Source organism: Capsicum annuum, chromosome 11, assembly GCF_002878395.1.
Source record: "Capsicum annuum cultivar UCD-10X-F1 chromosome 11, UCD10Xv1.1, whole genome shotgun sequence".
Taxonomy (NCBI): Eukaryota; Viridiplantae; Streptophyta; class Magnoliopsida; order Solanales; family Solanaceae; genus Capsicum; species Capsicum annuum.
Genome location: NC_061121.1, coordinates 32,644,120 through 32,702,573, shown reverse-complemented (window position 1 = coordinate 32,702,573; position 58,454 = coordinate 32,644,120). Strand labels below are relative to the sequence as shown.

The following is a 58,454-nucleotide window of genomic DNA, read 5'->3' as shown; positions in this document are numbered from 1 at the left end:
TAGAGTCGCGACTTATCCTCTGCTGATATCGGAATGAAGTTTCCTTCAGAATTTGGCGGGGTGATCTCATCTTGAAGGTCCATGATCACCAAAGAACCAGTCAAGTTTGAGAAAAGGTCACTTTGAAGCAATTTTTGAGCGAAACTTGGGGTTACGGAGGACGTATTTACAGCGTGTAGGGGAGGCGGTAGTTGAGGAATTTGGTCGATGTATTATGGAAGTGAGATATTTCGATATCCTATCTTGTTATTAAAGGAATAAAAGAACGATATGTCATGTGACAATATAAGATGATATATGTAACACTATTAGATTTTAGCTTTATGAAGAGTGAGTATGTGCATACTGGCATAGCCCAATGGAGTAAGTAGGAATAATGTCATTTTAGATGGATAAGGAATAATTCATATCCACTTTTTGAATCATCCCAAAATTAATTTCAAATAATTCAATAGTTCCTACAACACCATGTTTAATCTGTTTTTTCTTTCCTCTCAAGGAATGCAGCCTGAATCTACGGGTTCAACAGAATTTTATATTCAAAATTAAACTTCATATATTTGTGCCAAAACTTATAAATAAAGATAGAGATATACATTTTAAGATGCTATCTAATAATGTCTAAATTATGGGTCCTTAATAAATATGTAATATAGTTTGACTCAATATAAAGTTTGAGAAAGAAAAGAAGATTTTTAAAATTTGTACTTTTAAACATATCATAACATTTTAAATTAACTTTTGATACTTACAATTTTAAACATCTCATAAAATTTATTTGACGATAAATTTTGTAGTCCCGTCATTTTAATATAAAAGATAAAACAAATTAGTTTTAAATCAATTAATACAATATCTCAAATTACATATAAAATAAAATTAATTTCGAGTTTATCTAATTGTGAAGAATATACTCTTTCCGTTTCAAAATAAATAATTTTTTTTTTATTTTATTTTATTTATAAATAAATGAGGTTTTAGATATCAAGAAAACATTAATAATGTCCTTAAAACATTATTTATTTAGGAACTGACGACGTATCAAGGACCTTTTTTGTCATGAAAATTAAAAAATTATTTACTTTATTTAGTATTTGAAAGTTGAAAATAGAATTGAAGTTGTGTTTGACCATAATATTTTGAAAATGAGGTATTTTAGAAGTTAAAAATTATAAAAACTCCTAATAAATTTTTAAAAAAATAGAATTTTATGAAAATTGGGTTATTTGAAAAATAAAAAAAATTAGATTTTTTTCTAACAAAAACAAATTAAAAATACAAAAAGTGAATCTAAAAATAATGAAAATACCTCTTGAAGTGTTTTTTTAAAATTTAAATATTTTTAAACGTATTTTAAAATATTTATGATTAAATAAATATTTTAAAATAACATAAAAATATATTTTAAAATATTATAAATAATAATATTCATAATCAAACGTTTAAGTGTAGGTAGAACATAGCCATCTTTCTAGAAAGGTTGTTTCGCATGTGAAGCTGTCCCTCAAACCAATTGAAAATCAAAAGCTATCCAAGTTAAATAAGCGATATTGCGACACCAAAATCTTCTCGGATGCACCGTCACTTGCCTAATATTCTCTGCCTCTTATTTTTTTGTGACATCATTAGTTAACTTCGTCTAATATCACAAAAGAAAAAGTTGAAATTTACTATCTAAAATAATTTTAGATATTTCATGTGATTATAAATTATTTACTGATATTTGGTGATAGTTTTATTTCTATTTCTGTCCGTTGCTTGCTACGAGCATCTTTTATTTCGTATTTATTATTTTATTTTTTTATATTATTTGATCTTGGTGAGGTGGCTTGACGCGAGTTAGCGCGCTAGAGATAGGAGAGAAGGTGGCAGGATTGGGGGTGTGGGAGTGTAAGGGGGACGTGGATGTTAGATGGGATAAGACTGCCAGCTGGATCATGGAGACTGCTAGAGAAGTGTTGGGTGTTTCGAGGGGGCGGGCAGGAAGGCATATGGGGGACTGGTGGTGGAATGAAGAAGTTAAGAAAAAAGTGGAGATTAAGAAGGGGGCGTATGTTAAGTTGATTGAGAGTAAAGATGAAAAGGAGAAGCGGGTGAATAGGGAGGTTTACAAAGTGGCAAAGAAGGAGGCTAAGTTAGCAGTTACGGCTGCTAAAACAGCAGCTTTTGAGAGCTTGTATGTGGGGTTAGAGGAGAAAGGAGGGGAAAAGAGGTTGCTAAGGCTAGGGAGTGGAAGAGTCGTGACCTCGACCAAGTGAAGTGCATTAAGGGGAAGGATGATAGAGTTTTTGTGGAGGATGTTCATATTAAGAAGAGATGGCAGGAGTATTTTCATAAACTTTTGAATGAGGAAGGGGACAGAGGCATTGAGTTAGGGGAATTAGAGCATTCGGAGGAGAGCCGTGATTTCAGTTACTGTAGACATTTTAAGGTGGGGGAGGTCAGGAAGGCTATTCGTAGGATGAGGAAGGGTAGGGGGATAGGGCACGACGAGATTCCAGTGGATTATTGGAAGTTTGTGGGTGGGGCAAGCTTAAGGTGGTTGACTGATTTGTTTAACGATATTTTCAAGACTGCGAGAATGCCTGAGGCCTGGAGATGGAGTACGATGATTTCATTATATAAAAACCAGGGGGACATTCAAAGTTGCAACAACTATAGAGGTATTAAGTTGTTGGGTCATACTATGAAGATTTGGGAGAGGGTGGTTGAGCGGAGATTGAGGAGGATCGTGTCCATTTCGAAGAATTAGTTTGGTTTTATGCCTGGTCGCTCAACGACAGAGGAAATCCACCTGGTGAGGAGATTAGTGGAGCAGTATAGGAAAAGAAAGAGGGATTTACACATGTTGTTCATTGACCTGGAGAAGGCTTATGACAAAGTTCCTAGGGAGGTTCTTTGGAGATGCTTGGAGGTGAAAAGGGTTCCGGTGGCATACACCAAAGCTATTAAGGACATGTGCAATGGAGGAAAGACTCGGGTGCGAACGGCAGGAGGAGACTCAGCGCACTTTTCAGTCGAGATAGGGTTGCATCAGGGTTCGACTCTTAGTCTGTTCCTATTTGCGCTGGTGATGGACGTGTTGACGCGGAGTATTCAAGGTGAAGTGTCTTGGTGTATGTTATTTGCCGATGATGTACTACTGATTGATGAGATGCGGAAGGTGTGAATGAAAAATTGAAGGTATAGAGGTAAACCCTAGAATCTAAGGGGTTCAGGTTGAGTAGGTCCAAGACGGAGTATTTGGAGTGCAAGTTTAGTGACTTAAGGCAGGAAGACGAAGTGGTGGTAAGGTTGGATTCCCAAGTTGTATGTAAGAAGGATAGTTTTAAGTATCTTGGATCTATGAATCAGGGGAATGGTGAGACTGACGAGGATGTCTCTAATCGTATTGGAGTTGGTAAGATGAAGTGGAGGCTCGCCTCTGGAGTGTTGTGTGATAGGAAGGTGCCCCTTAGTCTTAAAAGTAAATTCTATAGACTGGCAGTCCATCCAGCCATGTTGTATAAAACGGAATGTTGGCCTGTCAAGAACTCCCATATTCAAAAATTGAAGGTGGCGAAAATGAGAATGTCGCGTTAGATATGCGGGCTTACAAGAGGGGATAGAGTTGGGAATAAAATTGTTCGGGATAAGATGAGAGTGGCTTCGGTGGAGGACAAGATGCGGGAAGGAAGGATGAGATGGTTTGGGCATGTGATGAGGAGGGGCGCGGATGCCCTAGTTCGTAGATGTGAGAGGCTAACCTTGGATGGCTTCAGGAGAAGTAGAGAGAGGCTGAAGAAATAATGAAGGGGAGTGATTAGACATGACATGGAGCAGCTTCAGCTTACCGACGACATGACCCTAGATAGGAAGGTGTTGAGGTCGCGGATAAGGGTAGAAGGCTAGGGTGAGTACATGGGTTGTAGCAAGTAATTAGGAGAGTCCCTGTTTAGCCGGGGTAGTAATCGTAAGACTGTGTCGATAGGTAGGAACCGCTAGTCAGGAGAGACTGGGTGTAGTGGGTGGCTTTGGTCTGTGAGTATAGGTTACTACTAGGCGGGTACCCTATTTCAGATTTCGTTTTCTTATTTCTTATAGCTTATGGCTCTTAGTTCCCCTATCATGTATTGCTCTGAGTTCTATTTTACTATTTCTGATTCTTTAGTTCTGTTAAGCCACCCATCCCGCTTCACGTTTCATTACTTTTTATTATTATTATTTATCTTGAGCCGGGGGTCTATTAGAAACAACCTCTCTACTTCTTCGAAGATAGCGATATGAACTGCATACATTTTACCCTCTCCAGACCCCATTGTGTGGTAATACACTAGGCTTGTTGTTGTTGCTGCTGTTGATATTATTTGATCTTGAGTCGAGACATATTACAAATAGTATCTCTATCTCATCTCAGATATAATAATATAGACGGTTATATATTCTATCTTCACTAAATTTTATTTTATGAGAATATATTAAATATTATTATTATGTAATTATTAATTATTTTATTTAAAACAAAAAGATAAGTTTAAATTTTGAATTATTTCTAAGTGAGATAACGGACTAAAAAGAAAGTATCTACTACTTTTTTTTCCGTCGTTATCCCGAAAGCAAAAACCTCCACGTTTTACTATTTTATTATCTTTCCATACATACAAACTGCTCAAAACCAAGTAGAAGAACAACTGAAAAACCCACCAACTTAAGTAGTTCAAATTGGAGAGGAGAGAAAAACTCAAGGAAATGGAAGGATTCAAAGTAGACAAATGGGGTTATCAAGTGAATACAAGTTCTGATTCTTGCATTTCTGCTATCAATTCTTATTATCATCAGGTGCCCTTTTCATATCTTCTTCATTTTTATCACCATGAGGAACAAAAATCAAATTTTTATTAGTATGATGAGTAAAAAAAATCAGATTTTTATAAGTATGAGCAATAAAAGTCAGATTTTTAGCACTTAAAGATGCAGCCTATTAGTCAATGAAGTGAGTTGAGCATCATGTGTCGGTTTAAATTCCAAGAGAAATAGTATATATTAGGTGATTTCTTTCCGTTCCTACCTATTCTAGTCTTAATGGAGAGAATTATCTAGGGTTATTGGTATATGTTTCTTGTGGGGAAGTGACATGTACTAAGTGGAATTAGTGTAGGTGCGCACAAGCTGGAACACCACGATTATAAAAAGAAAACTTAATTTTTATCAGCATGAGTAGTAAAAATAAGATCTTTTTAGTAGCTGAGTGTGTTGCTTAGTGGTCAATGAGGTGGATTGAACATTATGTGTCATTAAATCCTCACAGAGATAAAATACTTCTCTCTTCGTTTCAAAAAGAACGATCTATTTTCTTTTTAGACCGTTTAAAATAGAATGACCTCTCTACTTTTTTTGCAATACTTTAATTTTAACTTTCCACATGATATATTTAAGACTACAAATTAAAAGATTTTTTGGTCAATTTGACATAATTTTAATTTAAGATCACAAGTCAAAAGTTTCTTTATTTTTTTAAATTCCGTGTCAAGTCAAAATAGGTAATTTCAAACAGAGGGAGTATGTGATTTCTTCACATCTGTTGTAGCTTCGGTGAATGGAGTTATGGAGTTACCTGATACGTGTTGGAGGTGGAAAATGACAGGTACTTTGTGGAATTAGTCTAGCGCGGATACCATGGTTATAAAAAGGAAAAGATTTTTATCACTATGAGTAAAAAAGAACAAATTTTCATCAATATGAGTAAAAAAGATTAGATTTTTATTGATGTTCGGTTTATGTGAACGTTGATTCTTGAGCTTTGGTCAGGTACTTAGCTATGGAAGAGAGAGGTCAGTTATATTGGAAGCTCCTAAACATGACCCAACTTGTGTTTTGGCAAATATTTTGGCTGCTCATCTCCTTTGCTCTGCTAATTCTTCCCGTGCTATGCCTCTTCTTGAAGCTGCCAAGTCTCGTCTCGTACAATTTTTACAACTATTTTGGGCATATTTTGGTTTATTTTTTTCTATTTGATAGGAAAGTGATCCTTGGTGTAACTGATAAAGTTGCTGCCATGTGTTTCAAGGAAACAATCCTCTTGTAGAAATGCAGGGTAAGGTTGAATATAATAGACCCTTGTGGTCCGACCCTTCTCCAGCCTTGTGCATTGATGGAGATTTAGTGCAAAGGGCTGTTTTTTTCTTTCTTCTATGTGAGAGTCTGGTTTACTTATGTCTTGTCAATTTCTTTGTTTAGGAACAAGCTAGCTCATTTGAGAAAGTGGTTTTTGAGGCGATCAGTTATTTGATTTTACCTAATAGAGATGATGATGTGGCTGTTGAACTACACTTGAAGGTGGGTTCTTTTATTGCTGCTTGATTGAAATGTTTTTTTGTTTTTTTTCATAGGTTTAGTTACTTTTACTCATTTCTGCTTATATTTATTTATGGGGTGTTTTGTTTTGATATTATGGTTCTACTACAATGGTGTCTTGTCAGCTTCGGATTATGGATAGTTGTAATTCTTTTAATTAGCTTAGTATGCCCAATAAATCATGTTGTGTCAAAGTTTCTCTATCTAATATTCTATTTATATGATTGTAAATAGTTCTATCCATTTTCTGTATTATTTCCTTTTGACGATTCCTATTATCTATGTTGCTCATTCTCTCCAAATTGTTGCCACAATCATATCAGATTCTTCAAAAATGCACCCTTTTTGGTGTATTTAACATCTTCGATATTTTTGAACAGTCCAAGCAACATAGCCTATTATTATTTAAATCCCAATTCAAATTCATCAGATACCAGTTGACCTGTTATTAGCGATTTTTTGAGAATTCAGATTTGGTCTTCATTGATCAGAAAATGTCCTGTCAAGGAGTATCTGATTTTGTTAGTCCTTGGCATATAATTATTAAAAACATGTTACTTTAAAACCATATGGATGTTGTAAGATGTACTAGTCAAAAAGCAAAAGGATGAATATTGGCAGTTTCATCGTGTATCCATCTTTATATCTTCACGAACTTGCATTTATGATCTTTGCATAAATCTCTTGATCTCATTACCTATTTGCAGCTGCTTAAGGATTTCCCAAGAGACCTGGTCTCTCTCAAGAGGGCTCAAGTGCTATGTTTCTACATGGGTCGGGCTGATTTGTCTCTGAAACTTGTTGAACAGGTTCATATCATATTTTGACTGAAAAAGCTCTCCTAGGCAATATAAATAAAAAAACAAAATGATAAAGAAAATATATCAATAACGCTTGTCAGAAATAATATCAAGAGGTTTATTGTCCATAATAGGTGCAAGTAGTATATTCGTTTCTTTAAAATTCAGGTTCCATTCATTCTTCCTAGTAAATTTTCTTGATTTTGGCCTACAGGTTCTTCTAGTAAATAAAGATGAAAGTTATATCTATGGTATGCTCGCATTCCCCCTGTTAGAGCTTGGTCGATATGCAGATGCAGAAGCAGCTGCAAAGAGAGGCTTTGAGATTGATAGAGAAGATGCCTGGACACATCATGCTGTGAGTTACTCCTGTTGCAAATTACTCTTTCCTTTCTGGCTGATACAACCACATTGGCGGTATTATATAAGCTTAAAGTTTTCTTTGTAAACCTTGTCAACTATGCCTACTTCTATGCCTCAATATCAAACTAGTTGGATTGGCTAAAGAAATCCTCTAAATTCAACAACAAAAAAAATATACCCGGTGTATTCCCACAAAACAATCCTCTAAATTCATTCCGTAAATTAGCAGGTTTATTGGTTACCCAAAAAATAAAAAATAAAAAGAGAAGGTTTTATCCCTATATTTCCATACAAGTATCTAACCAAACTAGAAAGTGTTTACAAAGTTTTCTGGCAAACGCGGGGTTATAGCTAATGAAAATCCTCTGCACATAACAAACCTTGTAATTGTATCATCTAGATTCTAGTGAAATATCCTTTGTACATAACAAACATTTTATTGCTATTGCTGTTATCATAATGCTGCAGATAGTTATCAAAGGTCCCATTCTTATACTTCCAATTTTCACATTCTTGTCCTATACGTCTGGCTATCTCTCATCTAATCGTTCGTTGTCAATCCAGCTAGCTAACCTTATGCCAAAATAGTACCATTAGTCTTACTGTGCAGTTAAGGGAAACTCTTCCTATTGTTTATCTTAGGAGAAAACAATAAGCATGGACATTATTTTTGTTGTGATGGAAGCTCAGCAGTTTGTATCATTTTGTGGCCGGAGGAAATGCATTTTATTCCTCCACTGATATTCTAGTATTCTGTATTTTGTTTTTTGCTTTTTTAATCACTATCTCCTTGCAGCTCTGTCATGTTTATCAGTATGAGTGTCGTTTTAAAGAAGCAGTACAATTTATGGAGGAGTGCTCAAAAACCTGGAGTTCTTTGTCATCTTTTATGTATGCACAGAATCTGATAAAAGCACTCCTAGTTCGGCTCGGAATATAATATTTTAAAAAGCTAACTATTTTGATATTGCAGGTATACACACAATTGGTGGCACGTTGCGCTGTGTTATATGGAAGGTCATTCTCCCATGGAAAAAGTAAGAGATGTTTATGATCAAAACATCTGGAAAGAGTTGGAAAGATTTGATGCCAGTCCTGCGGAAGTAAGTTAGCTGTTTGCAGTCAAGGAACTTCTTAGTTCTTTCAATATGCTGAGAGTTACATTTTCTCGGGCATGCAGGTGTACTTGAATGCTGTTGGTTTGTTACTCCGGGTATATCTACGAGGTGGTATTAATGTATTTGGGGACCGTTTGAAGATCCTAGCTGATTGTCTGACAGATAAAGTGAGTTCAGGTGCAGAAGCATGTCAATTTCTCTTTTAGGTTATAATGTAATTGCATGCATATGTACTTAAGTTGGGATATATAGGTCTTTCCTACTTTTGGAATGTGGAAAATCGGCTAACAAGCTAGTTCGTTTAGCTAATCATCAAAGACTTCATGAAGAAATATGGAAAAAAGTTGATGTAAATGGACGTTGGTGATTTAATTTACGTAACAATACATGCTTTTTATAAGCTCCTCTATAACACCTTATTAAATATAAAACTGACCAAGAAAAAGTTCAGTCAGTTGAGAAAATGGATAAATGACGTAACTGGCAAAGTTGCTGCCATGTGACCAGGGAGTCACGGGTTCAAGCCTTGGAAACAGCCTCTAGCAGAAATGCAAGGTAAGGCTGCTACGATACACTCTTGTGGTGGGGTCCTTCCCCGGACACCGCGCATAGCGGTAGCTTTAGTGCACGGGGCTGCCCTTTTAGTATCATTTGCTTTTTCATGAATCATCTCCTTTCAGATTAATGTTAATGATACTTTGGATTGGAACTGTAAATTTGCATTACAATGAACTTTTGTTTAGCAATTCCATTGTGCGGTTCTCTTAACCTTCTGTCTATACAATGTGTTACCGACCAAGTTTTCTGTTTCTTTCTGCTGCCACTGCTATATCAGGCTTTCTGGTACCTTGAATGGCACCTGGATGTATTGTTGTTATGGGCACTATCCTGTACAGGTGAAGTTTCTAAAGCAGAAGAGTTACTCGAGGGTTTGAAATCCAGGTCAGGACGGATTTAGCACTCTTTCCAATTTCATAAACCATGCTGTGTCCAACCGCTTACTTTGAACATTTTGTGCTTTTTCTTGTAGAATTTCTACCATGACCAAGAAAAAACGAGAGTATATGCATCGTGCTATGCTGGTTTGTCACTTTCTCTTTTTTCTATTTACTATTTTCTGCACAACTTCTTGGAGAAAATGTACTCACGCCTATGTAGCTCAGACTCCAAAAATACTCACACGTGTCGGATTTTCCAAATATAATTAACTTTTGGAGAACATTTTTGAAGAGTCCAAGCAAAATTAACTCACACTTCAAAGTTTCTTTCCTCTTTCAATAGCAGAAGATTCTTTTTTTTTTCCAATAAACTATTTCCCTAATGCTCCTATCTTTATGACTTAGGCTTTTAAATTGACTGATTCTATACAAGTTTAGATTCAAAGGATTCATCCTGCTTCTACTTTATATGAGGATCATGGTTTCTGGGGGAGATGAAAACACATCACTTTTTAAACTTACTGATTATACTATTGCTTAAGATTCTTCCATCTATCATATCTTTGAAAACGTTTATGCATCTAATAGTCGTTTGCTTGATGTTTCAAACATTAAAACTGTTTCTTTCAATTTTTAACCTTTAATTCTTTCCTTATGTTTTATTTTAGCTTGCAGAAGCGCTATTTGAATATGGTAAGGGTGAAAATGAACGAGCGTTGGAATTGCTCGGACAGACATTTGATGCCATTGACTTCAAGGTAGTTTGAACATGAGAAAGGGGGCTTCCGTAGTTTATTTAGCATTACTTCTATTTGTTTCATGAATTATAAGCAAAATACTACTTTGCGCAGATTATTGGAGCGTCAGACGAACAGCTTGACGTTTTCAATGAAGTATGGATCACTATGTTGCTAAACAGTGGTCAGGCTACTAAAGGTAGACCCTTTCCCTCCAATATGAGCTTCTATTCTGAAAAAAGATAAAATTTAAAAGTTTTCGGGGGTGAGGGTGGCTGGTGTGGATTGTGATTTTTCTTCCTGTAAAATGAAGTATGGCCTCTTCGATAACAACACACCCAATGAAATCACAAAAGTGGGGTCTGGGGATAGTAGGATGTACACTGACCTTACCCCTACCTTTGTCGGGTAGGGAGGTTGTTTCTGTTAGACCCTCGACTAAAAAGAGGAGTATCCGAAGTATGGTTGCAAGAAAATTATGGCCTCTTTGATGAGGAAGGGAATTTGATCCTAGGATGTCTCTGCTACCGTTAAACCTCACTCTTTTGGTATACACTTATATTTGTCTACTCTTAAAAGTTCTTAGTCGCTTATCCTTAAGTTGTGGTTTTGGAACTCACAGCTATTCAGGCCATAGAGAAGCAGCTAAAGAAGAGGGAAGGAACCCCGTTCTTGTGGCGCCTCCTGGTATGTCTTAGCTCTGTACTCCATATTTTTGGCTTCTTAGCTGAATAGATTGTTCTGGAACAACTGTACTTTTTGTGGCCTTCTCTTAAGTTTAGTTACTGCTTATCCAAGTAGTGTCAACTACCTCACTGGAAACCTTTTGGTCTTTTCTGACATGCCTCAACAAGACACATTGACAATTGACTGTCGAAATGCCTATGTTCCTTGTGAACTGCACCATCCACCACGAATTACAGTTTAGTTTCCCCAAATTTACGAGGTGAATTCAAAGTGTTTTTGGTAATAACATGGAGAGAAATGGAAATATGTATCAGAAAACAGCGTTCTGCCGTTTTTTCATGGACATATGCAATTATAACTCTCTGTATATTCCAGCTATAAATATATCCTTTGCGTCAATGGTACATATTTGATGTCCTGAGAAGGTTTCTATCAGCAAAAAAGTTTCATGCATGCTAAGTAGTATGTGTTCTGTTTGATCATCAGAAAAGTAATCTACAAATACGAACAAGGATGTTTTTGATGCCTCCAAAGGAATCTCACAAGTCATAAATCTTCTGTAAAATGTTCTATGGATGATCAGAATAATACATAAGGTGTAATCAGCAATGTGCTAGAACCAAAATGAGGGACAAAAATTGCGTAAACTTAAAAGTAGGGACAAAGAGTGTCATTTAGCAAGTGGTTCTGTTATGTTTTGAGGTTTTCGATCCACTGCCATGATTAGACTCATTTGAGAAAGGCATAATACATAACCATGCACTCAGAAATGGACCTTGGGCCTAACTCAACCTCAAAAGCTAGCTCATGAGGGGAGGATTGCCCCAGACCATATAAGGAGACCAAGGACTCTTTATAAGGAGATCAAGAACCTTTTAACCCATCGATGTGGGACTCCAACACCCCCCGCATACCCAGGGCTGGACATCTGGAGCGTGGACAATATAAGATGGGGGGCCCAACATCGAAAATAATGAACTGGGTGGGCCTAGCTCTGATACCATGATAAAGAAATGAACTTTGGGCCTAACTCAACCTCAAAAGCTAGCTCACGAGGGGAGGATTTCCCAAGACCATATAAGGAGACTAAGGACCCTTTTAACCCACCGATGTTGTACTCCAACACCCCCCCGCACACCCAAGGCTGGACATTTGGAGCGTGGGTAATATAAGATGGGGGGGCCAACATCGGAAACAATGAACTGGGTGGGCCTGGCTTCTATACCATGATAAAGAAATGGACCTTGGGCCTAACTCAACTTGTTGAAATCTACCTCATGAGCTGCTAACTAATGCTGAATTGGCATGACTACATGGCTGCTAATGTGTTTTTTATGTTTCCAGAAGATAAGAGTTTTTCTTTAGTAGTTTTTCAGTTATGATTTTCCTAGTCTTTAGGCATATAGTTGTTGGTGGACTTAGTTCCTATTAATTAGGTAGTTCAATTTTTTGAGTTACTGCATTAGCTACTGCAGTTTGTTAGGATTTTCTGTATTTAAACAGCTTTTTTGCAGCATAATAATATATATCTCTTTTCCTCTTCATCTGTTGTATGTTTTTTTCCTCTGTAAACATCTACAAATTGGTATCAAGAGTCTTACTTCTTAAGGGACTTGTGAGAGACTTGTGAGTGTTTTTTTCTGAGTGTTTATCCAAATTTGTGGCTGCAAAACACCATTCAAACAATGGAGAATGCAGGTTCTTTTTCTACTATGGCTCCTCCAGTTTTCCACGGAGAAAATTATCAAGCATGGACAGTGAAAATGTAGGCTTATTTGGAGGTCTGCGATTTGTTGAGGAAGGCTATGAAGTGCTTCCTTTGCCAGAGAATCCAACCATGACTCAGATTAGAGCTCACAAGGAGAGGAGAACAACAAAGTCCAAAGCTAAATCCTGTCTCTTCGCTGCATTTTCTACCACCATTTTCAGTAGAGTAATGACATGTAAATCAGCCAATGAAATTTGGGATTTCCTCACGAAAGAGTACGAGGGAGATGAAAGAATCAGAGGAATGAAAGTACTGAACTAGGTCAGAGAATTCGAGATGCAGAGAATAAAGGAATCCGAAACCATTAAGGATTATTCTGACAGGTTGCTTCTGATTGCAAATAAGGTAAGGATACTTGGAACTGAACTTGATGACAATAGAATAGTTCAAAAGATACTTGTAACCTCACATGAAAAATATAAGGCAACTATTGCTTCATTGGAGAATACTAAAGATCTGTCAAAGCTTAGCTTGGCAGAGTTATTAAGTGCTCTGCAGGCACAAGAACAACGAAGGATGATGAGGCAAGAAGGATCCATCGAGGGAGCCCTGCAAGCAAAGTTGCAGCTCGGTTCAGGTACTGCTAAGGTTAATAAAGGAAAAGAAAAGAAAGGAAATTATGGAAACTACGAAGGTACATCTGCAAAAAATGCTACCGCCACCAGTAACAACAAAGAAGGTAAATATCCTCCTTGTCAAAATTGGGGGAGGAGAAATCATCCACACTTCAAGTGTTGGAGAAAACCTGGTATGAAATGCCGAAAGTGTCAAAAGCTTGGTCATGCTGAGATTATATGCAAAGAGAAGGGTTTACAACAACAAAATGAAGCACAAACTGCTAACCAAGAACGAGAAGAGAAATTGTTTGTGGCTACCTGTTACGCAAGCAAAAGTTCAAGTGAAAGCTAGCTTATTGATAGTGGTTGTACGAACCATCTGACTAGTGATGAAAAGCTTTTTAGAGAGCTTGTCAGATCAATTAAATCAAGAGTTAGGATCGGAAATGGAGAATACCTCCCAGTGATCGGAAAGATTGAGAGCTATAAAGGTACAAAACTTATTTATGAAGTTTTATTTGTTCCTGAACTTGATCAAAATTTATTAAGTGTTGGACTACTGCTGGAAAATGGATTCAAATTATTATTTGAAGACAAGGTGTGTCTAATTAATGATCCTAGTGGTCAGGAAATGTTCAGAATTAAAATGTAGGGAAAAAGTTTTTTCTTAAATCCATTAGATGAGGAACACATAGCTTTTCCAAGTCAGTCCATAGTTGCAGAAACGTGGCACAAAAGGTTGGGGCATTCATCACAAAGCTCTGTTGTTTATGCAAAGGAGCAAAATGGTAAATGGTTTACCAAACTTGGAGGAGCGTATCTCAAGATGTAAGGCTTGTTTGCTTGGCAAGCAAACTAGACTTCCATTTAAAAGTTCCACATGGAGAGCTACAGAGAAGTTGCAGCTCATTCATACCGATCTTTTTGGTCTGCAAAGAACTCCGTCGCTTAATGGCAGCAGGTATTATATTATCTTCATTGATGATCTAATAAGAATGTCTTGGATTTATTTTATGAAGTTTAAGTACGAAGTTGCTGGAATTTTCATGAAGTTCAAAGCTTGGATAGAGAATCAGAGTGGCTGTAAGATTCAGGTCATTAGATCAGATAATGGAACTGAATATACATCCGATAGGTTCAATTCTTTTTGTGAAGAAGCTGGAATAGAGCACCAGCTAATTGTCCCTTACTCCCACAACAAAATGGAGTTAGTGAGAGAAAGAATAGACAATCATGGAGATGTCAAGATGCTTGTTGCAGGAGAAAAATCTGCCGAAAAAGTTTTGGGCGAAAGCAGCAAACACAGTTGTTTTCTTGCTGAATAGACTGCCTACGCAGGCAGTGGAAAGGAAGACTCCATTCGAGGCATGGTATGGTTTTAAACCTGATTTTAAAATCCTCAAGATATTTGGATGTCTATGTTTCTCTTATATTCCACAGGTTAAGAGAGACAAGTTAGATAAGAAGACAGATTTGGGACTCTTCATTGGCTATAGCTTATTGTCTAAAGCTTACAGGATCTTTCAACCTCAATCGGGCAAGATTATTGTAAGTAGAGACGTTCAATTCCTTGAAGATGAGCAATGGGACTGGAATTTTAAGGAGTCTCGAGTTTCGAACGACAATTCAAAGTTTGATTATGATGAATTGGTAGATGATCAACCTATTAGGGGAATGAGGTCACTCTCTGATATTTATCAGAGGTGCAATGTTGCTATTTTTGAACCTGCAAGATACGAGGAAGCAAAAATTGATCAAAAATGGTCAGATGCAATGAAGGAGGAGCTGTCCATGATAGAAAAGAACCAAACTTGGAAGCTAGTGGAAAGATCGCAAGACAGAAAAGTGATTGGAGTTAAATGAATTTTTCGAACAAAGCTCAATCCAGACGGCTCGGTAAACAAGCACAAAGCTAGATTAGTGGTGAAGGGCTACGCACAAGTTTGGGGAGTAGATTTTTCTGATACATTTGCCCCAGTAGCTATATTGGATACAATTCGGATTCTTTTGGCAATGGTGGCATAGAAAAGTTGGAAGGTTTTTCAAATGGACGTGAAGTCTGCTTTCTTGAATGGTCTACTGCAAGAGGAAATATATGTTGAGCAGCCAGAAAAGTTCAGTGTACCAGGAAGTGAAAATATGGTTTATCTGTTAAAGAAAGCTTTATACGTGTTAAAGCAAACTCCTAGATCTTGGTATAGCCGGATGGATAACCATTTACAAGACTTAGGCTTCGAAAGAAGTTTAAGTGAATCGACTCTTTATGTCAAGAAAGTTGGCTTTAACATTATTATTATTTCTCTGTATGTTGATGATTTACTTGTGACAGGAAATAATATAGCATTGATTGAAGAATTCAAGGAGGAGATGATGAAGGTCTTTGAGATGACTGATCTTGGAGAGATGACCTATTTTCTGGGAATGGAGATTGAGCAAACTCAGAATAAAGTTTTTGTTTGTCAAAAAAAACATATGAAGGAGATTCTAAAAGGATTTAGAATGGAAGAATGCAAGAGTATGAGCACGCCAATGAATCAAAGAGAGAAGCTAATGAAGAATGATGGTGCTAAACGAGTACAAAAAAGAAGCTACAGGAGCTTGATAGGATGTTTGATATATCTTACAGCAACAAGGCTAGATATATTATATGTTGTAAGTGTACTATCTCGTTTTTTGAATTGTCCAAGTGAATTGCATATGAAAGCTGCAAAACGAGTGCTCAGATATGTCAAAGGCACCATAGATTATGGAGTCAAATTTAGCAAGTGTCAGAATTTCAAACTTCAAGGATTTTCTGACAGTGATTGGGGTGGTTCTGCTGATGATATGAAAAGTACTTCAGGGTACTGTTTTATTTTTGGTGCTGAATGTTTTTCTTGGTGTTCGAAAAAACAAGAGATTGTTGCTCAATCAACTGCAGAGGCAGAATTCATTGTTGCGACAGCTGCGGTCAATCAAGCTTTATGGATAAGGAAAATCTTTTGTGATCTTGGTTTGGAGATGAAGGAAAACACTAAGATATTTGTGGACAACCAGGCTGCCATTGCTATTTCTCACAATCCAGTCTTTCATAGAAAGACCATGCACTTCAATGTGAAGCTATATTTTCTTAGAGAAGTGCAAAAAGATGGTCTAGTGAATCTGGTTTACTCCAGAACGGAAGAGCAGCTGGCTGATATTTTTACAAAAGCTCTTCCCGCAAGCAAATTTGAGTTCTTGAGAAGCAAACTTGGAATTTGCAACTCTTGACGCTAGGAAGAATGTTGAAATCTGCCTCATGAGCTATTAACTAATGCTGAATTGGCATGACTACATGGCTGCTGATGTGTTTTTTCTGTTTCCAGAAGATAGAATTTTTCTGTAGTAGTTTTTCAGTTATGATTTTCCTAGTCTTTAGTCATATAGCTATTGGTGGACTTAGTTCCTATTAATTAGGTAGTTCAGTTTTTTGAGTTACTGCATTAGTTACTGCAGTTTGTTTGGATTTTCTGTATTTAAACAGCTTCTTTGCAGCATAATATGGATTTTCTGTATTTAAACAGCTTCTTTACAGCATAATAATATATCTCTCCTTTCCTCTTCATTTGTTGTATGTTTTACAACCTCAAAAGCTAGCTCACGGGGGGGGACCATATAAGGAGATCAACGACCCTTTAATCCATCGATGTGGGACTCCAACACCCCCCTGCACGCCCAGGGCTGGACATTTGGAGCGTGAACAATATAAGACGGGGGGCTCAACATCGAAAACAATGAGCTGGGTGGGCCTGATTCTGATACCAAGATAAAGAAATGGACATTGGGTCTAACTCAACCTCAAAAGCTAGCTCATGAGGGGGGATTGCCCAAGATCATATAAGGAGACCAAGAACCCTTTAACCCACCAATTTGTGACTCCAACAGCTGACAAGTAAGCACTCTTAACTTTGAGAACGCACATCTAGACACCTCAACTTGGCCTCAACTGGCAACTAAATACTCCAACTCGTCTCCACTTTGTCTCGTCGACACCTGATTCAAACGTGACACAATTTTGGAGGTGGCTAAGTGATCATTTTTGTAAGTTGGAGTATTCAACTGATTCAGAGGAGACAAGTTGAGGTGTTAGACTCATAGTTGGAGTGCTTACTTGCCAGCTGAAGCCAAGTTCGTGTTTGTTTATGTATTATGCAGTGTTTGAAATGAAATTATGGCTATGACTGCGTACTCTCTTAAATTCAAGATGAGAAGTGCAATTCTTTTTTAAGGAGCTTTGTATTTAAACTCCACGTTGTGATGGTGAAAGATCAGGCATAGACATCTACTTGCATTTTAAGGGACCAAATATACTACATGAATGGAGACTTGCTAGTAACTTTCCTCTATAAGACACATGCACTGTATAGGATGAGAACTATATTGAATGGGAGATAATAAATTGGATGACATTGTATTTTTGTTGCTTGTTGGTGCAGGAAAAAGGTTATTCAATGTCAAGAAAGCAAGAAGCCATAGATGCAGGCAAAAGAGCTCAGGCATTGGAAGCTGCATACTTCAATTAATCTTTGGCATAGGATGATAACTAATATCCTAAATAAATACTTATCCACATCTTAATATTAGTGTTTGTGTTGTACTAAAATATAAGTTTCTCCATGTTGTATCTTATAAGCAGTGTGCCCCGTGCCAATTCTGTCGTTGGTGGTGGCCGGAGACTCGTGTAAAGAGAATAAGATGAAAACTTGGAAATGTTAAATAATCTCTTTTTCATAACAGTGGTGTTCAGATTAGATTGTTGATGTGTGTTCATATTAGTTTGCCACCAGCCCTACTCAAGCAAATCGATGGCCTAAGGCGAAAATCAAATGGAAGATCTTAAATTTTCAAGAAAAATTAATTTTTTTTTATAAAATTTATATTTTAAATTCTAAGATGCAAAGTTGTAAATATTATAGTCGATTTTGTCTAATATTTTTTTTCGTTAATATAACTAATGCATTTAATCTTTCTTGAGACATACTTTAAATACATCAAAATTCTTTACTTTTATATAAGTAGTTTATTTTTTTTAAAAATAATATTTAATAATTTTTTAATAAAAATTTATAATCTATTATTGTTAAAAAAAAAAAGAGGCCTTCTAATTAGGGGATCTTAGGCGGTTGCTTTTTTTTAAAGTTGTTGAGCCGGCACTACCACCACCTTTTTACTTCTTCGAATAGACGTTATCTTTTACTAGCACAAATACAAGGTGAACTACACTACCACCACCTTTTTACTTCTTCAAATAGACGTTATCTTTTACTAGCACAAATACAAGGTGAACTACAAAATCTTGAATTGACATTTTGAATGGGCAATGACATGGCACATGGCATAACAGTTCTGATTCTGCGAGGACCACATCCAGGCTAACTTATATAGACTAGTAGATGTGCCATCGTGTTGGCCAATAATGTTTGTACTATCTAACTCACGAGGTGACCTTGCACTATTTCCTGTACTCTTTTGCCCAAATTACTGGCTTAAAAGTCAAAATTCATGCATGTGGATGTTTCCCAAATAAAGATTCAACTTGGATGGCTCCAGTTTTTAGTTGAAAGGACATGAAAATAGTGTCACTAATGCAATGACTAGTTTGTTTAGATAAGAAAAGAACATGCAATGCTGTGGTAGCTTTTTCTATTCTAATAAGGCATGATACATTGACAATTCTTTAAACTCATTTGGACACTCGTGCTACGACTTAGATGCTTCCGAATCAAATTTTGTGTTCTCGAGTGCCATTCGTACATAAATTAATCGCAAAATTTCACCTCCATTAGTTACGTGTATTATCATCAATAAGCATTAAGACTTTAGACCTATTTAATACACATATTTTATTTGGTTAACTCAATCATCCAATACACTTGAGAATACGTGCAATCTTTCTAAAACAGTATCTATAAGAACACGTAAATCTCAGTTGAACGTGCAATCTTTCTAAAAAAGTATCTATAAGAACACGTAAATCTCAGTTGAAACAAGTCTATAGTTCCAATGTGCAACTAAAATTTACAGTTGAGTTTAAAAGGGTATCGATGTATTACGAAGTTTCTTCAAGCTAGCTTTTGCACGTCAAAATATCTATGGATTAAAGTTCCAAATGGGTTGTCATTTTCTCACAAGTGGAATCAACATCGCATGTGATGAATGAACAAGATTAGTGCCCAAAACAGCAGTTAAGATTACAAGTTCTTGTTTAATCTTGGACACCTGAGTAAATTACATCATCAATTATCATCACCGAGTGATGAAACAAAATTAAATGCACAATCAGTAAAAGAAGTGGATATATATTAACATTCCGTTTTTACCACAATCAAACAAATACTTCAACTGACACCTTTTCGGTCAAAAGTCCACCCCCAACCCCCACAACACACACCATCACATGTGCAATTCACATTTGCACTTAAATCTCGTCAATTACACTTTTTTCTCAAGTAACTTGTTTGCAGCTGATTATTCAATGAGATTGGTACATCACAAACAGGCTATATCGGCTACCTCCCATCAACACAATTATCGTACAGAGTGAGATCGTTCTACCAAAACACTAACGATATCTAAACAATATAGATATCGATTAAATCTGTCCATCGGATAGTTGACTAATTAGTCAATTAGACCAATCCCATCAGGAACCACCATGTTACTAGAGTTTGATGTCCTCAAGATTCCACCACCACCACTTCCAACTCCCCTTGTCCTGCCCCTTATCCGTCTCAATTCTACCACGACATCCCTTGAATCAGGCCGATCATCCTTATCAGCAGCTACACATCGGAATGCAAGCTCTGCGACAGCACCAACGCCTTCCATTGCTTCTCCATCCACCACCAAAAAAGGGTCCACAACTTGCTCCAACAACCCCATTTGAATTCTTGAAACTACCATATCAGCCAATGCCATTTCCCTCTTCTCCCTCTTTTGATCCACAGCTTTCATCCCTGTTATTAGTTCCAACAACACAACACCAAAGCTATATATATCACTCTTTTCATTCAATCTAAAGGACTTGTGATAATCAGGATCTAAATAACCAGGAGTCCCTTGTGGACCCGTCCAAACTTCACCAGTAGAATCATCAGATGCCACTGATGTATCTGTGCAAACTAAGAGCCTTGATAGCCCAAAGTCACCAACTCTTACCCTCATATCTTTTTCTACAAAGATATTGGTTGAGGTAATATCTCTATGAACTATTGGTGGAACGACAGAGAAATGCAAGTACTCAATTGCCATTGCTATTTGTAGTGCTATATCAACTCTTAAACTCCAAGTTAAAGACCCCTTTTTGTACAAATTCTTGTTACCATGAAGATGGTCAGCAAGAGTACCATTTGGAACATAGTCATAAACCAAAAGAAGCCCTCTTGGATCACTACAATATCCATGAAGTTTGACTAGATTTGGATGGTTGATTGATGACAAAATCAAGATTTCATTGCAAAATGACTTTGTTGAAAAAGCTTTAGTCCCAGTAGGTGAATGCTTATGCAAATGCTTAACAGCAACAAGCCTACCATCATCAAGATTCCCTAAATACACAGAACCAAATCCTCCATCCCCAAGTTTCCTCTTGTGGTCGAAGTGATTTGTGGAGTTTTCAAGTTCTTCATAGGTAAAAACTGGTGGAAGTAAACTAGCTGAACGATGCCTACGAAGGTAAATGATTGTAGGATCTTCTTCTGAACCTGCCCCTTTACCTCTTGAACGAAAGATTAAAGATCCAACAGAGAAAACAACCAGAAAACACACAAATAGAAACACCATTGACAACATAACTACATGATTAGCACTTTGTTGTCTAATCAAAGGAGGTGAGTACCTAACTTGTGATGATGGAAAACATAAAAATGGTTTCTTGGGGTGTGAAGAATTGAATCCACAAACACCACTACTTGCTCTACAAGTCCTACAACTTGAAAAGTACAAATCTTGTTCTTCATCCCACTCAACCTCAATCCCCATTTTCAAGAAACCATCAAGAAAACCAAGAATGTCACTTTGGCATCTTTCATCAGAGTCAAAATGGTGCCTCAATCCACATTCATGTAGTAACTGAATTGGGTTCTTGATAAGTTTACATTGCCATGGACAGTGACTACAATTTGGGAGATTTGGGGGTGGACAAGGCCTAAGAGCAGCAAGCCTAGAACAAGATGAATCAGAGACCTTAAATAGTGAACCAGACATTGAAATGGATCTATTAGACAAAGAACAATTCTTGAAGTCAGTAGATTTTGGTGAAACAACAACAGTTGAAGTAGCAGGCTCATAATGAAGCAAAGAGAAAGACAGGTTACTGATTGAAATTACAGCATGTGAAGGTGAACATTGGATTTGAAAAGAAGGATGACCACAACCAGGAGTTGAAGAAAAAGGAAAAGGGGGCAAAGAAGTAAAAGGTGGACATGAGATTTCATGTTTTAAACACCTATGAGTTGCTGCTGCTGAGTTAACAAGAATGAAAACCAACAACAGTAAGGTAGCAAAAAATGGTAAGAGTGGCATGATTATAATGAATTCTAACTAGATACTGAAGTCATTCAAAAGTAAAATAACAAAGAAAGATTGAATCTTTACAACAACAACAACAACAAAACGGTGAAATCCCTGTGAATTCTGAAGAGGTTAGAGTGTACGCAGCAGACCTTACCACTACCTCGGAGAGCTAAAAGATAGAATCTTTAGGGAGAAAAAGGAGAAATCTTGAATTTATGTTCTAGATTTGGGATTCAGATTCTTTAAGAACCAAGGAGAGAAAAGATAGAAAAAATGGTAAAAATGGCATTATTATTATTATTATAAACTCCTACTAGGTACTGAGGTCATTCGACAACAACATAGCTACTGAAATCGACGAGTGAACTCTGAAAAAGATAGAGCCTACAAACATTATAAAAATAGAGGTAAAGAAATCATTTTCCAAAGATCCTCAAGCAAATACAAACAAGAAGGAAGTCAAGTCATTCAAAAGAAGAAAAATAAAGTAAGAAAGATTGAATGTTTGGGCTAAGAAAGATTGAATGTTTGGGCTGAGTAAAAAGAGAAGTCTTGAATATCTGATTTAGATTTGGGGTTCAGATTCTTTATTACACTGCCTAGGATGTTGGACTTTTGTTTGAAGTAGAGAAGTGGGAGTTGGGACTAGGGAGTATGGGGAGTCTCGAGGTAGAAAGAAAAGAGAGAAGTCACGTGAACACAATGGACAAAAAGACAAAAAAAAGTGAAAAAAATGATGAATTCTTTGGTCATTTAGAAAAAAGAAGATAAGGGGGTTGGATTTTTCGAAAGAGAAGATCTTGAATGAAATTTTGTTTGTTACTCCCTTCTTTCGAAATAAATAAATTGTTAAATTTTAATATATAAATTTTAAAAAAAATATCAAAGACATAAATTTAATATAAATTTTTATTTTTACCCTTAAGTCTATTTTACCCCCAAAAAAATAAAAAAATACAGTCTCTTTTATTTGTCAAATCATAAGGGTAATTTTGAAAAAAAATTCAACGATTCACTTATTTTGAAATACCAATAAATACCCTAACAAGTCATTTATTTCGAAACGGAGGAAGTATTCTTTAAGGGATCGTTTGGTTGGGAAATTGTTATCTCAAGATAATTAATACCGGAATTAGTTATTTCAGAATTATTCATGATAACTTATCCCATCATGTTTATGGGATAAGTTATCCCATCACTAAGGAAAAAATGGTGGGATAAGTTATCTCGGGTTGGATTAATCCCTCCAACCAAATAAAGGATTAAGTGATCTTTTACTTTATCCAGGGATAAGTTATCCCTTGGATTTTTAATACCTCAAACCAAACGACCCCTAAGTGTAAATGGTCAATTTTAACCCTTTAATAACTTGACAAAATACATACTCCCGGTTTAAAAGAGAATGGCCTAATTTGACTTAAAACGAAGTTTAAAAAAGTTAAGATTTTTGAATCTTGTGATGTTAAATTAAAAATAAGCCAAATGTATCAAAATGTCCTTCAATCTTGTGGTTTTAAACATGCCACGTGGAAAGTTAAAATTAAAAAATTGCTAAAAAAAAAAAGGTTCATTCTTTTTCAAATGAACTAAAAAGGAAAGTAAATCATTCTTTTTTAAACGGAGGAGAATAGCGTTTTGGGATCCTAGATATCATGGTGGCCTTAATGATCCGCATAGCATTATGTGATTAGAAATTGTTTGTCACGTCGGATAAGATGAGATATTTCATGATTAAATTTAGTATTAAATTTATATCATATGAGATATTTCATGACTAAATTTAGTATTAAATTTATATCATATCTAGTTAATGGTATAAAGTTAATGGTATAAATTTATACCATTAAGCAAATAAGATATAAATTTAATATCAAACTAAGTCATCTTATATCTCACCTTATCTCATCCATCATGGAATTATTTTCTATCACCACTCATATGGTATAAAGTAGTCCAGAAATGATAATCACATGACTATAATTCTGGGGTAATTTAATTTACGTACCAAACAACTCCTTATAACATTATGATGGCCTCAACAACTCGCATAGGGATTTACTTATGTTCTGATATGAACTACTAGGTTAGCTGAAATATTTGTTGCGGAATTCCTTGATTGTGGCTTTACTGGATGGAGCTTCTAATGAGTTGAGATATACTTGTTTGTATTTGTTGAGTACAACTAGTCTGCGCTAGTGATGTATATATCTAGTAGGGTCAAGTTTGGCACTAGGTGCTAGTTGTGTCTCCCTAGATTGGGCAAAACAAACTTAATATCAGAGGAACGTCGTATCCTGTGAAGTCTGCAAGATGTGTCTATAAAAGTTTTATTTATAAATGTGTTGGCACCCACATTTTATTAACAGGAGCTACATGGCATGTTAGAATTCTTACATCCCCCACCCACCCCTTTGTTTTTTGCTCTAATTGTGCTGTAGAGATGAGTCTTTAAGTGTTGAGTTTTTGAGCTTATGATTGTTATTTGCATATAGAGAGACGTCTGCTTATATAGAGGTTGAATGAAAGACATCTTCTCTGTCCCTTCTAGTTCCTCCACCACTACAGGAGCCTTCATGAGTTGCAGGACCTCTAGCTCCTTCAATCTCATCTGATTAGGATTTCAAGATTATTGTGTGTATGTTAACATAGTTAATAGTTGCACAACGACATCCAACAGAACTAGATATCGACTGACCTTTTGAAGGGCCCAAAAGTTTGAGGTATCGTGAGTTTTTTATCTTGAGTCCTCCATAATCTAACGAGACAGATTGTAGAGAGGGCCCTAGATCGACTTAATTGGGTCTTTAGGGTGATGCATGCTTCAACGATTGAGTTAGTTGAGTTAGCAGGATTTTGATTGCGGGATATAACAGTATTATGGTACAAGAGCTGGGATTGGTTCAGAGGTAGGACAACTTTAAAAGGACTTTTTAGATCATTATTTTCCATGAGAAATTCAAGATACTCGAGGATACCAGTTTCTGAACCTTCGACGGGGCAGCATAAGTGGCCGAGAGTATGGGTCAAGATTTGATTCCTTGGGCTAAATATGCACTAAAATTTGTTGATATAATATGGGATAGGGTACATCGATTTATACCCACGTATGTTCCAAAGTACATTGAGTCTTGTAATAACTACACTATATGAAGATATGGACATCTCACAGAATCAAGCCTTTGCACATATATAAAGAAGTTTCAACACCAACAATATATGATCGAGAAGGTCGAGCGAGAGTAGTAGAAAAGGGCTAGGCCCGCTAGTTTTCAGGTAGGGTCTTAGGGTGGTTCCATACCTCGATATTCTAAAAGATCGCATAGGCTCTACCATAGTGATTTGGCAGTAGATTTGATCACCAGGGATAGTCAGGCCCAGGAAAGAATTCATGAACATCAGAATCATATCAGTAGAGGAGCTCAAACTAGACCAGGTCAACTCTGCCATGTTTTGATACTTGCAGCATGACATATTTTGGAAGATGTAAACAGAGATTGATAACATGCTATTCCTGTGAATAGGATGGGCACATAAAGCGGAATTACCTGAAAAGAAACCAAAGTGGTACGGTTCAACAAAATAGGGTCAACAACAAGTGCATTTTCTTCTACACATTCTGTGGAGCATAGACCCCAAAATTCAATAAGTAGATGTCAATACAAAGGGGGCATATCTAGTTCCAGAGTGGTCAGAATTATACTTATGCATTAGCAAGCCATTATGGTTCAGAGTCATCGCCAGATATTATGATAGGTACATAAGAATTTAGTCCCATTGTGTGTATGTTTTAATAGATCAAGGCTCTACTTTGTCTTATGTTACTCTGTTTATTGTGGGGGAAGATCTATATAGCACTAGAGTTGTTACAACGACTTTTTGATGTGTCTGCACTAATTGGTAAGTCTATTATTGCTAGAGGGAGTTTATCGTTGTTGCAAGGAAGAGATTGTTGGCTGCAAATCTCTCAAGACCTGGTAGAGTTAGAGATGATTTATTTCATTCTTATAATAGGTAGGGACTAGTTAGGGTCCTATTATGCTAATTTCGAGTGTTGAACAAAGATTGTTAGATACCATTTTGTGAGAGAGACAGTCCGAGAATGGATGGGAAATACAACGACACCAAAATGCAGATTACATTTCTATCTACAAACAAGAAAGATGATTTCTAAGGGCTGCATTTACCATATTGTACGAGTCTGAAATGTTAGTGTCGAGCCACTGACTTTTCAATTTGTTCTGATGGTCAATGAGTTTTTAAATGTGTTTTTAGACAAACATCATGGTTTCCCCTAGATCGAGAGATCAACTGTGCTATTGATATGTTGCCAGGTATTCATCTGATTATCCTTCCTTCTTACATGATGGTCCAGCTGAGCTAAAGGAGTTGAAAAGCAGTTAAAAAACTTTTTTGATAAAGCACTTCATCGGGCCTGGTGTTTTCTCCTGAGGTGTACTGGTGTTGTTGATTTGTAAGGGTTGCATTTATCATATTGTACGAGTCTGAAATGTTAGTATTGAGCCACTGACTTTTAAGTTTGTTTTGATGGACAAATGAATTTTTAGATATGTTTTTAGTCAAACTTTATAGTTTCCCCTAGATTAGGAAATCAACTATCCTATTGATATTTCGCATTTATCTGATTTTCCTTCCTTATTGCGGGATGGCTCCAACTGAGCTAAAGGAATTGCAAGAGCAGTTAAAAAACTTTTTTGGTAAAGCGCTTCATCGAAGCTAGTGTTTTGTCCTGAGGTGCACTGGTGTTGTTGATAAGAAAGGAAAACCTAACGATGTGTTTAGATTATCGCAACTGAACAAGGTAACTCTAGAACTAAAAATGGACCTTTTTAGTCAACACATTTTTTCTAAAACAAGGTCAAAGCATTTAAAATATTAAAAAAATCACTCAAAGCTGATATGGAACTTATCAGACACAAATCAAATATACTAGTAGCTTGAAAATAATATTTCGGACTCAATAAAATCATCAAATCACCCAAACAAGGATATCTTGAGTGGATGTTGATCGAAGTCAACTCTTAATTTAGGAATTTTTAAATTTCCGAACAACGATTCAAAACTCATTCAAAACCATCGAACTTGAACCAAACTTTCAACTAGACTAAAAATTATCCTCCGAATCTAGTGGAATCATCAAAACTTGAAAATGACATTTCTAACCTCAAATATTTAATTTGATCAAATCTTTTATATTTTCAACTTTTAAAACTTAAAACTCTTCAAAAACTCATATGGATCTCTCAGGATCCGAACCCATAGTCTTACTAATTGTAACAACCTGAAAATTTGATGAAATATGTGAAATTTGTGATTTTGTATGATTTTACTGTTTTATCCCTCTCTGTAGTTGTATTATGATAGTTCTGGGGTGTGAGAATGATTGACATAGTTTTTGATGCGTTTTGATACCATTTATGTGATATGGTAATTTTTTATGGCTCCGAGAGCCTTATTTTGGACTTATGTGGATATCTTTTGATCCGTGTGAAGGATGGATGAACGGCCTAATCCTGTAGCTCTGGAAGATCTATTTTAGGCTAAGTAGATCTTTTGTTCGAGTCCCGGTGCACCCGATCTCATTTCGACCTATTGGTCGGAAAGTTGGAAAATTAGAAATGTCGGTGTGAGATTCACATTTGATCGAAAAGATCTCAGATGAAAAATTCAACTTTACCGGTAGATCCGAAATGTCGATTTTAGGGTGGTAACATGTTTGATGTGATTTTACGGCTTTTAAATCTCACTTCGACCCTCGATTTGAAAAATTATAATTTCAGGTTTCTAGGGTCAACTTTGTGAAAATGATATTTTTTCAAAAATCTAATATTGTCATTGAGTCTGGAGCGTTGAATTTAGTGTGTTTACATAGTTCGTTTGCATATATCGAACTCTGAACGAATTTCGAGCACCCCATCGAAGTTTGTTTGGACTTTGAAAATCTGCAATAGTGCAGATTTTTCTGCAATATATACCAGATTTTGACCTTTTTTTTGGCCCATTTTGTCCATTTTTTCATCAATAATGTGAGAGCTTAAAAGTGAATCTTGTGGAAATTTGGGAAACTAGATTAACATCTATTTCTTGATTCTCTTACGGGTAAGAAATTACTAACAAAATTTTAGGGTTTGATTTTAAGTCCCAATTTCACGCCTTTTTCATTTAAATAATAATTAAATCTTATAATTACTAATTTTCATCAATTTAACCTTCAAAACAACTCTGATTCTTGATTTTAACCTGGATTTCAAAGATTTTTAACCGATAAAGTTTTGAAATAGTTTTTCGAACCTCTTTTTTTACTCCATTTGACTTGGGTTTTCATCTTTAGATTCCTAATAATATGAAAAATACATGTTTGAAGTAAAGTTACGATTTTACCCTTCTTTTTCGAAAACTCATTCTGGGGGTCCATTTTGACCCCAAATCAAAAGTAGTTAATATGATTGTCGTTGATTTTGTTGACACGTAGATTTTTTATTTGATGTTTTTAGAGGAGTTTGGTATAGTTCATGAAAAGTAAGGTCGTGGGTTGTATATATCGGATCGGTTTCGGCTGTTGAGGTAGGTTATGGCTTAACTCTTTCAGACTGGGTTGGGTAGTAAATGATGATAAAAAATGCATGTTAAGGGTGGGAACTAATAATGAAAAATGGCTATCTATGTGTTGTACCCGTATGGTGGCCTATATGTGATGTAATTGTTGAAATTGAGATATTATGTGATATGTGTGGTCGTGTAGGATCCTCTGTGATATTGATAGCCTTGAATACATGTGAATAATTGTATTGTGTTATTAAAATGCTTAATGTGGTATCATTGGTATATTGTAATTATATTCATACTTTATTGACATATGAGACATGTGAAAATTATGAATGAATCAAAAATAATGAGTGGATATTGGCTCACATGGTTGTGAAAATAGATCATTGTGGTTAGTTGTGGAAATATACTATGTAGTTGGTTGTGAAAATACACATTGTGATTGGTTGTGAGCATTACATCCTCCTATCATACTCATTCATGAAACATTGGTACCACCGTAACAACACCTGAGTAACACTGACAACATCTTTTTAAAAATCCTCCCCGAGAGATATGTCGGGGAGGAGATATTGTAACACCTTATAATCCCTTTTTGAGGGATGTGCCAGAAAGGAGATATGAGATATATGTATTGTATATAGGTTGACGAACTCCCCATGGGTCCTGTGTTGGGAGGCTTGCCTCTGTAGGTGTATACGGGGATTATGCGACGATCCCGGGGTTGTGCGACAACCTCGTGCATCATCATCATCATGTACATTGCACTTAAATTATTGTATTTATATTATGTTGTATTGCCGTATTGACTTGTCATTTATGTAATTGTCTTATCTTCTATTACTTGTATTTGATGATCTTGCATATGCATGTTTCCCCTTGTTCTACTTATATGTGATATAATGCATATTTGTGTTCTATCTTGGTGTAATGTTGCAATATATGTGATATATTAATACTGTTAGTGAAAATGGTGTGGGTTACCATTGTGGGACATTTTTCTAATTGCAGGTGATGTGCTCTTAGTGTATATTTTGTATGATTTATTTACTACTTTGCTTGGTCGGCCTATGATACTTACTGAGTACAAGTGGACCGTACTCATGCCTACTACGCCCTTTCAGTGCTGGTCCTAGATCGAGTTCGCCTCAGCTTGCTTGACTCGGGCAATTGTTGGAGCTTCTAAGGTAGTGGTTGGACACTCATGCGCTCGGAGTTCTTCTCTATCTTTCTACAATAGTTATGTCTTTATTAGTATACGAAGACAGATATTATTCTTTCGTGGTTATTTTTCTGATGTATTTGACTCCTGAATTGTATTAGTAGTTTTTACACTATTGACACCAGGTTTTGGGAGTTATGATTGCGTGCGTTAATTTTATTCTTACCGCTTTTATTATATCTATGTGGTTCGACTTCGTTCTAGAAGCCTTACCTTGAGAGCATTTCTGTCTTTTTCCCGTGTGTATCAATTTAGGTGAGAGACTTATTTGTTAAGGTTCGTCGCGACAAGTGTCATTATGTCCTATCGATTTTTGAGTCATGACGCTAATTCAAGAATCATGTACCAAAGCTGATGACACTGACAAAATTTTATTTCGAGCTCATCTTCCACAAATGTTGACTTTAGTCAACCATATCGATGTCCAAATCTTCTAAAAATAAAAAACAATTACTTAATTCTTACTCAACAACCTTAGGAACCATGTTAGGCACACTCGAAGATCATAAATATCTTAAAATAACTATATATAAGAATAAAATGGTCAAAATATACATAAAATTAAAAATTATTGTGGGCATTATTACAATTTGGTCTGAAAATACCCCTAATGCTAATAGTTTGATCTAAAAAACTAATGTGTCCCCATGATTACTTAATGGATCAAAATGCCCCTTTTCTAATTAATATATCATTTCTTTTCTTTTTAAACGCATTCTATTCTTAATAAATGTATTGCTTTTAAATGACCTTGTTCTTGTTTCTTTTGTTTTAAAATCACTTTAGCTAATAAATAAGTAGGAAATATTGTTTTGTTCTTAATCTCCTTTTATCAATTAAAATAGAATAACTTCATTAACCCTTTTTAACCTACTATACGTCATATATAAGATCATAATATTGAATCATTAATTTTTATTTAGATAACGATAAAACAACTATTAATAAAATAGGATATAGTTTTATTTCTTAATGTTTTTTGAATTGACATGTGATAAATATTTGTTAATAAAACAAATATTAGTAGGAAAATAATATGCTTAAAAAGAAAAGAAATAATATATTTATTTAGAAAAAAAGCATTTTTGCTCCTATTAAGTAACAATAGGAGCAATTTTGAACCAAAGTATTGACGATATGAGCATTTTTATACCAATCTATTAACTGGGGACATTTTTATTCAATTTTGCCTAGTTTAAGGATATTTTTTGTTATATGTATTAGTTTTGCGTAAAAGAAAAGAATGAACCAAATATAATTTCATCAATGTTATATTTATGTGAAAAATAGAAAAAATTAATCTAACATGGTATAACTTATAATAAGATTCTATGTGAAGATTTTTGTAATCAAACAACATATAAATTATGATAATTTTAATACATATATAACTCCTCTCTAACCACAACCAAAATGTGCTGAATTTTTCAAAAGAAAGATTTGAGAAAATTTTGTTTGTTATTCGTTTCAAAAGAATCAAGAAATGTAATTATTTTCTTACTCTTTAACACATAAAATTTAATATGCATCTACTTTGGGAGTAAATAAAGGAGGCTATAATAGGGGTGGCAAATGGGAAGGTTGAGCCGAATATGGGCGGAGAATTTTTATTTTTTTTATAAAAATGAATAAATTATTCAATCCGACTCATATTTGATATGAATAAAAATGAATAAACCCAATAAATAATATGGTTATCCATATAATCCGTAGCCATAGCAATACAATACTGATCAATACTCTGGATATTCATTTTGTGATGTATGTTGCAATCATCAACTCGTAGTTTCATGTCTATGATCACATATTTTACTGGCAGTTCAGATGTGGAATTTTTTTTGTGTTTTGAAGTAGCTGTGTTTAACACTTCAAGAATTAAGAAGATTGTGGATACTTTAGCAACTAACAAAATAAACTCCTAATGCACTTGGCCATCAAATTCAGACACCTAATTGCTTAAAATCATCAAAAAAATCAATCTGTAAAATTGAGAAACTCAACAAAAACACAATATATAATTAAGCAATAGGAGTTTTATTACAAACTATAATTAAGAAATTGGAGTTTAAATACAATCTGTAATTAAACACAATCTGCTAAGTATCTCTAAAGAACTTGTGAAATCAACCACGACCCATTGCACGACCATGTCCACGCCTTCTACCATCCATGACACTTGCAACAATCCTCCTTCTGTACTCTCACGCTGCAATTTGAAAGTCAAACTTGAGTACATCCATTAACAGAGAAGAATATAAACTGGTAAAATCAAGCACGAGCACAATATCCTGTACAAACTTGAGCACCTCCATTAACATAGCACATAACACAAGCACTAAACAAGTTATATCTCCTTGCATCACTGCTAGTTCAAGAACCTTTTGAGCAGGACCATAGTTCAATTTTTTATGCATGAAATTTTGTAAAGCTATAGAATTAGAAGAAACATGAAAGAAGAGATAGTATAAAGGACATCTCATTGTATGTTTCGGAATCACAAGAACCTTAAGAGGAAATTTGCTCCATGTCAAATATTTAAATAGCATTTCTCAGTCATATTAATCACTTTGCACTCAATTTTACCTAAATCATTCCTTATTGCTTTAAAAATATTGCTGTTGGACTAGTAAATTTGCAACTACAGTACATAACAACTGCACCAACGTAGAGAAAACTAATTCATCAAAGATGGCACCTTCTAGGAAAAAACATTCCATTTGTTGTGTAGTATAACATGTAGAACAAGGCCTGAGATTAAAAGATACAACAGATACATTGTAAAAGACTAAGGTTTACCAAAAGAATTAAAAGAATCCAGTCACCAAATTCAGAACAAAACACTAAACAAAAATCAAGAAAAACAAGAATAGTAAAGTCAAAGAAGCAAAACGAAATATACCTGTTTAGTTGAACTCAGAAACAAAACAGAAACAGAAACCTATATAGAAATAGAAATGAAATGGTATAAACTGAAATAGAAACTCGCAACCCCAGTTTGAAATGATCGACGATACTCTTACCTTTAAGTTTCTTAAGATAAGGTTGAAGGTCAACAACAATCTCATCTTTATTAGAATTAGATTCAAATTCGAATCCATCAATATCTAAATATTTTAAAAAGTAAAATAATAAGATATTACAATTTACAGTTCATTAGGTATTAAGAATAAGAAACAAATTAATATGATAAGAATAATTTACCTTGGTCAGAAATTCAATACCTAGTACACAGTATCGCCTCAACATTTGTGGGAAGAATTGAACTTTGGAACTTTTCAATAACCTGACCTCCAACGCTAAAAACAGATTCTGAGGCTACTGTTGTGATAGGAATACTTAAGACATCCCGTGCTATTAATGAAATTTCAAGATACCTTAGCCTATTATCCTTCCAAATTCAAGTACATCTAGATTTGAATTTGTTCTACGATCAAGCTTAGTTTTCTCCAAATACAGGTCTAATTGTATTTTCCTAGAACTTCACTCCAACTGACTCTACAACACATCCAACTCCTTAAATGAATCATATGGATCCCTTGTATCATTTAGATCACCACAAAAAATATGTTCCTCTGATAACAAAGGTTGTTAAAGGTACCAAGTACTCTTTTTAACAATATTTTCATATTATCTTCGATAACCTTCGCTTTTTATTAGTTGTATCAAAGTTTAGTTTTGAAAAGCAAAACTTCACAAATTCAGCTTATATCGAGGGTCAAGGACCATAGCTATAGACAAAATGATGCTATATGACTTCCAATATTTCTTAACTTTCTGAACATAGAAGTGTCATTTAACACAACATAGAATCGTTATATTTTTTGTGTTTGGCCAATAATATTTCAACTCTCCATACGTTCTAAAGATACCAATTTGTCGTGGGGTACTTGCTTCCAGAAAATAAAGTTGTAATATCATACAATGGCCTTAAAATTATAGCCACAGTCTTAACCTTTTTTCATTCATTTTGAAGGTCGTGTCTAAAATTAGGATCAATAAAATCATAATGGTTATATGCTTGTTGATACGCAAGAACGCTCTTAATCATTTGATAGTTGTAATTTCACTGAATAGGCATATCTCGGCGTATCTTTTTAGAACATGGCAAATCAAGATTACTAAGGCACTCCACAAATTTCGCTAGTCTTATTTCAAAATTCTTGATATATATAATACCTTCTCTAATTTTTCCAATAGTTGCATCAGCCTTCTCTAAACCCGCTTTAACAATTAAGTTAAGACTGTGATTTCCACAACGAACAAGAAGAAACTTTTCTTCACAAACTAGTGAACGCATCAAAGACCAATAATTCTTCAAATTATTCCCAACACCATTATTGAAATTTTCTTTTTTCGATTATTCATTCTTTAAGAAAATCAATTAATAAATGACCTAAAATCATACCCGTATGTGGAGGAACATGTCAAAAAATTAAAACTCTCTTCTGAAGAACTCAAGTTAAGTCCACATGATGAGCTGTAACACACATATATCCATTCGACACTAATGAACTCTATATGTCAGATGTCAAACTCACTCTACTAGTTATCATTGCAAGCTTGATTTTTAGAAGTTCTTTTTTCCTTGCATGCATATTTAAGATATTCGACTTGGTTGTGTTTCTTGATATATGTCTCGCTATTGAATTTAAATATGAATGTATGTCCTTGATGCCTTTATGTTCTACAAACTTGATGTTATTTTCCACAATACGGGTACGTAGAATCTGTATAATAGAACAACTTCAACTCGAGTTCAAGTATGAACAAGAACACAATGAAGTATTAAATACCCTCAACACAAGATCAAAAAGACCTTTCCAAGAGGTGTATTTATTTTTCAGAAAATAAAGATGAAACAGAAATAGCTAAGGCCAAGTCGTCCGAATTCACGGACTTTCCTTAAGGAATAATTCCTCTCACTGTAACCGAGGTTATGGAATCTTCCTCCCAGGATAAAATGGCCTTCAATCCGACTATAGCGGTACCTCAAATAGGCGGATTCTTCAAACACACTCATGGTTTGAATGATCACACTTAGAGTATTTTTAAGACAAGAAGAATGTTTTTTTAATCTGAAAATTTCTGTACCAAAACCTGTGAATGAAAGCAGGTTTTTATAGCCAAATGATGCCTCTTCTGAAAAGAGACAAAGGTTAATCTAAAAGGTACTACCTTTTCTAAAAATTCATGTCCATTCGTCCAAACAGTGTGACTGTTCTTGAATAGGCATGTCATTTTGTGAATAAGTGTGTCAGTTCAATGAAGTTTTGCAGCAGTTCGTGAAGAAACTGCCCACGTAAACAATGCTACCGTTCACGTAAAACAATGCTTCCGTTCACGTAAAACAGTGCGGTTCTGAAACATTGCATCTGTTGAACATTTTGCAATAGTTCACTGCATATGCATATAGCATTTTACACATTCAGATCAAATTTTCGTCAAATAAAATTTTTCCAAAAAGATAGATCTCATTGATCGATCATTTGACCAAATCCAAATCCAAATCCAAACCGAGCCGAGCGAGCGACGATGACGACGCGGGGTATCATCTATTTCCTTGCCTCACTTACCATGTGGAGTAAGTGTTTCACAATATAAACTGTTTCACAATATAAACACTCTCAAGTTCTCTTCTTCTAACAATGTGAGAGAAAGAGTAAACTTGCCAAAATTGAGTACACTTTCCATTTTTGGTGTTAACTCAATTTTTTCTCTTCCACTTGATTTCTCTATTTTTCATTCAACACACTTTCATTACTATGAACCCAACACTTGAAAGGATAATTATGCCTACATATGGCCACTAATTTTTTTGATAAGTTTTTTGATTTATTGGTTCACTTTGAGACTTTTTTCCTTTTTCCCTATATATAGAATGTTTCGTCAAATAACACTTCAAATTCGTTGTTCCAGATGTAGGGGCCAATATGTAATCTTGTTCACACTATATACATTGGACTTTAAACTTTGCATCACTAGAAACATTAGACTTTGACCTAACAAAAGAATCCCAAATAGTAGATGTTTCTCTCTTGCCTCGTTAAAAAGTAGTTGAAGCACTTTGTTTGCAAGAATCAACATTAGCTTCCATTGATATCTCTACCTAAACCAACAATTACATATTTAAAATATTCAACACTCTAAAGTGAAAGTAGAAAAAGGAGCACATGAATAGTAGTCCATGAACAAAATTGAGAACAAACAGGGCAAAATCACAAAATAACTAGCAAAATTTGTTCAATTTTTCTTTCTTCAAAACAAAAAATCAACCACCCCTTCACAACTATCATCCCATCCCTAGTAACAGAGAGTAAAAATAAGAAATCAATCAGAATAGATTGAGAAGAAACGAGAAAAAAAAAAAGAGCGAGAGATATGGAAACAAAGCAAAGAACTCACCGGAGAAGTCGACAGAGCTTAGGCCATGTTGGCCGGAGTTTGGGTGGAGTTCGCGGGAGGAAGAGGCATACCTCACGTAGCTATTTTTAGTCACTGGTGCGGGTTTTTTTTCAAATTAGAGAATAGAGTTTTAGGGTTTATTTACACATTTTATCCATAAATTATCCATATCCAATCCATCTAACATGGGTTGTTGGATTGGATGAATAATCATTTTTTAAAATCATTTTGCCACCCCTAGGCTATAAGAGTAAAAGTGGTCAAGGACCTTGTAAATGATGAAAGTCTTCCACATTCCCTCCGCCCAACTTAAAATTTTCAAATTCAATTCCCTCCCTCTTATTACTCTGAACTGGCATACTTCCAAAAATCCATCGGGATCTCATTGGGTCCCGTCGCTCTATCCCTCGGTATTCTATGAATAGTCTCTCTAACCTCCTTAGCCTTAAGACGTCTATAGTAATTGAAATCACGGCTCTCCTCCGAGCGCTCCAACTCCCCTAACACAATGCCTCTGTCCCCTTCCTCGTTTAAAAGCCTATGAAAATACTCCTGTCAAATGGATGACTCAACTAAAAGGTACGTCTTATAGGAATCAAGGGGAATGACTCGACTAAAAAGTACGTCTTCTAAAAGGTACGTCTTATAGGAATCAAGGGGAATGACTCGACTAAAAGGTACGTCTTCTAAGGGTCAAGGGGAATGACTCGACTAAAAGGTACGTCTGATAGGAATCAAGGCTGATGACTCAACTAAAAGGAACGTCTTATAGGAATCAAAAGAGATGACTCGACTAAAAGGTACGTCTTCTAGGGGTCAAGGGGAATGACTTGACTAAAAGGTACGTATGATAGGAATCAAAGGGAATGACTCGACTAAAAGGTACGTCTAAGGGTCAAGGGAATGATTTGACTAAAAGGTATGCCTTCTAGAGTCAAGGGAATGACTCGACTAAAAGATACATCTTATAGGAATCAAAGTGAATGACTCGACTAAAAGGTACGTCTTCTAGGGGTCAAAGGGAATGACTCGACTAAAAGGTACATCTTCTAGGGGTCAAGGGGAATGAACCGACTAAAAGGTACGTCTTATAGGAATCAAGATTCAATTTAAGAAGTGTATCCCCTAGCAAATGAAAACTGAAATCCCTGGACAAGAAAGTGTATCTCCGAGGGATATAGGATGATGAATTTTACTATGATTTGATTATCAAACCTGTGAATCAATATTGTTTCCTACATTTATAGGAATGAGGCATTTCATCTCTTGATATTTATGCTCTGAAGCCCTTGATTTGAAGGTAACATGTTTCCTGATTCATCAAAGAAAACTTGTGAGTTTAAAAACATGGTGGCTGGTTTATGGCTTTAGCTTTCGTGAAAATCGCTCTTGCCCTCATCACATTTAACCTTGCTTCCAACCATTAGCATATATCATTGACTTTTTGAATCATTAACTCGAACTTAGATTATTAAGAGTGACTGAAACAAACACAGTATCTCTGCTTTGCCATGCTTCTCAGATAGACCCTTTAAACCTTGGTATTTCTATGAGTTCCCAAACTTGTCTGTTGAGAAAAATTTTGCATGCCTTATTTCTGTTCACAATCATGTGCCTTTCATGTGCTGGCCTTTTGCTTTGTTTTGTATAATTAAAGAAGCTGGTAGCTAGTTTTGAGATCCTTTCTCACTTGTTTTGACACGAACTTGACTCAAAGACAAGAGAAAAATAACAACAATTATTCTTTTATTTGGATAACTGACTCAAGAAAATAAAAATATCACTATAGAAAATAAAGAAATGACAATGAATGTCCTCATTGAAAAAGATGAAAGAAAAGTTTATCTAGAAATGACAGTCAACTCTAATGATTATGACATGCATATCAGATTAAACTGCCTGATCTTTTCATCCAAAACTCTCACAAATTGTTGTTGAGTTAATGACCCTGAAAGTGAGTTGCTTCCTTGGGCCAATTACATTCGGAGACCTCATTCGGCTAGTGGCGCCTTGAAGGGTTTCCACCAACAAGCCTCTCTTATTTTTTTTATCACCTCACCATTGCCTTCTGGTATCCGAGAGGGTTTTTCACCAATGAGATTCCCTTATTTTCTTTTATCTCAACTCACAGTCATATCACAGTGCCCATAAGGGTTTTTACTGATAAGACTCTCTCATTTTATCTCTCTTAACTTACCATCATCTTATGGTGCCCGTGAGGGTTTTCACCAATAAGACTCTTTCATTTTTATTTCTCTCCCAAATCTGCTGAGGAAAATAAGTAGTTCCTAAAATGTGTCATCACATCCATTGCATGCTTAGCCTTAACATTCTCATAGATTTATCTAAAGGTCTTTCTTTGGTTGAAACTTGGCTTTTGGATAGGGTTAGAAAGAAAGGATAGCATGAGGCCCAAACGACACTTAAAGTGGGATAGGACTTACAACTTTTGGAATTGACTCAAACAATGAGGATTAACACATGCCCCAGTTTCTTCTGAATGGGTGACTATAAGTTGTTTATTTGGTTGGACCGAGCCCCGGGAAGGGCATCCTACGTATCTCACTCCCGAAGAGGAGAATCAGGTCACGCGTAGTTCTGACAACTTATTCTTTTTATCTTGATTCTGATTTGTTCTTTTAGTTTATTTCTTTTTGCTCTTTTTTCTTTGTTATTTTTTTGACTCTAATTTCTTGACACTCTTTTATTCCTTCTTGGACACATTTTTCTCTTTTTTTAACTTTCTGACTTTATTTTCTTTCTCGATACTTTTCTGTTAAGCTTTGTTGGCTTTATCTTGATTCCAAAAGAAAGGTATGAAAGAAAATAACACTAAGGCTCAAATGGGGTAAACAAAGGATGACACAATGTTTGGATAGCAGAATAAAATACCTTCGTCATATCAATCCTTGAAAATACTAGTACGTAGCATGCAATGTGAAAGTGCACGATCAATATCACTTATGACATGTTTTACAATACTAACTTGCCCCAAGCATGTGTGTCACCTCTTTTCTATACTTTTTAAACATACAACTCTATATTTGTTGTACATCCCTTACATTGAATGACTCATGCTTTTGTGGAGTTGATTTTCTTTCTGTTCCTCTTGATAGGATCAGCAGATACTGTTTGACCTAATTGAGCTATGTTTTTCAATTGATTACTAAACTATTCAGGTGATTCTCAAAATAATTGCCTTAATTTTTGGAAAAGGCTTCAACTTGTCACCAAATGTCTCAGCACTCTACCTATTTTCTCAGATGCTTTTCTAAACTTAGCCCTCTGATTCCACGTTTCATGGTTAAATTGGACTTTAAGAGCTGGATGAAAATTTCGCAAGCATGTCATATCACTAGAGTCAACATAAAATGTACTACAAACAACACATATTTAAAACACAAAGGAAAAAGGGCAATTCATTTAGTTGAAATAAAAGATAGAAGGATTTGAACATAAACGATAAAAAGACAAAACGAGATAAATCCCGAACTACAATCCTAAAATAATTCAAAAAACAGAAATGAAAAGCAAACAAACTACTAGACCTCTTCCTAGTAGGGAGAGGGGTGACTTCTTAATTGCTCAACCTGACAACTTAGCCACTGGTTTGCATATCATTATGACTAGAGCTTCCCACACTGTCAATGTTCTGCACCATAATTGATCTATCTTGAATCATCTTTTCAATTTCTCTTTTCAAATCTCGATAATCAGCAATACTATAACCCTGAGCATCAGAATAATACACGCATTGTACATTAGGATCAAAATTTCTTGAAAGTCGATTAAGAGTGCACCCAAGGAGAGAAGTGATTATGCCCCATTGTACCAATATCTAAAATAAACTGGCATACGACTCTCCAATTTGTCTAAAGCAATCTCTCGACTTCTGCCTTATTTCATCATTTGGCTTAGATCGAAAATCAGGTGTATAAGGGTTTTGGTATATTTGTGGAGTTAGAGGATGACTCTGAGGAGTTGGTGTGTTCCACTGTAGGTAAGATAGGGGTTAAACATGTGGTTGTGCATTATATACTGGATATGGAGGTGGAGGAGCAGAGTATAATGGATTTTGGGAGTGATTATGTGGAGCTTGGGCATGAAATTAGGTTTGAGCCTGAGAGTGACGACAATGGATCTTCTTGACCGTGCCTGCTGTCCAACTATAATAAAAGATGCAACTTCCTCATTCTTTGTCTCACCAACACTTTGTGAACCCTTTTGAATTGCTTGAGTTGTCGCTTTCAATGTTACAAAACTCACAATGCGACCAGTCTTAATTCCCTCTTCTATCATCTCCCCCATTTTAAGGACCACAATAAATGACTTACCTAATGTAGGTAAAAAGTGTTGATAATATGTTTCATACTTTGCTTGAATAAATACCTCCACTATTTTGCTTTCTTTCATTGGCGGTTTTACTCTAGTAGCTTGTTCGTGCCATCTGATCGCATACTCCCTGAAACTCTCAGTATTCTTCTTTTTTATACTAGTTAGGGATTTTTCGTCAGGGATCAACTCCACATTGTATTTAAATTGTTACACAAATCCATTAGCTAGGTCATCCCAACTAATCCACTTGTCGATGTCTTGGTCAACAAACCATTTTGAAGCTAGGCCTAAAAGACTCTCACCGAAATATGCCATGAGTAATTCTTTCTTGCCCCCAGCACCCCTTAGTTGGTTGCAATAACGTCTCAAATGTGCTACAGGATCACCATGTCCATAATACTTCTCAAACTTCGGCATTTTAAAACCAAAAGTAAGATGAACCCCTAGAAACATGCATAAATCTTTATATGAGACACTTTTGTACCCCCCAAGTCCCTGGAGGTCTTTTATAGCCAGTTTCAAACTTTTCAATTTTCTGGTTATTTTCTCTTGTTCTTCTGTTATAACATGTTTCTCAGTGTTAAGACGAAGTTCAGGCGGGTGAGTATAGCCAGAAGGATTAGTCAACTTAAATGAGGGCTCAATAGCATGATGTTGATCAACAAAAATATTCAATACAGGCTCTTTCACAGAGTGGGGAGGCACAACTTATGGATAAACCTCAAAAGTAGGAGCTTCAGGTGGGGGTGGTGCTGTAAAAACATTAACAGTGGGTGAAGCCGATCATGTGGTAGCTTTGTGTTGAGGAGTGAGGAAATGAATATTGGAAGTGTTTGGATAATGTTACCTCAGAGTAGATCCTGATACATGTTCTAACGTGTCAACAACAATAGGAAATGGTGCATGTGACACTGGAGGCAAGCTAGAAAGATATTCCAGATTCTCAATGGAAAATAGAGGAGGCGACAACCCATTAGCCCAAGCTCGATGTATTTCTATCATTTGCTGTCTTAATTTCTGAATCTCTTCATTAGCTTCTAAATTCTCATTTCCCGAACTCCTTATCCGAATAGTGACCATAACCTCAGTATTCCTGTTGGCCATCACTTTCTCTTCGACTTGGTGCAATATGGAGGATCAGCCAAAATGCCACAAACCAACCACCTTAAACTAACTGGACAAGAGATAACAAATACGTTAGAGTTCAACATAACAAATGCGTTAGAGTTCAACACTTTCTCAACACCTTTTTCTTTTTTCTTTTTCTTTGAAAATATCACCGAACCCAAGAAGGGCGCCTACGTATCTCACTCTCGAGAGAGGAGAATCAGGTGTGCGTAGTTCATGATGTCTTATCAAAATGGCCAATTAATTCTTTTTCCTTTCTTTTTTCTTTTTCAAAAACTTCAAAAATAATAAATTGTCAAAAGAATTGACGAAAATCTTTTTGCACTTTTTAGGTTTAAACTCCCTATACAAAACGAAACCTATGATTACCAAAGAAAAATCTTTTTGACTTCTCAATTTTTGAATTTCATACGAAAATGAGACTTGAAGCTATTAACAAAAAATCTTTTTGTGATTTTCTTTTAAAGATGTATAGGAAACACCTACTTTAAAGGAAGAGTGAAGAAAATCTTTTTTTGAATTTTTCAAATAAGATCCCCGAACCCACAATAGGCTGCCTACATATCTCACTCCTGAGAGAGAAGAATTAGGGGTGCGTAGTTCATCCAGATTGGACAATTAAGGATGAAAACGAACTAAGACTTGACTTGAGAGACGTGATTACAGACGGACGATGAGAAGTAAAATCTTTTTGGGTTTTCAATTAGACACTTCACACAAAACTGACACCAATAACTATGAAAGAGAAAAAAATCTTTTTGGCATTTTCGAATTGTGAATGCATGCTAAAGAAAAAGGAAATCTTTTTGATGTTTTTGTTTTTGACAAATGAGCGCAAAGGTGATAAAAAGTCTTTTTGAATTTTTGATTGTGAAGAACAAAAGCCATAAAGAACTCTCAAAATAAACTACGAAACTTTTTTTTTTCAAGCCTACACACCTTACTTCCAACACATGCTTTTCCCAAAATTTGTTCATCAAATGACCACATTACCCTCAAAGATGCAACATTTAGCACGTAGGGATGCTTCAGAGGTGAGTCTCCTACAAAGGACCAAGTGGGTCACGCTAGGTCTCAATATAATACAGATAAACATGACCTAAACGCTGACCTACATTGTGGTTCACTAACTAGGCCGTTTGGGGGAGCATATGGTCGATAGTGGATGCTTTGCTTTCCACCTACTCCATACACTCAACGGCCCCCCCTCTTAAAATAAGGGTGACTCAACTATTTTTCGTGCTCATGACTTGCATTCCGAGACTTGTTGTCGAAAGAATTGACTCGAGTTATGCACATGATGCCAGATATAAAGCGGTAACACACAAGAGAAAAACTGTAAACACGTAGCAGTCAACAATGATAAAATAAAAAACAAACGATAACACAAACAATGTTTATACACTCATAATGTCAAACTAAGCCGATACAACTCCAAAAATAAGCTTGAATTTTGATAAAGTCCCCAGCAGAGTGGATAGAGTTGTAACACACCCTTTTTTAACTATAACACACCCTTTTTTAACTCCAAAAAGGATTGATTTTAAGTTTGAAAGTTTTTTTTATAATCAAAGTGACAAAAAGATTGAAAATTTATTTCGAAAAAGGATTGTTTACAATTTTTATTCAGAGTCGCCACTTGACATAATCCTGTGTGCCAAGTTACCTTTGAAAGATCCTTTTCAAAATGATTTGACTCTTTAAACTGGTTTGCAAACAGAGATTCCGGCTAAGGAATTCTGTTGACCGAGGGGAAGGTGTTAGGCACCCCTCGATCCCGTGGTTCGACCACGATAGGTTGGTAGATTGTATCGACTAATTTGACACTACGAATGCACAAACCACCCAAAAACATGTAAAAAAATCAAACAAAAAAAAATAAAATGAATCAAAAATATGGTGTCCAGTCCGAGTTATACAGTCCCGAAATAGAAAAATATGGAAATGTAAGTCCTATTCTAAACTAATCCTAGACTAAGCTCCAATGCCTCACCTGATGCCTCGGGCCTTGATCACGAACCTCCTTCGAAAACATAATACGTTGGGGCATTCCCCGATGAACAAATACATGAAACCTCGGGGCATTCCCCGGCCAAATGAATACACTTGAATCAAATACAATAAACTAGAAAGAAACATTCACACGCACATTCAAACATTCAACCAAACACACAAGTTCTAAATTTGCCTACCCGAACCTACATTTGCCTGTCCATTTCAACATATCATAATTCTATCACGTTCCAACAATACTTATGGGCATTCCTAATTGAACAAGACAACACTAAACCAAAGCTAATCTAAATTCACCCATTTTTACCAATTTCTCAATTCCTCCTTAAATTCTCTTTTAATGCTAAATTTCCACAATTCATGATTTCTATTTCAACAATCCACAATCACTTTTCAACTAAATTAAGCAACAAATCAATATCAAAGTAGCAGTTCATCACCAATCCAAATAAAAAAATACACGAGATTCCATTCAATGCACCATATTCCATCAACAATGAAGTAAAAAGAGGAAAAGAGTAGAATTGGACCTCAATGATGATTTTATTCCAAATATCAGTCAATAGAGAAGACAAATCCGCATGTCAAAACACCTCGATTCGAACCTCAACAATGAACCAATAGGAAATTCACAACTCGACTGACCAACCCAAATTATAGCAAACCCCAAAACAATTTCGCACCAATGAGACCGAGATAGAAAATGAACGTTCGGAACCTCGATGCTACTGACCCATTAGTACCCTCACCATTTTTCTCAGTTATAGGTGATGAAGATAGATTGAACTCACTGATTTACTTGCTTTCCGGCAGATACCGGCCGTTTTCCAGAGAATATCACTGGAGTCAGACCGCAATAGATTGGTTCAGTCGATTTGGGACTGATTTTCCAAGTTTTTACTATTTTTCGGCGAAGAGAAGGTCGCCGAAATAGTGACACGATGGGGACTGTTGTTTCTCTCCTCTTTCTCTCTCCCGCGTCTTAGTTTCTCCAACCAGCTTTCTTTGATTGATTGTGCGTCTCCCCAAAGAATAAAATCAAAACTGGATCCCGTTTCTCTCCCTCAATATTCTCTCTCAATCTACTCCATTTTTCTGTGTGTACGTAGAAGAATAATGCTTTTTGTGGGAATTTTGTGGAGCAGTGAGGATAAGTGTGTATTTATATAAGGTCTGTGATGAAGATGATGGATGAGTGTGTGCTCCCTGTGTGCGTGTATGTGAATATTGGTAAATAAGGAGCCAAAAATGGAGGTTTCCGTGGATATGGTCAATTGAGAGTTTCTCTTCCAAATCCCTGGAAACCGCGCTCTTATGGAAGAAGAAGCCCTCCTTCTGAAAAAAATCCTCCCCTGTATTATTATCTAGTGTGTATATATCCTTAGTTGAAGGAAAAAAAACGTGACCAAGAGGGGGTAAGTGGATGGGGTAACGTGGGTTAGGGGGTGAGGTAGGTGGTTAGGATAAGGTAGAGGGTGTTGAGATTTAATTGGTTGAGTAGTTAGTTTGTTATTTTTTGTATTTTTATGAGATATAATCACACGGGTCAGGGCACGCATTAAGACGAGGGTAAAATGGTAAAAATATTTTCAGGGAGGGACAAAATTACGTGTCTACAATTATTATTATTATTATTCAGTACTACTACTACCATGCCTGTTTTAAAAAAATAACTAAAAGTACTACTACATAAGTGTGTACTGCTATTATTAATATTAGCTATATTAATATTTTTTTAATCTTTTTTTCAATATTTATAAATATTTTTTAAAATTAAATACATATTTATCATCCTCACTTTGTGGAAATACATTGGGACTGTTGTTGTTGTTGTTGTAAATGCATATTTATCATTATTATTACTATCATCAATAATTTTTTTGTTTCCCTAATATGTCAATAAATTATAGTTAACTATATTTTATAACATTTAAATTTTATAAGAGATAAGTTTGAAATAGTATATCTATTAGAACTCTTTAATTATTAGTTTCTATTTTTAAGATAATGAAAATATTTTTTGTAAAAGGATAATTTATTCAAATTCAAATACTTAATTTTTCAATTCAAAATTTTTATTACAATATTTTTAACTTTGTCTTAAATTATTTTTTAATATTATCTTAAAAATTGCCACGTGGCTATTTTAATAGCTTGACACGTGACATTTTGTCTTGCTTATGTTTTGCTTATATATATATATATGAAATAAAATATATATCAATAATTGAAACTAAACATTATAATGATAAAAAAATAATTTTATTTTAGTTATGCACAATCATAACGAGCAACATGAAACTCAAAAATACTCTTTGAGAAAAATTACAGTGCTTTCTCAAGTTAATGATAGTATTATGCTTAAAACTTTATCATTTGTGACATTTAACAAGTTATAATTTTTTAGAAAAATAACATTGTTTCCCAATGAACAACATTGTCACGACCTGAGCCGAGGTCCTAGCCGTGACGGGCATCCTGAACCGTGAAGGCCCAAGCGTCCATCTCTATCGGCCAGTCATACACACTTTCATATAATATGATGGAAAATGCGGTAATACATAACAAAACGGAATCATGGTCAATTTTTATTTCAAACTGCTCAATACTGAAATGAATTCATAAAGATAAAAAATATCTAACACTAGTCTACGAAATCTCTACTAATTGATAATAACCTCTGTCTGAAGACTGAGACAAGGCCCCCAGTAGGACCATGAATCAAAATAGAATAACAATGACTTATATATTAGGCCTTCTGGAATAAGGGAGGCTTACCAACTGCAAATCTTTGACCAACCAATCTACGGCTTAGCTGGCCGGGCCGCCGGGACTGAGCCTATGATACTGAAATATAGAGGGTCAATACAAATATGTTGGTACACAGAACAATCCAAAAACAAAATATGTATTTATATAAAACATAGGTGAGAGAATTTCATAAATCACGTATCATCTTGAAACAATTGAAAACACATGAGCATAATCTGAAACTTTCAAAACACATTCTACAATTCATGACTCTACTCTTTATCTTACTGCTGATCCAAATGGTATACCCTATAACTCTGCTATTCCACGGGCTATATGGAATCCACCCTTGACTCAGTGGCCAAGCTCCCAACCCAAGTTTGCCGCAAGGGTTGAAGTATATGTTTCTCTACTATGCCATTGGTTTGTCGCTGATGTACAGTTTTTCTTTCGGGTATCATAAATCCGTGTCAACAAATCATGATTTTGGGCAATGAGTCGTTTGACTTGTTCCTTCTTTAGGTAACCATCAAACTCTCTGAAGCCCAATTTTAGATTTTTTAAAACACAACTTCTTCATCTTAAAGCTATTTCTTTCAAAAAAATCTTCGGGCACATTAAAAATAGAGTATCGTCATATCCGGCCTTGCAAGTCATGTCACAACATCTCTACTGCCCTTATCTCATTTCAAAAGATATTTATTGACCACCCAAAAGCTCTAATATTCGAACAAAAGTTCATATTTCAAAACAGTTGAAAAACCAAACCATTCTCAGTACTTATTCTACGGTGGTCACCCTTTTTAATCACTTTTAAGACATTCTAAATAGGAATCATTATCATCATAAAAAAAGTAAATCACTTTTCCATTATCTCATGAAAACAGTTCAATGTATACATAACAGGCTCAAACATTTAACAATTTGCGTAACCCATTCTCAACATGTAGAATCAATACAATTTCATAGCAAAAAGAGGGAATTACATATTCCATGCTCTCATTTAAGTTAACAATCTAAGCATCATCATAGTTACACGAAAACAATTCAAATTTTGGGCTTCATACCATAATTTTCACAACACTTCATCATGATGTAATAATTTCAACAAAAGTTTATCAATAATCTTGAAACAATTTCATATATACATACATATATCCTTTAAAACAAATTTGAAAAGCGAAAATCAATGCCCATGGGATTTAGGATAGTCCCACGTACCTTAAATTATTTAGTTTGAAAGATGGAATCCTAATCTTGATACTTTTCTTGAGAATCTTGAATTGAAAAGCTTGAATTCTTGATCTTTAGGGGAGAAAAGTTGAATCTTGTTCCTGGAGGTGGCTAGGGTTTTTCTTTGAGAGAAATTGAATAAAGATGCAACTTAATTCTCCTTGGGGGTGAAATTTTGTGTTATGGACAGAATTTGGATTAGGAAAAGTGACCAAAGTGTCCCTAGACCCTTTAGAAACTGAATTAGTGTGTGAAACAGTTTCGTACCGAGGTTGCCAACGCGTCGCTATCGCGTCGGTTTACTACCTCACACGAAAAATGCCATAACTTTTTGCTCGGGTATCAGATTAAGACGAAATTGGTATCATTGGAAAGCTAATTCAATTATATAAAATTTGGTATCAGAGTAATACATGTTCAGAGTTGACCCTTGTAGAATCGAATATCAACTTTGGACGATTTGAAGGCTCTTAGCTCAAATTTTCTCTAAGTAATTTCTATGAATATTTTTTACCTCATAATCACTTCATACACTAGGAGAATTATCATGACACATGAATTTAAATACAAACCATGGAATTAGATCTTACACACGTTGAAACAATGGTTCACTTTCTAGCTCGAAAATGCAGGGTGTTACAAACATCATATGGGATCTTAACTGATCCAGAGCTAGGATGCATAAATCGCTTGTAAGTTTTGCTTTAATTATATTTTAGTATCTTTATCACCAGTATTTCGTGAAATAAGAAAATATGTATTAGTTAACTAACTTCTATATATTGATACTCCATATAAGAAGTTTTTATATTATTAAATTATCTAAAAGATAAAATATGTAAAAAGGCACATATAAACCTGCTTCAATAGTTTATAATATTAATAGCATATGTTATAAACGTATTACCATATATAGTGAATGTTTATTTATGAAAAAGTTAAAAACTTCAACTTTTAGGACAAATTTAGTTTTCCTCTATAAATATAGGGTTTTCCTTTACTGTAACTGAACCCCTCAAGAATTCCTTAAGAGAAATAAAGAAGTATCGCCTCTTTTCTCCCCATTCTTCTTGCTCTTACTTTATATTTTATAATACGTTATCAGCATGAGACTTAGATAAATATTTTAAAAAGATCAAAGGTTCATAGCATTATTGAGTTGTGTTACTATGTGGCAAACAATAATGTCGGCAACATATGCTAAGGTATCTTTCTATTTGTTCTTAATTAATATTCTTATTGTAATACTCCATATTATTCTTAGCTCAGTTCAGCTTCTAGTTGCATGCATAAGGGGATTAAGGCTTGAAAATTTCACCAAGTATTAAGGACTTAGTCATTTTTAAGGCTGACAAACTTATAGGATTTTTAATTTGGTATTTTCGACCCCGAGATGTTGGTTTTTGAGTCAATTCATGTTCAGGGATGTAAGGAGCATGTCTCGGAGAAGTTTCGGATTTTTCAAATGGGGTTTGGGTCATATTTGAATCACGAAATTAGAGGGTCACTGCGATAAGACTACGACACGGCAATAGTCCCGAACTCATGTTCACCGTGTCGTGGTGAGGGAATTCAATGATTGTGATTAGACCATATCGCAGTGATGTTATTGTATCCAGTTTCTGATTTAAATGGTTGAGGGGAAATTGGGTCTTTTCCCCTCAATCTAAATCATCCATAACATAAATTGCAACATTAGTTAGGGCATTATTTGCCCTTCTTCTCGAAATACCTCTCAAGAAAACCCTCCCCTTTCCCCCACGAACACAAATTCAATTCTGTTCTTCCCAAGAAAATCAAGAATTCAAGTTCCTAAGTTCAAGAACCTTCAAGAAAGTATCAAGAATTGTGTTTTCCTTAAGCTTTCAACTTGAGAGGAAAACACAAGAATTGTGTTTTTCTCTCAAGGTAATAGCTAAATGAAAACACAATTCTTGATGCTTTTTTCAAGGTTCTTGAATTTGGGGAGCCCGATTATCTCAGATTGGGGCATGTAGGTTAGATGATACCTCCCATAGTTTCAGTACAGTATTCAGTGTATCTTCAGTTTAGGTTTGCTTGACTAAGTGTACAGACTTTTGGATATTAAGTTTTACAGGTTTTAATCTTTCGGATTATAAATTTTCTCAGTAACATAACAGATATACACTTAGTCTTGCATTCTCAGATACTACAGTTTTCATGCATTCATGTTCAATTATCTCATGCTATTCAGTTAGTTCTTATTTTATATGCACAGTACCCCATGCATATCATCTTGCCCTTATCTCATATGCCAGTACATTCCAAGTACTGACTGCATATTCTTCTTTGCGCTATGATGTCTTCTATCATAGGTTCAAATGCACAGTTTTCCGACTATAGTTAGATAGCTCAATGTAATTCAACAGCCGTAGTGGTGAGTCCTCATCCATCGAGGACATGTTATGATTATTCAGTTTTTCATTTTATTCAATCAGTCGGAGTTAGTTGGGGGTCTATCCCATCAACTCCTCAATCAGTTTAGAGGCTTTCAGACGTTCAGACAATCAGTTAGACAGTCAGTCAGTTGCTTTAGTATTGCTAGACGTTTTGGTTAAATAGTTGGTTTCTAATATTTTATCAGTTGTTTAGATATACTTTGATGCGTTTTGCAGTATTCAGATTTCAGTACCGTATTAGTTTATTTTCCGCTTATGTATTTCATTACTATTTATTCAATGCTCACAACAGGTATCAATTCATGGGTTAGCTTGTTACCTCGTGGTCGTAAATACCGTTGTCGCAACTAGGGGGTAGCCTCGGGTCATGACAAGACATTTATCATTACTTGTTAGTAACTTAGCAGATCTCACTAATTATGTTCTATGTGAAATATTGTAATTTATATTTTTGAGATTTATCTTAATCTTTTTTTATTTTGTCCTACTCAATGTTGACGAGTTCAAATATATTGGACATCAAAAGTTTGCTACTAAATTGATACAACTCTATTGAATTTATTGGATTTGAGGGAGCCTAATTGGTTCAGATTATTTATGCCTTGTATTTAGTCTTGAAGAACAATATTGTTAAAAGGTATGAGGATGGATTTGAGTCTCATCTCAATAAGAGGGCAATATATCGGTCTAGAGTCTCGATGCATCGTGATGATATGTTGGGTTTAAGTATCATCGATTTATGCCTAAGACGCCTATATATGAATAGATGTTGAGTTTGAATCTCAATGCACCATATTGATGATATTATGATGGCTAAGGTAAAATAATGAGTATTTGGAGAAAAGTCATGAAATTTGTCCCATTTGAATATGCTCCATTCCATGAAGTGAATGTGATAGTAATATATGATAAGTCTAAAATATGACAACTTACTCCATTCTTGAAGTAAATGTGGTAGCAGTGCATAATATGGCTTAAAGAAGACACGTGGTTGAATGATGCACATGAACGTGGAAAAAAAGACAACAGTAATAGTAACCACTAAAGCAATAATTGCTTTGAAGTGTAGTATATTTTGAAATTTAGAGAAAAACTCTCTAGATCACATGTATGCCTTGATTTGCTCTTAAAGTAGCAATATCTTGAAAGAGGTTATAAGCTATAAAAATTTGATAGACTTAAGGCACAATTATATTCTATTTTTGAGGAATTAAAATTTTGATTGTTATAAGTACAGATCATTCCCTAAGATGAATATGATAATATTTAATAGAACTTATTAATACAAACATGCACATAATTTTGATGGTATCACAACTCACCTCCGAAGGAGGCAGAATATTTGAGAAGAGTTATTTTGAAATCTACTTGTGAAGTAGTAAATCTGAAATTTATTTATGTAATAGTAAATCTGCAATTTACTAAAGCAAAAAGTATATATCATAGTAAACTTGGAGTTTACTAGTACAAACAACTTCATAAGTTGACATGAATGATTATGACATCCCAAAGATGTGCATATTGAGTATTGGACATGTAATGAAGAATTAAAAGGTTTTTCAAGAATTATTCGTGTTGTTTGTTTTCATGATAAGTGGGTTGGACCAACTAAAGTTGGAATTGAATTTCTTAAATCTGAAAAGTATAAAAGGTGAATATGGGCCCATTAACCTATCATATGATATGTTGAAAAGATGCATCGATAAGATGATCACATGTACATTTATTGTCAACCTATAGTTTAACAATAAAATTGAGTTAATAACATAATTTTCAGATTGTGTAATCAAGACAATTTATCGGGATAATATTGATTTGGCACTAAATGCCTTTGATAAATAGCTGAATCATTGATATTGAGAACAAAGATTCATGTGTAGGTCTAAAATATGATATATTGCATACAATAACACTTGTATGAATTAAATCAATAAATTATGATTATTTCTTCCCCCTCAATTGATTCAAGGTTAGGAACCAAATATTCCATCTAATAATTTTGATGTGCAATATATGATTAATGGTATACAATGATGAATAAAGATGAATTCTCTAATATAAATTGAGATGAATGTTAGTTTTTCTAACGTGAGGGAGAGATAATAAATAGCTAAGAAATATTTCTAAATTATCATCAATATGATCCTTATTCAAGTTCAAATTCTAAGAGCATTTGCTGACTCAAAATTTGATATTATATTTAGCTGTAAATGCTCAAATTTGATGTCCCTAAAGGACAAAGTCTACAACATGTATGAATCATGGTAGGCCAATCAGTTCTAAAAGCAATAATTCTTGATAAAGAAAAAGAAGCAAATGATCATAATAAGAAGGTAATGTCCTATTAAAGAGCCTACGACATAACATTTCACGAAACCTTATGAGAGGTTCAGGTACCTGAAAATAATGAAGTGACGATATCTCAAAATGTTATATCACATTGTGAACCGATACAAAAATGATATATCATCGATAATATCTTTGATACAATATTGACGCAATATTATGAATGATTATGAGGATCATAATTCTACATTTATTTAAGCATACTGACGTGGAAATATTTATCAAGTGACATGAAAGGATGGATCTTGATAAACATAAAACTTATTTAATTTGCAGTCCAGAAACTTGAAGATGTCACAAATGAAAATCTGAATATTGTCACTTGACAAAATTTATATAAAAACTTTTTAAGGATTCAAAATGTTTGAAGCATATAAAAGTTTCTGGAAAACTTATTTATAATCCATATATTGCATAAATTTATAACTTGAAAGTTATTAAAACTCTTGGAGAGTTTTCAAAAGCAATAGATTATTTGCTGAAATGAGAAATGTATTGAATTAGATTGGTTATGAAGTACCATATCTTAGTGCAATTGGTGTACCAATGTATCTTAAAAATACTACAAAGTCCGATATAGCCTTTTCGATCAATTTATTAGCAAGATATAACTATGCTCCTACTAGGAGACAAGAGAATGGGATCAAACACATATTGTGGTACCTAAAGGGACTATCGATATGGATTTATTTTATTCTAAAGATTGCAATCCCGGTCTGTTATGCTGATGCTGGGGATTTATCTGACCCGCATAAAGCCCGATCTTAAGCATGCTATGCGTTTACATGTGGGGATACTACCATATCTTGGAGATCGACAAAGCAACTTATCTAGCCACTTCATCGAACCATGCTGAAATAATAACTATTCATGAAGCTAGCCTAGAACATATATGGTTGATGTTCATTATACATTGCATTCGAAAAAAATGTGGTTTGAAATATGACAAAATAACCAAAATAAATTATGAAGATAATGCATCATCCATAGCACAACTTAAGGGAGGATTCTTAACAGGAGATAGAACAAAGCACATTTCGTCAAAGCTTTTCTATACACATGAGCTCCAAAAGAATGGTGATATTAATGTACAACAAATTCGTTCAAGTGACATTGTGCCTGATTTATTCACCATGTCTCTTTCAACTGCAACTTTCAAGGAAATGGATGCTAAGGTTCAAAGATGTTCTCATTAGGGAGAGTTAATATGCGTTGTACTCTTTTTTCCTTGTGAGGTTTTATCCCTCTGGGTTTTTTTCTTGTAAGGTTTTTAATGAGGAAGGCTACATGCATATTATTAGAGATGTGTACTCTTTTTTCTTCACTGGATTTTTTTCTCACTGTATTTTTTCTAGTAAGGTTTTAATGAGACACATTATCTATCAATTAGACATTCAAGGGGGAGTGTTATAAATGTAACTCTATATAGTGAATGTTTATTTATGGAAAAGTTAGAAACCCCAAATTTTGCGCCAAAATTAATTTCTCCTATAAATAAAAGAGTTTTCCTTTATTGTAATTGAACACCCCCAAGAACTTCTTGAGAGAGATAAAAAAATTTCCTCTCTTCTCTATCCATTATTTTTATTCTTAGTTTATATTTCATAACAGCATACATATTTTTCCGTTTATATTATCAACTTTTATAAGTTTAGTCACTACTAAACAATCACGAGCTTAAAGTTTTTGTTTGAAATTTGCTTAATAAACTTAATATTTGTTGGAAACGTCTGTAAAGAATCTCTTTTTTTGAATGGTGCATCGCAAAATAAAAAATATTCATGTTGCTCAATTATATATATTTTTAATAATAATAAGTATGAAAGAATAAATCAAAATATAAAATGATGAAGAGCTAACAGAGAAAACAAAATCAAGCAAAACAACAAAGCCGATTGGATGGAGAATTTTGCAGTAGCCATTGAATAATATATGATTTAGTGTTTCAAAGGATAGTAAGAATTGGGAAATATATTCATGAAATTCCCCCAAATATATAGCCTATGACATTACGCGATTTTGATAAATTACACAAGCAAATGATTAATTAACTACGAAGTTATTTTATTTCCTAAATTTTTATAATTCAGGGTCATAACAAAAATATGAACTACTTACCTTTTTCATGCTTTACATGAATACCACTTATTATGATCATTTGAATATGATCATAAACACTGAATAACAATAATTTCATAAAATATTGTGCTATGTAATTCACACACGAAAATTATGACAAAGAGACTAATAAAAAATTGACGAGGGAAATAATTGTAACTAAGGGTGGCAATATCACTCCAAATCAGGTTAACCTACTTGATATTTGATTGGATCATGACCCGTTTGGAGAGTTGACCCAATAAGTTGAACCTAAAATGACCCATCATTTAATCGAGTCAAAAATGGATCAAAGTAATGTAACTTGTCAGGTAAAATGTAGAGAGTAACTAATATCCATCATCGGTGGAAACTTTATTTTAAACAAGCATATAATTTAAAGCCTATTATAAAAAAGTTTTAATTATTCTTACTTTTTAATATTTAAATTATAAGTAAGAAAAAGGAAAAAGGACACTCTATAGTATTTTTTAAAACAACTAGTCCAAGTTTGCAAACTTTTCAAAAAGTAGCCAGTTGGAAATACTATTTTCGCTTTATAGACATTTCCTAATTTGGGTCATTTTGGCCTACGTAGTCCATATACAGTCCATATACAATACTGATACAGTCTATATACAATACTGATACAATATACAACTTGGGCAATTCGGTCCTTTTAAAAATATTTCAATTGTTTTTTGTTATAAATTTTTTAACTGATCAAATATTCTTTTTTTTTTATTGTTTAGAAATAATAATTAAATTATAGTAAAACGATATAATTGTTAAATAGAATATATATTTATATAAGATATATGTACAGAAATTGTATAGTTCTATCAAATATATATATGTATAAAATATATAGAAAGTGTATGAAAATTTTATAATTGTTGTATAAAACGTGTAAAAAAAATGTACGGTTATTGTATAAATTATGCATCAAAACTATATAATTTTCGTATATAATATTTATATGTATAAGATATGTATAGAAACTGTATAGAACAAGCAAGTAAATTGAAATGCCTAGAAAGTGAAATTTAAATTTCATGATCATTTTCATTGAAATAGTTTAATTTGAAGTGTCGTTTCTGTCCTTTCTCCTAAGAAAAATGCTTGTTGAAGGAAAGTTGGACTCTACATTTATTGTGTCGGATCTTCCTTAGCAATATGATTTTGTTGTCATAATTAGGAATGATACAACCGTGTATTGTCCATTTGATTGTCAAATTATACTCTATTGTTCTTTAACTTTTAACATCATTAAATTTGAATCAATTAGCAATAAGAAGAGTTGCTCGGATATTGTGAATTCGAGTCACCATGGAGCAAAAGAGATGAAAGCTTTTAAGAAGGAATAAAAAATTAAATCAATTAGTAGCAACAACCTTCAAAGCAATTGACAATATAAATCTAAGCTAATCACTATCACCCTTCTTTAATGCAATACCCTCTTTGTCTCAATTTATATGATATTTTTCACTCTTTGAGATAGGAAGACTTTTAATTTGACAATACTAATAGATTTTTTTTTTTTTTTAAATTATATATTTGAAAATTATGAAAAAATACCTAGATATAAGTTACAATAATTAATAATTTAAAATATTTAACATGCATATAAAAAATTATAAATAAAAAGTCATATAAACTGAACAAAAAAAATAATTTTGTTTTATTAAATATGATTCTAATTTTTTGTAGAATAACTGTTAGAAACTTTTAGATTGGGATGAAAAGCATAGGAGAAGAGAAAACGGGACTAGTAGAAAAATCGAAGATTATAAAATTAAGGATTGTGGAGATAGGAAAGTATCTTTTAATTAAGGAAATAAATTTAAGAAAAAAATGTGAGAATTAGTATTATCTATTGAAGTTACATGCTTGTGTAGGAAAACTTCCACTCAGTGGATGTTAGTTAAACTCTAAAATGTAACCCAACCCAAACAAACAAAGAATATTAGAAAAAAGGAGGCAAATTTTTAGAAACACATAGCATTTAGGCAATAAATAAGATAATATAACTAGAGTTTGCCTAACAACATTATGCAACTATAGTTTAATAGCTAAACATATAAATTAAATATTGTACATATAAATAGAAATTTGCTTTAGAGACTTTTGTATGAGCCCTGAAAGTAATTTTGTATACAAATATAAATCTGTAGAGAATTATACATGAGTCCCGAAACTCGTTTAGTATACAATTACAAACGAATTTGAGCTCTGAAATTAGAGATTTATATATCAGCCTTGAGATTTATGTGTGAACCTTGAAAAATATAATACATAATCTAAATCTTAGCTGTAAATGGTAATTATTTTGTGTATTAGCTACTTCCAATAATTATGATAACATTACTTCATGTAAATTTTCCACAAATTAAACCGTTCGTTTGAAATTCAATATTGAATGAATTCGCATCACCCTACTAAAATACTGAATTGGTCTATAACTATTGGATAAAAATGCTAATTCATTACTTATATAATATTATATTATTTTGAAAACACAGGTTCTCTTCAGAAAGTATTTTCTTTTTAGTTTTTTAAAATGATCCACATCATTTGATGATTTGAATAATACCTACAAAGCAAAAAAATAAAGATTAGAGGTGTGATAATATAAAACAAGCAAAAAAATATGCAGAAGTCCATGCATGATGTTAAACTCATTTAGCTACTTAGCTTGCTAATCACCTAGTTTTTAAAACCTAACCAAATGAATCTGACAATTTCAACTAATTAAGTTATATCAGCATAACAGAAAATCAGAAATACAAGAAAGAAAAAAGAAATCAATAAAGAGTTATTGTTGGTGAAATTACAATAAAAATTACAACTGAAAATTACAAGTGAAGAAAATAAAAAAGATTATCTTCTTCTTTTGCGGTTGAGGCGAGGATATCTCGCTCTTTTTAAGGAGATTCAAGCCCACTGCAACAAATATTTTTACCAGTCCAACAGTAATCTTCTTGACTTGTCCCCTCTAGGATATAACAACCTTCTCACAAAGAACAACTCAACAACTCTGAGCAAGAATTGAGTTCAAAGCTCCACAAAAAGAACACCTTCCTTCAACTAATAAACTCTCTTTTTTACTAACTTTTGTGAACTCTATATTATCTTGTGTATGTAAAATATGAAAGACCACTTCTATTTATAGGTGAAGAAATCTTTCATGCAATGAATAGGAAGATAAATGTGGTAGATGAATGGCATTGAAGTTACAAGAGTTACAAAAACAAAGAGGTAGAATAATGGTGGATGTTATAAGAGTTACATGAAACTTATGTCCACATTCTACTACCACTAACTATTGTGATTAGTGACTCATAATACTAATGAAATGCGAGTTTTTAGAAGCTGAAAATGCAGCCATGCAACGTGTGTGACATGCCATATAATGGCAGTAGTAATGAAGGCAACAACCATGAAAAGTAACAACAACACTAATGCACTATAATGCTGCTAGCTTTCAAGAATCATGCATTATAATAATATTAAATAATAATAATATTAAAATACAACATCAATCTCCCACTCATTTTAATATTAACAAGAGAGTCCACTAGTTGAAGGAAGACTATCATGCATAATGAAGGTCTTCTCTGCATTGAACCTTCACTTAGTAAAATAATATTTTTTACTCCAGAGTCGTAGTGGTCTCAGACTTGAACTATGACTACTTAGGAAAAAAAAATTTACTGCTTACACATAATAGTCAAGGTGTTGACATGAGCTTTATAGCCAGCAAGTTATGGCGTTGTGCAATCCCAGTTTCATGGGTGTCTTTGAGAATGAGCCTAGTCCTCATAGAAACAACCAACCTCCACACTCACATAGGTGAAATCTGTCGAGAGTGCTCCTGTGGTTTTAGCACCCCACTCATACGAGCAACAGAATTTTATTAAGAGTTTTTAAAACTCAACCTCACAATCATTACAGGCAAATGCACTCACACCATAAGGAGGGATAAAAAAATAGAGCATGTTTCACAACCGGACATCATGTGATTCATTTTTCCCATTGAACTTGGTTATAGGATCTCTAGTCCCCAGGTTGGGTTTCCTCACATATGATTCAAGATTCAATAGGCTTCAA

The 58,454-nt window shown here is 34.5% G+C and overlaps 2 protein-coding genes across 2 annotated transcripts; one reads left to right on the top strand and one right to left on the bottom strand.

The window, feature by feature from the left end:
* The first annotated feature begins 4,560 nt into the window (after positions 1–4,560).
* On the top strand, positions 4,561–18,053 carry LOC107847984 (tetratricopeptide repeat protein 38). Its single transcript, XM_047399625.1, has 14 exons — positions 4,561–4,818; positions 5,788–5,940; positions 6,217–6,315; positions 7,041–7,142; positions 7,348–7,491; positions 8,293–8,387; positions 8,470–8,599; positions 8,677–8,781; positions 9,450–9,556; positions 9,645–9,696; positions 10,221–10,310; positions 10,404–10,488; positions 10,912–10,976; positions 17,756–18,053. The coding sequence occupies exons 1-14, from the start codon at positions 4,729–4,731 to the stop codon at positions 17,840–17,842; spliced, it is 1,404 nt and encodes a 467-aa protein (XP_047255581.1). The 5' UTR covers positions 4,561–4,728; the 3' UTR covers positions 17,843–18,053.
* A 1,432-nt stretch (positions 18,054–19,485) lies between these two features.
* LOC107848075 (LEAF RUST 10 DISEASE-RESISTANCE LOCUS RECEPTOR-LIKE PROTEIN KINASE-like 1.5) lies at positions 19,486–22,561 on the bottom strand. The gene has a single exon (XM_016692742.2). The coding sequence runs from the start codon at positions 21,840–21,842 to the stop codon at positions 19,941–19,943; it is 1,902 nt and encodes a 633-aa protein (XP_016548228.1). The 5' UTR covers positions 21,843–22,561; the 3' UTR covers positions 19,486–19,940.
* Positions 22,562–58,454: the final 35,893 nt, after the last annotated feature.

Coding starts and splice junctions, on each gene's coding strand:
- LOC107847984 (XM_047399625.1), top strand. CDS start 4,729: ATGGAAGGATTCAAAGTAGACAAATGGGGTTATCAAGTGAATACAAGT. Junction 6,316..7,040: donor CTGTTGAACTACACTTGAAG/GTGGGTTCTTTT, acceptor ACCTATTTGCAG/CTGCTTAAGGATTTCCCAAG. Junction 10,489..10,911: donor CAGTGGTCAGGCTACTAAAG/GTAGACCCTTTC, acceptor TGGAACTCACAG/CTATTCAGGCCATAGAGAAG.
- LOC107848075 (XM_016692742.2), bottom strand. CDS start 21,842: ATGCCACTCTTACCATTTTTTGCTACCTTACTGTTGTTGGTTTTCATT.